At 29.9% G+C, this 72,089-nt stretch overlaps 4 protein-coding genes across 6 annotated transcripts; 1 reads left to right on the top strand and 3 right to left on the bottom strand.

Moving 5' to 3' along the window:
- The first annotated feature begins 31,228 nt into the window (after positions 1-31,228).
- On the top strand, positions 31,229-33,531 carry LOC124921756 (mitochondrial aspartate-glutamate transporter AGC1). Its single transcript, XM_047462455.1, has 7 exons — positions 31,229-31,654; positions 31,802-31,935; positions 32,006-32,081; positions 32,165-32,260; positions 32,342-32,873; positions 32,957-33,092; positions 33,183-33,531. Exons 2-7 carry the CDS (start codon positions 31,825-31,827, stop codon positions 33,375-33,377), a joined length of 1,146 nt encoding a protein of 381 aa, XP_047318411.1. The 5' UTR covers positions 31,229-31,654; positions 31,802-31,824; the 3' UTR covers positions 33,378-33,531.
- Positions 33,532-35,839: 2,308 nt separating this feature from the next.
- On the bottom strand, positions 35,840-37,127 carry LOC124921826 (NAC domain-containing protein 104-like). Its single transcript, XM_047462523.1, has 3 exons — positions 36,813-37,127; positions 36,439-36,737; positions 35,840-36,360 (listed from the first exon to the last, which is right to left on the bottom strand). Exons 1-3 carry the CDS (start codon positions 36,970-36,972, stop codon positions 36,217-36,219), a joined length of 603 nt encoding a protein of 200 aa, XP_047318479.1. The 5' UTR covers positions 36,973-37,127; the 3' UTR covers positions 35,840-36,216.
- Positions 37,128-41,753: 4,626 nt separating this feature from the next.
- LOC124919037 (dynamin-like protein ARC5) lies at positions 41,754-48,448 on the bottom strand. 3 transcript variants are annotated; one of them, XR_007097549.1, is made up of 17 exons: positions 48,021-48,448; positions 47,710-47,874; positions 47,497-47,619; positions 47,197-47,418; positions 46,791-46,924; positions 46,622-46,714; positions 46,393-46,456; positions 45,861-46,070; positions 45,517-45,674; positions 45,346-45,406; positions 45,172-45,234; positions 44,824-44,924; positions 44,609-44,666; positions 43,711-44,061; positions 43,471-43,635; positions 43,063-43,201; positions 41,754-41,931 (listed from the first exon to the last, which is right to left on the bottom strand). XR_007097549.1 is itself a non-coding variant. In XM_047459154.1 (17 exons), exons 1-17 carry the CDS (start codon positions 48,369-48,371, stop codon positions 43,118-43,120), a joined length of 2,325 nt encoding a protein of 774 aa, XP_047315110.1. In that variant the 5' UTR covers positions 48,372-48,447; the 3' UTR covers positions 42,924-43,117. The 3 variants fall into 3 exon arrangements, 2 of the variants coding, with proteins under 2 accessions (XP_047315110.1, XP_047315108.1); XM_047459154.1 differs by lacking the exon at positions 41,754-41,931 and having other exon boundaries at positions 42,924-43,201; positions 45,861-45,943; positions 46,022-46,070; positions 48,021-48,447; XM_047459152.1 differs by lacking the exon at positions 41,754-41,931 and having other exon boundaries at positions 42,924-43,201.
- A 708-nt stretch (positions 48,449-49,156) lies between these two features.
- On the bottom strand, positions 49,157-51,955 carry LOC124919036 (probable WRKY transcription factor 19). Its single transcript, XM_047459151.1, has 2 exons — positions 51,755-51,955; positions 49,157-51,211 (listed from the first exon to the last, which is right to left on the bottom strand). The coding sequence occupies exon 2, from the start codon at positions 50,977-50,979 to the stop codon at positions 49,309-49,311; it is 1,671 nt and encodes a 556-aa protein (XP_047315107.1). The 5' UTR covers positions 50,980-51,211; positions 51,755-51,955; the 3' UTR covers positions 49,157-49,308.
- Positions 51,956-72,089: the final 20,134 nt, after the last annotated feature.

Below are 72,089 nucleotides of genomic sequence, written 5' to 3'. Positions count from 1 at the left end.
AATGGTTGATTCGAGGTACGTGCTTAGCACATTTTCCTTAAAATAGTTTCATCGTCTCCCGTTTGTACTAAATTTTATTGCAGATGGTTGTCTCCCAAGGTACAACGAATCTAGTAGTGATTCTTCACTGAAATCACTACGCATCGAACTTGACCAACGTACCTAAACTATTATTGGGTTTCAATAGAAAATGTCGAACGAAGAACTCGAAGATCACTCACAAAATAAGGAGAGGACTTTTGGAAGGATAAGATGATGTGGTGGGGTGAAATGAATAAAGAATGAATATATATTGCTGAGAATTAAACGTTCAAATAAAATCATCCAAACGTTTATTAGTAATGAATATTGCTTATTAATTTGTGAATTAATCCATAACTAATTAACATCGTTGTCTATACGTTATTTTGTTGAAATACAATGTTAAACATTCAATGCTAGCTAGTTAAAAAGTCCATACGTAGCCAAATGATAGACCAATTAAAGTTAAAGGGGCGTTTGGTTCAAAAAAGAGAATCGGAATAGGAATGAGATTGATAGATGTGTGGAATGAGAATGTGTATAATTGATAGAAGTGTAGTGTTTGATTACAAGTATTAATCATTCTCAATCTCACTGATAACGTTTGGATATTTTCATTCCATTGATAATGTTTAGATTTATTAGAGAGAAATTATTAATATTATTTTGTAATTGAAATTAGATTAATATTATTAATATTATATTTATTTAATTAAAAATATAAAATATTATTATTTTTATATTATAATTGTTTAATGATAAAGTATTAAATAAATAAGAGAAATTATTTGTTTATCTACTATTAATTATAATTAGGCTAAATATAATAACTAATTTCTATATTTTCTCAATTTAGTTATTTCTCTATTATTATTATAAATAGATAAACTATTGTAAATATTACTCATTCAATCAATAATATTATTTCAGTCTTTCTCTTCAAGAACTCAATCAATAGTTCTTGTTTATTTTATCAATTATAGAAATCAAACTTGGTATCAGAGCTTATAAGGGAAAACTCACGAAAATGATTTCAATGGAAGAACGTAAAGCTTGATAAATATAACTATATCTATTGAAAATAATAAGTTACTCCAATCATAATAGGTTATGATTTTATGGATATAGTAGAAGGAAATCTTGAAACTCCTCTTAAAATTATCAAAAACAGATGGTCAAAATAATACAATTCAAATCAAGAATCCAAATTTTAAACAATGGCGTATCCAAGATCAAAGGGTACTTGCATGACTGTTTTCAACATTGACCGACGAGATTCGTCAACAAGTCTCAAAATCATCTTTGGCGCAAAAACTTTGGGAAAGCATAGAGAAAATATATGTTTCTCAAGCAAAGAGCCAACTATTTCAGTTACGGAGTCAACTCCTAAACGCACATAAAGGTAGTGACCCTCTTCTTAACTTCATTTAACACATCAAAAACCCGTCAGATGCACTTATCGCTGCCGGACAATATGTTTCTGATCAAGATCTGCAATTAACTTTACTCATCGGGTTTGGAGACGAGTTCGAGCCGATGATGTGTACTCTAACTTTCGGACAAGATCTATCGTTTAATGAGATGACATACATCCTTCTAAATCATGAACAACGACTCATATTCAAGAAAAGAAAATTCCATTATGAAAATATTTTGCGCTTAAACGTTTCGGCGAATATTGCTTATATTTATGGGCATAGAGGCGGAAAGGACCAAAGATAGAACCGAGTCAATAATCATCCGCAATGTAATTTTTGTCATAAAATTGGTCATCGCCCCTAAAGTTGTTTTTATAATCCATCTTGTCAAATATGTAATGTACAAGGACATAGTGCACTCGAGTGCCCTCGTTTTAATCCTTCTATAAATCCTACGACAATGTTAGTTACATCGTCTACTATTGTAGATCCCACTTGGTGTCTAGATTTAGGTGTTACCGACCATATTACTTCTGATCTTAATAATATATACGTACATGCTCCTTATACAGGTACTCAAACTATTAAAGTCGGAAACGGTATGCCTCTAAATATTTATAATATTAGTACCACTAAAATTTTAAATCAACAAAATCTCTCTACTTACGTAATATCTTACACGTTTCAGATATTACTAAAAATTTGATGAGTGTCGCGAGATTTTCATCAAATAATGTGTTTTTTGAATTACACCCGAATGTTTGTCTTATTAAAGACCGAGATACGAAGATAGTGTTTCTTAAGGGATTAGTCAAGGACGGACTTTATTGCATTGAACCTACTTAAAAATTGTTTTCAACATGTTCTAATAAACAAGTATTTATTGGTAGTCGATCTCTGGCTCAAATTTGGCATTCACGACTTGGACATCCTTCTAGCGCTACTACGTCTTTAGTTATATCACACTTTAAATTACCAGTTTCAGGTAGTAATACTATTTCTTTTTGTGGATCATGCCAATATGGGAAAGCACATAAACTATCTTTTTCGGCTTTAAAATCGACATATATGACTCCTTTAGACCTAATTCATTCGGATGTTTGGGGACCTGCTCCTGAATTTTCGTCTACTAGTTGTCGTTATTTCGTACATTTTGTGGATAATTTAAGCAAATTCACATGGATATATCCGTTAAAGAAAAATTCGGATGTTTTGAATACGTTTATCAAATTTTTTCAGACTTGTTGAAAATTTATTTAGTCGTAAAATCAAAATATTGCAAATTAATTGGGGAGGAGAATATAGAAATTTTAAATCATTAACGGATAATCATGGTATTTTACATCGTTTATCTTACTCACATACTAGTGAGCAAAATGGTATTGCTGAACGAAAAAATCGTCATATTACAGAAATTGGTCTCACTTTATTAGCTCATGCATTTATGCCACTACATTATTGGAGTGAAGCTTTTGAAATAACCACATATCTTATCAATCGTCTTCCTACTCCGACATTACATCAACGTTCACCATTCGAAACTATATTTAACTCTTCTCCTGACTATGGTTTTTTAATACATTTGGGTGTTCTTGTTATCCACTTACATGGTCATACAATCAACACAAACTCGATTTTCATACTACTGAATGCACTTTCCTTGGTTACATCTCATCTCATAAAGGTTATAAGTGTCTTCACATTCCGTCTGGACGAATATTTATCTCTCGACATGTTACTTTTGACGAACTCACTTTTCCTTTCAAAAGTAAGGACCTTGTGCACTTGTCTAAACCACAAGAAGATAATGAGATATCTCTTCCAACAACTATACTTAATTCATCAATACCACCTCTATTATCTCATATCACTTCACCGTCTCCATCATCACCCTCTTCGACCTCCACAACATCACCAAACACTATATCATCTTTTACTACTACTATTATTGTTCTTTCAACACAACAAATTATCACAATAGTTAATGCACCTAAATCTTCTACTCATCAGATGATCACACGTAATAAAGCACGATCCACTAGTAAAAAATCGACCTTTACCGACGATATTTACCGAAGGTTTTCTAAATCCTTCGGAATTGATCCTGATTGGAACAAATCTTTCGGTATTAAAAATAGATTCCGAGAGTCGTGTAAACCCTTTGGGTTTACAAATTATTACCGAAAGTTATGTGTATAACTTTCGGTATTTCCCTTCTTAAAAAGATCAAAATAATTCTAAGTGTTGAAAATTGGGTAATTGCGAAGGTTATTCAAAAATATTTTGGTTTTACCTTTCCTGAATTTTTTAATTACGAAGGTTTCCCAATAAACCTTCGGTTTAGACTCATCCCAAAAAAAATGAAAAATAATTCTAAGTTTGGTGATGGTTATTTTCAAAGATTTTTCAATAAACTTTCAGTTTTACCTTTTTTGAAATTTTTAGTTGCGAAGGTTTTCCAATAAACCTTCGATTTTGACTCATCCCAAAACAATTAAACATAATTCTATGTTTGGTGATGGTTATTTCTGAAGGTTTTTTAATAAACCTTTGGTTTTGACTAATATCAAAACCGAAAGTAATATGAAAACTTTCGGTAACTACCTTTATAAATACAAACTCTAACCCCTCTCTTTTTCATTTCCCTTTCTCCTTTCTCTCTCTTCTGAGCCGCAGTCGCCGCTTCCCTTCTTCTTCTTGCATTCGTTCGATCCAGGTTAGATTTATTTTGTTTTGTTAATTATTATATTTAGATTTGTTATCAGTTAGTTTTATATTATCTAGATTTAGACTATTTTAAATTATTTGTTTGGTAGTTTGATTTAGATTTGTTATTGTTTAGATTATATTTAGGTTAATTTATATTATATTTTGTTTGTTAAATATATATATATATATATATGATTTTGTTAGATTTTGATATATTTTGGTTATTGTGTTTGATTTAAGTTATGTTAGATTTAGATTATGATTATTTTTTTGATTAATATATATGAAATGCATTTAGGATGAGTGATTCATGAAAAAATATTTGGCGTACACCAGAGAAACTGTCCCGGTCATACCAGAATTTGATAGCAGCATCAAAAGGTACGGAAGAGGCGAGACAACTATCGTTGGAATTAGAGCAAATCCGATTGAGGGACACGAAAATAGCTCAATTGGTTATTGAACTGAAAGCGGAGAGTGCTCAAATGAAGCAAAAACTGGAGAATCTCGAACAACAAGTTGATTATTTTAGGAAGCATAATCAACCACCCCTCCTCCCCTGTCATCTACTAGTTAGTAGATTTTAGTGTCTAATTTATTATGTGTAATCTTTTTCGTTTGAATGATGTCATATTTAGTGTGTTTTGAATTATGAATTATTATTATGTTTTGATTTATTAATGTGGTTTATGAATTTTTTTCCTTTATTTATTGGTTTAGCCTTTATTTGAGAAAATTATAGAACATGTTTGATTTATACTTTTGTCAAAAATTGGAAAAAAATAGGGTAATTACGAAAGTTTATTGAAAAACTCTCGCTTTTGACTTAGGGTATTTGCGAAAGTTTATTTGAAACTTTCGCTTTTAACTTTTCCCCCCAAAAATTGGAAATTTTTCTAAGTGTTCGGGAAGGTATTTGCGAAAGTTTATTTGAAAACTTTCTCTTTTGACCCTCCACAAAAAAATTAGAAATTTTTCTAAGTGTTGGGGAGGGGTATTTGCGAAAGTTTATTTGAAAACTTTCGTTTTTGACCATTCCCCAAAAAAATTGGAAATTTTTATAAGTGTTGGGGAGGGATATTTGCGAAAGTTTATTTGAAAACCTTCGCTTTTGACCCTTCCCCCCAAAAAATTAGAAATTTTTCTAAGTGTTGGGAGAAGTATTTGCGAAAATTTTCAAATAAACTTTCGTTTTTGACTCTTCCCTCAAAAAATGGAAAATTTTCTAAGTGTTGGGGAGGGATATTTGCGAAAGTTTATTTGAAAACCTTCTCTTTTGACCCTTCCCCAAAAATATTGGAAATTTTTCTAAGTGTTGGGGAGGGGTATTTGTGAAAGTTTTCAAATAAACTTTCGCTTTTGACCCTTCCCCAAAAAAATTGGAAAATTTTCTAAGTGTTGGGAAGTGGTATTTGCAAAAGTTTATTTGAAAACTTTCGCTTTTGACACTTCCCCAAAAAAATTGGAGATTTTTCTAAGTGTTGGGAAGGGGTATTTGCGAAAGTTTATTTGAAAACTTTTGTTTTTAACCCTTCCCCCAAAAAATTGAAAATTTTTCTAAGTGTTGGGAAGGGGTATTTGCGAAAGTTTATTTGAAAACTTTTGCTTTTGACCCTTCCCCCAAAAAAATGGAAATTTTTCTAAGTGTTCGGAAGGGGTATTTGCGAAAGTTTATTTGAAAACTTTCGCTTTTGACCCTTCCTCCAAAAAAATGGAAATTTTTCTAAGTGTTGGGAAGGGTATTTGCGAAAGTTTTCAAATAAACTTTCGCTTTTGACCCTTCCCAAAAAAATTGGAAATTTTTCTAAGTGTTGAGAAGGGGTATTTACGAAAGTTTTCAAATAAACTTTTGCTTTTGATCCTTCCCCAAAAACATATTGTTTAAGGTCAGGACCGAGAGTTTTATCTATAACTTTCGGAAATAGCTATCAAAACCGAAAGTTATATCATTAACTTTCGGTTTTACCCCTTCATAATTTGTTAAATTAATTAGTTTTCCACCTACTAATCTAAACTCCTAACTAATCTAATCAATTGTATTTTTTTAAAAAAAAATTTAAGATTGTGTTTAATGTTAACCAGTTATGATTGTGTTTGATTATATAGAGAAGTGTAAATGAATGTTTATGTTTGATTATCCTATGAATTTGTGTAATGTTTGATCATATGGATTGTGTAATATTTTAAGGATATCAAATTTCTTAAATTAATGTTGTTAAAAGTCATTAGAAGGTGAAAAACCAATTAATTTAACAATTTGTGAAGTGGTAATTCCGAAAGTTAATGATATAACTTTCGGAAATATCCATCAAAACCGAAAGTTATATCATTAACTTTCGGAATTACCACTTCACAAATTGTTAAATTAATTGGTTTTACTTTCCAATTTAGACTCCTAACTAATCTAATCAAGTGTGTGTTGTTTTTAAAAAATTAAGATTGTGTTTAATGTTAACAAGTTATGATTGTGTTTTATTATATAGAGAAGTGTAAATGAATGTTTATGTTTGATTATCCTATGAATTTGTATAATGTTTGATCATATGGATTGTGTAATATTTTAAAGATATCAAATGTGTTAAATTAATGTTGTTCAAAGTCATTAGAAGGTGAAAAACCAATTAATTTAACAATTTGTGAAGTGGTAATTCCGAAAGTTAATAATATAACTTTCGGAAATAACCATCAAAACCGAAAGTTATACACAAATCTCTCAGTTTTATCTATTTAAATTTAATTGTACATATTTCAAAACCGAGAGATTTAGACACATCTCTCGAAACTTAAATGATCAAAACCGAGAAATATGTCCAAATCTCTCAAAAATATGAAAAATCAAAACCGAGAGTTTTATGATTAACTTTCGGAATTAATCAATTGATCAAAACCGAAAGTTAATCATTGTAATGACCAAATAAATAAATAAAAAACGCGTCTTCTTCTCTTCTTTTTTCCCAATTCCTTTCCCTCTTCTTCTCTCTCTCCATCGCCTCCCCCCGACGACGACGCTCAACCCGACGACGACGCCGCCCAACCCGACGACGACTGCCACCGGACGCCTCCGCCTTTGGAAGAACCGACACCACCGTTTGAAGATCGATCTACCTCCGCCAGCTGCCTGAAGATCCGCCTCAGCCTCCGCCTGCAATCGTCGCTCCTCCACCTATAGTCACCAGGTTAGTTATTGTTTGATTATTTTTGTTAGATTAAGTATAATTATTGTTAGATTTGTTTTTGTTAGATTAGGTATAATTGATTTTTGATTTAGGTTATATTATGTTTGATTGAGGTTTGATTGATGTTTGATTTTGGTTAGATTTGGTTTGATTGGGGGTTTTGATTAGATTTAGATTAGATTTAGATTAGATTTGATTTTGAATATGTTAGAATTGTTGGATAAATTTTATGAATATGTTTGAATTGTTAGTTAGATTAGGTTTGATTATGTTTGATTTATGTTAGATTTGGTTTGATTTTTTTGGTTAGATTTGATTATGAATATGTTTGAATTGTTAGTTAGATTTGATGAATATGTTGGATGAGGTTGGATATTCCATAAATGATTTGGTATATTTATGTTGATTAGGTTTATTATTGTTTTGATTAGGTATATGTTTAGGTTTATTTTTGGTGTGATTGATGTTTGATTATGTTTGCTTGGATAATGTTAGATTATGTGGAATTTTGGTTGGATAATGTTAGATTATGTTGAATTTTGCTTGGATAATGTTAGATTATGTTGAATTTTGGTTGGATAATGATAGATTAGGTAGAGATTATGTTAGAATTATGTAAGCCTAATTAATTTTAACAAAGTTAAGTAAATAATAATGCGGGTTGTTTTCCATTTTATTATAAAGATGGAAGTACCCGATAAAAGTTGGATGACCTTACGTCGAGATCATCCAGATTACGAAGAAGGTGTTGACAAATTCCTCGAGTTTTCTGTTAGGAGTACATCCCGATAAACAGTGAAATGTCTTTGCGTGAAATGCTTGAACACGTCGTTTATGGAAATAGACGATGTGAAGACTCACCTCATCATTTATGGAATAAATGTTCATTATCAGTACTAGTATTGTCATGGAGAAAAGAGACGTACTACTCACGTGATTAATGATGATGTCAATGACGATGTCGATGACTTAGATGATGATGATGATGATGATGATCAGTCGGAGGATGTCGTGCCGGAATTCAATGATCCGAGAACGGAGATGAATAATATAATTAATGAAGATGTCAATGAAGAACGTTATATGCACAATTTTATAAACGATATGTTCTCCAACATTAATGATGTCCCGAACAACCATGAACCAGTCGAAGATGCGCAGAGATTTTATAAATTGCTTGATGATTCCAAACGGCCATGTATGAAGGTGCTCGAATAACGAAATCATCAGCACTACTAAAATTACTTCACATAAAGAATGTTTGTCAATGGATAAATTCTTCGTTCGATATGTTGTTGTGTCTACTTAAAGACTACATATTACCTATTGACGCTCAATTGCCAAACTCCTACTATGAAAGTAAAAAGTTCATTACTGATACCGGGCTTAAATATGAGAAGATAGACGCATGTAAGAACAACTGTATGCTATTTTGGAAGGACGACAAAAATGTAGATTCTTATAGAGTTTGTGGTCTTTCAAGATGGAAAGTTGACCAAACAAGTGGGGTGGTTCGAAAGAAGAAAAATGGGAAATTTATTCCAACTAAGGTGTTGAGATATTTCCCTATAATACCAAGACTGCAAAGACTATACATGTTCTCAAAAACGGCTCCAATGATGAGATGGCATAAGGAAGGAAGAGTTGATAGTGATACGTTGAGATATCCCGTTGATTCCTTAACTTGGAAAACGTTTGATGAAAATTATAAAGATTTTACATCGAAATCTCGAAACGTAAGACTAGGTTTATCAAGCGATGGGTTTCAACCATTTGCAAATGGGAAAAAGTCATACAGTGTTTGGCCGGTTATTCTCGTTCCTTATAATGTGTCACCCACTACTTGCATGGACTCTAGCAATTTCATTCTATCTATGTTAATTTGGGTCCAAAGAGTCCAGGAGATGCAATTGACATATTTCTCCAGCCATTGATCGACGATTTGACTGAACTGTGGCAAACTGGTGTGAGAACATTTGATGCACACACCTCGCAATATTTTAACACGCGAGTGGTGTTGTTGTGGACCATTAACGACTTTCCCGCATACGCGAATTTATCAGGCTAGAGTACGAAAAGGAAATTCGCTTGTCCTTGTTGTAACAACGACACAGTATCTCTTCGATTGGTTCATGGTTCAAAACAATGTTACATGGGTTATAAACGCTTCCTTCCACCAAAGCACAAATACATAAGGGATAAAGAGTCGTTTGATGGTCGAACAGATTACAGAGAGCCCTCTAAATTGTTAACAGGGCAAGAAAGTTACGAGCATGCACGAGACCTAAAAGACATAATTCTTACTATGGATCCGAGCAAAAAAACCAAGATATATCATGAAACACGGGGAGACAATTGGAACAAACTTAGCATTTTCTTCCGTTTGCCTTATTGGAAATCACTATTATTGAGACATAATTTGGATGTGATGCATATTGAGAAAAATATTTGTGATAACGTGTTGGGAACAATAATGAATGTGAAAGAGAAGACTAAGGATGGTCCTAAAACCCGTAAAGACTTACAACTCTTAAGCATAAAATCATGGTTACAACCTATAAATTATGAAGGAGTGGTTCATTATCCAGAAGCTCCTTTCACTTTGACATCCGATAATAAAAAACATCTTTGTAAATTCTTGAAAGATCTCAAGTTGCCTGATGGTTTTTTCTCAAATATTGGCGATTATGTAAATTTGGAAGAGAAAAATATTTCGGGATTAAAGAGTCATGATTGTCACATTTTATTGGAATATCTTATTCCTTTAGCAACCCGTGGATTACTTCTAGATAATGTGTATGATGCGTTAGTAAATTTGTCTCGATTCTTTCGGTTGTTGTGTTTCAAAGAGTTGATTCAAGCGGACCTCGAACAATTATACATGGATATTATATTGACACTTTACAAATTTGAAATGATTTTTCCACCGTCAATTTTCGACATCATGATGCATCTCCCAGTTTACTTGTCATTTGAGGCTTTGCTTGGGGGACCTGTCCAGTATCGATGGATGTATCCGTTTGAACATTACATGGGTACAATGAAAAGATATTTGCGGAATAATAATCACCCCGAAGCCTCTATAAGCGAGAGCTATCTTGTAAATGAGAGTATTAATTTATGTGCCAGGTATATGGAGGAAGAAGACCAAGAAAATATACAAACTGAAATCTCGGGCATTTCAATATTTTCATCATTGAAAGACCTATCTAATGGAAAAATATACAACTTGGATTATAGCGATCGAGTGACAGCTCATTCATACATTTTGAAAAATTGCCCCGAAACATAACCTTTTACATGTAAGATTATATGTTGTTGTTATGGTACGTCTTATTAATTAGCATTAAAAAGTATGCTATTTAATATTCGATCTATTTACAGATATTATATGCAGTATTGCAATAACAATGAGTCCCTAGAGAAACGTTTGTCACCTATTTCAAGCATAGAGTGAGTAACTTATAAACCATGTCTAATAACTTTATATTTATTTTAACGACTACATTTCAGGATTGTATATATATAGGTCGCTCAATTAGCAGAAATTAACGACATATCAAGAGACCTCAAGATCTTAGGAGAAGATCAAAGTATGTACTCGTCTATGTATGTTTGGTGTAAAGTAAACGGATACAAATTCTGTACAGAAAAACACGACGAAGGTTTGACCTCTCAGAATAGTGGGGTGGTTGTTGAAGGGTACAACGGGTCTAAAACTATGTCATACTGCGGAGTTTTAACGAATATAATCGAAGTACAATACTTTTCTCACAAACGAGTTGTCTTATTCAAATGTAAGTGGTTTGATACACACTCGGGGGAACTAGGAGTGAAAGTGGATAAATATGGCTTCGTAAGTATAAATGTAAACCGAATTTTAAAAACTCAAAGTCAAGACCCGTATATATTAGAGAGTCAAGCAAAATAAGTATTCTACGCCCCTGATATGTCAGCCCGACCCGGTTGGAAGATTGTGACAAAAATAAAACCGCGGTTTACAAATATATAGTCCAAATTAATTAATTAGGTAGATTTATGTTTTTTACTTTATATTCATTCTTATTACTACTTTAATTCAAATATTCGCTCATTTTTATTAATGGTGCATTAAGAATGTCTGAAGGTCGTAAAGAAACTTGGAAGACTATGAGGAAAACACCAAGCAAATTGGGTAAGCACTATCAAAACCTACTTGCACAACCAGAAAACTTAAGGCTCCGAGAAAAGTCTTCTAGAGATCAAGAACCTATTGTTGTGGACTCGATAGATACTGCTCCCCCAGCAGACGAGGAGATTGATGTTGCTGAGGCTGAAGAGTTTGTTGAGAGTACGTTTGCTGGTATGAGGGATGGCGATGAGGCTGACGATGAGGGTCACGAGGAGGCTCATGAGAAGGATGACGAGGAGGATCATTCCACTCCCGACCCATCATCGACAGGTAACTTGTTTACACTTAGTTATTATTTGAATTGATTTACATATCTAATTATGAATTTGATAATTTTGAAGAATCTTCTGCCCATAAGAGACGGGGGAAGAACAAGAACATTGCTCTATCTAAAAGGTCAGCGGGGACAAAGATTGCTCTGACTTTTAGAACGGTAGATGGGAGGCCCGACGGTATTGGCGACGGAAGAACAATGTGGTCTAGACATTTGGGGTCGGTTGTGCGAGACCCCTCAGCCGTCTCACACCGTCTTCTGAAGTGGAAGGCATTAAGTGCTGACCAATTGGATTCAATTTGGACTGCTTTGACGTTAATAATTATTACTTAATTAACATACATTAATCATTTAATAATTTTTATAACATTTGAATGTTTTTATTTTCAGGATCCGTTCGAGTCTACTAATGGTTCTATTGACCAATATCGAAGGACCGGATTGGCACACGCCAACAGATATGGGATAAATGGCGCTCGGATTTGAACAGGGATTATATCCGCAACCATCAAGGAGACGAGGCGGCGGTACTGGCCAATCCTCTACCAAACTACGATCGAGATGATTGGGAGTTTATGTGTCGCAACCATTACTTCACAGAAAAATTTAAGGTACAGTTTTATAAATTATAAAATTTGATATTAATTATTCTAACTTCATTTTTTATTTCAAATACAGCAAAACAGTCGAACCAATGTTGTCAACAGAAATAAGCTCAAATTCCCACATCATACTAGAAGTAGACCGTTTGCTCAAGTGGAGCAAGAATTGGTATGTACATTATTTCTAATAACTTAATTATAAAGATTGTTATTAATTTTATAAATCATTTATTTCAACAGGCGCTTGAAATGGGACGGACCCCCTCTGTCATTGAAGTATTCAAGAGGACACGTACCCTAAAACCGACAAAAGAAAATCCAACTCCCGTCCCGGACGAACGAGTGTAAGAGAAAATTGTAAGTTAATTGAATATAGCTAGTTTTTTATTATATAAATGATAATTTATTTCAAATGTGCAAGTTGAGATGGAGGAAGTACTTAGTAACGAACCGGAAATATCCGACTTTGAATTGACGAAGAGGGTGTTCGGACAACAAAAGCATGGGGGAGTGTTTGGTATGGGATTAGGCGTCCGGCCCACACACTTTCGTGAGGATCGTCGAAGTGGCAATAGTTCACAACGATCCACTGATCGATTGTTTGAAGAGAATCAAATAATGGCACTAAAAATGGAGGAATTGGAGAAGAGGGATGAAGAAAGAACGTGAACAATTAATGAAATACAAGCGGAAAAGCTAGAAATCGTGACAATAATGGAGAGGGAGAAGTTAGAAATGACCGAAAGAATAGAGAGGGAAAGATTAGAAATGAATGCAAGAATGGAGAGCTTAGAAATGTTTATGAAGCAACATCAACAACCACCCCCTCTTCCCCCACCAGTTAATTCTATTACATTTTCATTGGATTGTTTGGATTGGTTGTTTCGATTGAAAACAGGTTTATGAATTGATTGAGTACATTTTTATTAGATTGATTGGATGATTAGTTTGGTTGAGAATTTTGTAATGATAATGATCATTTCTTTTATGTGTCATTTGTTTTATTGTTGATATATTAGTTTGGCTGAACAAATTTTTGGTTGCGCACAAAATAATCGGCCTATTTTGTACATTTTGTAGGGAAAAACCGAAAGTAAAATGGAAATCTTTCGGTTTTTCTTCATAGGAAAAACCGAGAGTTATATGGAAAGATTTCAGGTTTTCCTTTGAAGAAAAAACGAAAGTTCTTTATAAACTTATCGGTTTTGTATCAAATGAAAAAACCAAAAGTTGTCTAATAAACTTTCGGTTTTTCTTAAAAGGGAAAAACCGAAAGTTAATTATAAAACTTTCAGGTTTTCCTCTTGAAGAAAAACCGAAAGTTAATTATAAAACTTTCAGTTTTTCCATTTGATACAAAACCGAGAGGTTTATGAAGAACTTTCAGTTTTTTCCTATGAAGAAAAACCGAAAGTTAATTGGAAAACTTTCGATTTTTCTCTCTGATGAAAAACCGAAAGTTAATTAGAAAACCTTCGATTTTTCTCCAAAGGGAAAAATCGAAAGTTTTCTAATAAACTTTCGGTTTTTCTCTCGGGTGTCTAAGCCGAAAACTCTATGATATCTCTCGGTAAATTCCTAATTATAATTACCGAAAGAGTCAATACCAAGGAATGACAAGAGTCACCTAAGCTTTCGGTATTAGGTCAATACCAAAAGATATAGGGTCATTATCGAAAGTTTTTATTCTCAGTTTAGACCCTTTTTCACTAGTGATCTATGTCCTCATCAACTCTCACTATTATTTCTTCCGCTACTACACCTACATATTTTACCAAAGGTAATAAGGATCCATAATGGCGTCTTGCCATGACAAATGAATATAATGCTCTTATTCAAAATAAAACATGGTCTTTTATTCCTCGTACATCATCACATAATCTTGTTGGATGTAAATGGGTTTACAAACTCAAGCATAAAGTTGACGGGTCTATTGATCGACATAAAGCACGTCTTGTGGCTAAAAGATTTCATCAACAACAAGGTATTGATTATGAAGAGACATTCAGTCCTGTGGAAAAACCCACTATTATTTGTGTTATTCTTTCTTTGGCAATATTTTATCAATGGTTCATTCATCAACTTGATATTATCAATGCATTTTTTAATGGGTCTCTACAAGAAGAAGTTTACATGGCACAACCACCGGTTTTGTCCATCATATATGTAAACTTTATAAAGCAATATACGATCGTAAACAGTCTCATCGTGCTTGGTATGCTACTCTCCGGACTGTTCTACTATCTCTTGATTTCATAGAATTGAAATCCGACACGATTCTCTTCATGTTTCATGCACCTCAAATAACAGCATACTTTATAGTATATGTGGACGGTATTATTCTCAAAAGCAACTCTAAATCATTTCTAACAAAAAATATATTTCAATTAAATAAATTATTCTTTGTTAAAGATTTAGGTCAATTGCATTAATTTCTTGGAATGGAAGTCACTCGTACCAAAGATGACTTATTTATTTCTCAATCCAAGTATATTAACGATATTCTCACTCAGGCTGATATGCTTCAAGCAAAGCCATTACACACTCCCGTCTCTGCTGGCTCATCTCTTTCTAAACATGATGGTGATCCTTTATCTGATCTGTTTCTCTATCGTAGTATAGTAGGAGCTCTACAATATCTTACATTAACTCGTCCTGAGTTAGCCTTTTCTGCCAATCGAGCTTGTCAATTCATGCAAACTCCCACATCTTCTCATTGGGGAATGGTTAAACGTATTATTCGATATCTTTGTCATACTCCTCGTCATTGGATCTTTCTTCGTCCAATTCACAATTCACTCTTGTTGCCTACTCTGATGCTAACTGGGCAGAATGTCCCGATGATCGTCGTTCAACAACTGAATTTTGTATTTTTCTAGGTGACAACCTCATTTCGTAGAATTCTAATAAACAACAAGTAGTTGCTCACTTTAGTACTAAATCTAAATATCATGCTCTTGCATATATAACTACTGATCTTTGTTGGATTCAATCTCTACTTAGTGAACTTCGAGTTTCACTTTCTTCTTCCCCGGTTCTATGGTGTGATAATATTGGTGTCGCATTCTTATCAGCAAACCCGGTATTTCATGCTCGCACAAAACATATTGAAATCGATTTTCACTTTGTTCGAGAAAAAGTTGCTCGTAAACATCTACTCATCTAGTACATTCCTACTAAAGACCAAGTGGCTAATATCTTCACCAAACGTCTTTCTTCTGATCAATTTTCTCTTTTACGTGGTAAGTTCACAGTTTGTGCCTCACCTTTTCACTTGAAAGGGATGATAAAATATTAAATAAATAAGAAAAATTATTTATTTATCTTTTTTATTAATTAGGCTAAATATAATAACTAATTCCTATATTTTCATAAAGATTAATAATATTATTTCAATCTTCCTCAAAATTTATTTTATCAATGGTTCTTGTGAAATTAAAATTTTAAAATATATAAAATATTGAAGTGTGACATAATTTAATAAAATATAAATATTTAATATTTCATTATATTAATTATATATATATATTTTAAAATACATATAAAAAATATTTTTAAAAAAGTGTTGAATGATTCAATTTTTTTATTTATAAATAAAAATTATCAATCAAACCAAACAAGATAATAAAATCTTTAAAATATAATATACATTAATAATTAATTAAATTAAATATAATGTTTTACTTAATAATATATATTATAATAATATATATTATAATAATATATATTATGCATAATATTTTTAATAACATTTTTTATTAAAATATTTCATATTTAACTTTTCTAATATATTTTAAATATTTATTTTATATAAAATTTTTATTTTATATAAAATTTTTATTTTATTTTGTAGCTTTTTATATTTTAATTAATTTATTATAATTTTATTATTAATATATAATATATAAATTAATTATATAAAAATAATTTTATTACTATTAGTTATTATAATTATTATAAAAAAAATTGTTTTATTTTATTAATTATATTTTATTTTATATAATTTCTCAATATTATTTAAATAATTAAATTAATTTAATTTAATAAATAAATTAAAAAAATTATAATTATTTTAATTATAAAAGAACGTATAATGTAATTATATATATATATATATATAATATTATAATGATGAGAGAGAATGAGTTCATTATTCCTCCCAAGAGAACTCTAAGAAAGAAAGGAATGATTCTTGAGTATTTGGGAATCAAATCAATATAAAACCACTTACCATACATCCCTAAATGTTTATCATAATATTAGTTAAATAATTAATATTTAATTATAAATTAGATTAAATTCACCGTTAATTCACATTTGAATTTAGTGTTAATTTTATTTAATATTATTTACTCATAATCTTATTTCCATTCATTAATGAAATTATCTTAATTCAAACAATCCCCACCATTAATGAAAATTAAAAGATTAATAAGTGAAATGTTTAATAGTTGAATTTTACATAGGATAAGTATGTGCAAGGTAGGTTTTGAGAATTGGGGTCAATATAAATTTAAATTTTGTTGTCCCTAAAATAGTAAATAATTTTATTTTATTTTTTAAAATTTTAATAATATAAAATGAGATATAAATAGTAATATATTATAATACAGAAATAAAGAGATAAAAAAAAATAGATAAAAAAGTTACATGTATATATTTAATATGAAAGGATAAAAAAATAAAAAAAAATAAAATTAATAATATAATATATAATAAATAATACTATTAAATATTAAAAAATTAGGACCTATAAAGGTGGGGTCCTATGCAACTGCATAGGTTGCCTTTACCTTAGGGTCGGCCTTGGATATATGTAACTCTTTGAACCTTCTTTATGAAGGGATATATAACTTTACTAACCGATTAATAGACTTAATGTCCTTGAACTATTTTGTAATTTGTGTAAACGATTACACGCTCTCACATAGATATTTCCCAGGCTGAAGTGGGCTTAAGCCCACCCCTTAATTTTTTTTAATATATATAAAATAAAATAAGAAATCTGAGATCCCTTATTCTCATTTCAAATATGTTTCACTCCTTTCAATTTATATATATATATATATATATATATATATATATATATATATATATATATATATAATATTCAAATATTTGTATGCAATAATGATTTGTTTGTATGAAAATTTTAAATTTTATTTTACTAATTCAATATTCTATCAATTTTTTTTAATTCTTTTATCTAATATCTATCTTTTTAATTATGTTTATAACTGATTTGATTTTATTATGTTTAATTAAATATCACGACCTTATAAATTTATAATGTTAATATATATTTTTTTTTTTTGTAAATTCCACTCTATCTATTTAATAAAATATTTACTTAGTTTTAACATTACAATCATTACAATTACGGTGCAAACATTTTTCGACAATAAAAAACGAACAGAACTTCGCAATAAAATAGAGGATAATTTTTTGTCGACTATTTTGACACTTTATATTGAACGAGATTTAGGCAAGGATGTTAATATATATTTTATTATTAATGAATTTTATGTTTTAAAATTTTGGTAAGGTTCAACTTATTTAAATATTATAATATAACGTCTTCTTTTGATATATAATTTATTACACAAAATTTAAGCCCACCCAATACAAATTGTCCGTCCCTGCATGTCAAGCTCTCGTGGTTGTGTCCGTTTTGTCCATAAAACACGCATTTGGTTCTGTGGGAGGGTCTAGAATTGAGTCGTGCAATTCTTTCAAAACGACCCCACTTCTCCCTCACATATGTGATCTTTTTGCTCACAAAGATTCATTAAAAGTGATATATTTATCCTCGTCAAACTATATATTGTTTTGTTATAGGATTAATCCTTAACAATAATTTTCTAAGTCAGTACAATTAGGTTGTCTCATTGAACCTAGTTCTTGGAATCTCAAGTCTGTATAGATAGGGTTTTCCTTCATACCAACTTATAGTATGCTAATATCTTAAAAAAGACTTCAAACTAACTCTTTATTCAATAATTTGATTAGTGGATCCATAATGTTATCTTTAACTTACATAGTCAAATTTGATAACTCCATTAGACAATATAGTCTAATGACATTATTTCTAAGACGTGTAAGTCTAGACTTGTCATTGACTCTAAGTTTGTCCAATTTCAACTTACTATCACAATAATTAAAAAAAAATCGTCAGTATATTTTTAGATAATCTTGAAATATCTTCTAATAAGAAACATAGTTATTCATACATGTTTACCATTTAAACCTTTTTTTTGAAAATATTGTTTACTTGGTTAACTAATAGATAAAATGTTTTTGAACTATTATTCCTTTGTGTAAACAATTACATATTTTCATTAAAATATTTTATTTTTGACATAAGTCAAAAATATAAATTATAATGTTTAATCTATCCATCATAATTTTCTTAGAAAATTCCACATATAGATTGTACTTCCAAATGTAAATATATTCACTTATAGACAAAGTCTTTCATTTAATAATATCAGTATATCATTTGATAACATGATATTTCGTGTAGTGCAATTCACATACTTAATTAATTTAATCATTTTTATTGTAATTTTCAACGATAAATATATCGTACAAAAGACACGTAATGAAATAATTTTCATTGTCTTCATGATATATATAATTGTCACATTATCTAAAAGCGTTTTGAGTTTAAACGGGGGCATGGCTATGAGGGTGTCATGTTAGTTCTTCTTTATTCAAAAAAATAAAATATATAATTGTCACATTCACTTTTAATCAAAGTATGATCAAATTTTCATATCATTATTAAAATATTGTTATAAGTCATACAAAGACTTTATAAACTTTCTTTTGTCACACAATTTTTTTACAAATTTATTTTTGTTATACTTATCATATAATGAATAAAATAACTATATTATAAATATTTAATTAAATAAAATATAATTTCTAAACAAGAGATTAGAATGTTTATTCATATATAAATTATTCTTCACGTAATCTTTACATAAGAAATTATAATATTTAATCAATTAAAATATTTATTACATCACATTATTTCTATAAAAGAAATTAGAATATTTAATTAAATAAATATTCACCATGTCACATGAGTTTTCAAAAGAAATCATAATGTTTCAAACATCTTTGGTCGAAGTCGTTTAAACATTTATATTGATTGCACGTTTGTATTTTATAATATTGGCACGTTTGGCACATTATTTCCCAAATCAAACAAGACTTTTCTTGTAATTATTACATTTCAAAAACATCAAATTAAACAAGTCTTTACGATGAAATTGAACCATGTATATTAATTATATAATCGAATAGTTTAAAAACATAATCAAACAAATGATATGTCAGATATATTATAATTACAAATATTAGGAGAAGACAACAACATATTCTCCCAAATTTGAATTGACGATTCATTGCGAACAAAAATTAAAAATTTAATAACCTACACAAATAAAAAAAAATCATATAAAGTTAATGGGAACATATTCAATACTTTGTTTTTGCAAAATTTAATACTTTATTTTTTAATAAGTTGAAGTTGACAATGGATATAAAAGTATAAAAGTGTTCATAAGATATCTTAAGTCACCTTTTGTATAATTAAGTCCCTTTATAATTATGACACTTTATGAAGAGATTAAATAAAGAAAAGTTGTTGTAACTTTATTAGGCAGACAAATACCATCGACTGCTATTCAATAAAAGTGGGATATCATCTCATTCACATTCACATTCACATTCACATTCACATTCACATTCATTTTAAGATATAAATGTCAAATTTTACAATAGTATAAAATAGAAAGAAAAAACATGTGTTTAAAGAAAAATAAATTATACTAAAACATTTTAAGACTATACTTGTACCATAATATTTATTTTTGTTATAATAAATTAATTTTCTATATAAGAAATTAATTAATAAATAATAAAAAAAATTATAAAATTAATATAAATAATTAATGATCTAGATATTAAATTATATGAACAATTTATCTAACTAAAATTCACAATAGACAATATTCAACAAGTCACTCCAAAAACAAACTCATACGAGTTTCTAAATAATGAGTGTTGAAATAAATCAAGTCGAACGAATCATGAAAAATAATGTCGAAAAAATCTCCACCAAATATTCTGAGCGGCAATTGAAATTATCATTAGCCGATGATTAGTAAGTTGTCGAAAAAAGTCTTGTCAAATTGAAATAATAAGAAACTCATACAAAATAATGAGAGATGATCGTAAGAGGGTATGAATTCATATGAAAGATCAAATCAAATAACTCATTATTAAAAATGTGGAAAATAACTTTAAATCCAATATAATTTGTCTATTTTGCGGCTAAATAGAGGACGAATAGGAATTCGAGAAAACATTACCAACACAATCGAAGAGATATGATCAACAAACGATCCATAAAAGATTAAGAATATTATTCAAATCACAAAAATCCGAGTTAAAAAATTCAGTATGCCAGAATAAGATTCCTCATAAACAAATTATAATACTAATTCAAATATGAATAGTATAAAAAAACACATGACACCCTTCAATTGTTAAAAAGTAATCGAATAGGCAAGAAATAATATATTTTCAACTTTTCTATAATTTTGTTTTAGAGAGAAAAGAAAAGATAATAAATAGATCATATTATATATATATATATATATGGAAAAACGGAAATCGATAATTTAACCGAATCGATAATTTATCGGTTAATTAGTTTTTTTTATCGATTAAACGGTTCGGTTTTTGATTAAAATATTTTTTTATTGGTTCAGCCGATAAACCGGTAATAAATTAATTATATATTTCTATTTTTATAAATTATATTAGTATTTTATAATATTAGATATAGTATAAATAATATTTAATAATATGTATATATTAGTTATTTTTAAATTTTAAATTATAATTTGTATAATTTTTTAAAAATAAATAAATTATAATTTATAATTTATATAACTATTAGTTTAAAAATGAATCCTCTTAAAATATATTATATTGATATAATAATATAATGTATTATAACATATTTTTTATAAATATGGATAAAATATATTATATTATAACATAGACAAAAAAAATATAGAGTATAATAGAATAGTACGGAATAAACAAGAATTTTGAAAAAAATATTTTAAAATTTTAATACTTAATTTAAAAAATTAAATTATCGGTTCCCGGTTAACCGATCGGAACCACTAGAATCAAAACCTGTAAAATCGATATTATTATCACTCGGTTAACTAGTTTATAAAATAAAAAGTAAAATCGGACTTAAATAAAAACAATTAATAGTTGATTAAATATCTTATTATATTTATCAAAAGAATATTTAATCTAGTTGATTAAATATCTTATTTTTATTTATCTTAGGTTGTCACGGCAAGAGTTGCCCCTATTAGGGGCTAAATAATCTTATGACAATGATAATTAAACAAAGAGAAATAATTATGGAGGGAAGTGACAATCTGATTCTTCGATAAAAAAATAATAAGGTTTCTCTCTTCTCATCTATATCATTTTCAATATCATTTTCAGCCAATGATATATTGACACGTCATTCCCTTCCCTCAACTTCTCTCCCTATACTCTTTTAAACAAATTAAAATACAAGACCCATATTTGATTGGTTCAAGACTTGAACTGTTTGTAACTTTACATATAAGTGAAATAAGATTTTATCATCAATAATGTAGAAAACATTCAACTATCAATGAAAAATATGAGCTACATCTAGGTTAATTTGATGATGATCCTAGTTGCCAACATATATTGACTGCAAATTATGCTAATTCACTATTAGTTTAGATTCACATTCAACAATAACAAGTGAACAACCCAGAAATTTAGAAGTACTAAGGATTACACCAAAACAAAAAATGATTGTTGATTTGTTGTATCTCATCCTTTGTGAAGTGTTGTTTCTATTTTAGAATATAAATTGTCAAGATAAGTCTTATTTTAGTCTTCAAATATATTGGGCCAACTTAAAAAAAAATTTACATGTGTATCTCAACTATAGTGAAAACTATCAATATATATATATATATATTTTAATTTATTATACTAGATTCCATATTCAAATGTGATTATTTGTGTAACCAAATATTAGGGGAAATTTGATGAAATGCCCCAATGACAGGGGAAATTCCAGAAAAGGCCTGCGCCGGCTAATGTTGGCAAAAAAGGCTCTTTTGTCCTGCGAAATATCAAAAATACCCCTCGCGCGCCAGATTTTACGCTAAATGACGCGAATTACCATTCACGCGATTTAATCTAAATCGCGTGATTTCATTAACGCGTTTTAGATGAAACGCGTGAATGGTAATTCGCGTTTTTCAATTAACGTGAATTCTCATCCATGCGTTTCATCTAAATCGCGTTGATCAACTCACGCGATTTAGATTAAATCGCGTGAATGGCAATTCGCGTCTTTAGTCTTATATATAACTTTTTGGCCCTAATTTAAAACAAAACCTCCCCGATTCTCCCTCCCACCCCGACTTCCAAAACCACGTCTTCTCAACTGCCGACTTCCTTCAACATCGATCAAGATCATTGTTCCTCAACATCGTTCCTCGTCCAACATCATCGACTTTCCACCGTCTCTTCGACATATTCCGGTGAGTTTATGGCTTAAGGGTTAGGGTTAGGTTTTGATGTGTATTATGTCGTTTATATTGATTGATATTTATGTATTTAGGGTTTAGGGTTTGGTTCTGGTTTCGTTTATGTGTGTAAATGCTTTTAGGGTATATGTCGAGTATTATATCAGTGTTCTTATTCTGCATGCATGCATTTCACGTTTATTCATTCATTTCTCGTTTAAGAAATGGCATTTTCGTGTTTTTTATGTTCTTGTGAAGAAATGGTATTTTTGTGTTTTCTTTGACTGTGTAGGCTTAAGCTTTAACTTTTGCTGCTTTACTGCACCTTAATAGAATGCCAATGAGGCAAGATGAGTTGTTATATTAAGAAATGACACATCATATGCTTAATGTATTTAGAACTGTCCATTACTGCACCTTTACTGTACCTTAATGTATTACTACACCTTAATGTATTACTGTACCTTAATGTATTTCTCAATGGTTAATTCGGTTTGCTTACTCCCATGTTGTTCCTTGTTTTGTAGATGGAGTCCACTATAATACCCGAGTTTGCTGGGAAGGTATCTTGGAAAACCAATATGGGAAATATTGCGTCTAAGTTTGCGAAAATGAATCTAACTAAAAGGGTAAAGGACACCCAATACAGATTCTTATTCAAAGGACACCCGTTACTATGGTTCTCAGGAACGATTATACACCACATGCTCCTCAGGAAGTCCAGCTCAAATTCTATGGAGATGAAGTTCCTTGTGAATGGAGAAGAGCTGTGCTTCGGGATGAGGGAGTTTGCATTGGTTACAAGTCTCAATTTTGGGAGATTCCCTGCGGAACAAACAATTTTCAATCAGGTTGAAGAATCTCCAACTTTGGTTCTTAAATATTTTAAAAGTATTCCACTTATTAGAATAGCAGACCTTCATTCAAAATTCATGTCCTACTCTGATAGGGAAGATGCATGGAAATTGGGGCTGGTATACCTTGTTTCCCATTATCTCTTTGCCCTTGACCCGAAGAGGATAATAAATATGAAACTCTTCAGCATGGTCGATGACATCGACACCTTCCTCAATTTTCCATGGGGAAAGGTGTCCTTTAGAGTAACCATGAAGGGTTTGACCAAGGACCTTAATCGCTACAGGACGTTATATCTGCAGAAGAACAATGCCGCCTCGGGGAAGAAGAACAAAGACAAAGACAAAGATGTCGATGTTTCTTATACCGTATATGGGTTCGCACTAGCCTTACAAGTGTGGACCTATGAGGTAATCCAAGTTTTTTTCCCAATCTTGCAATTAAAACGACGCTTCAAACGGAAGAGTCTGTTTGCCCATGGATAATACAGTACAAATCAAAGAGGAAGAGCACCGCCTCTGACCTTCACACTGCCCTGCAAGACAAGATTGTTAATAAAATGGAATTGTCTGAAGAAGAGAAGATCTTATATGATGGGGATGACTTTGAAGATATAGGAGGTAATGTTTATGATGTCTTTTTTGATCTTGACTGCAGAAAGAGGAAATTTGGATATATTGATGATGGAGTTCCTCATAAAAAAACTGTCATGAGGAAGAAAAGACAAATTACTCCAGCCAAAGTCAAACCTTCCACAAGAAGAATAACCCTCAACCCAACCCCCAGCACCAGCACCAGCAGCTCTTATTCTGTCGAGAGCGCCACGAGTAGAAAAGACGAAGACGAAGAATCCTCTCCCCCGACTCCAACAACAACAACTCCCTAGGATAGATGTAGATTGGATGAACTTTCGAAGGAGCTAAATAAATTCAAAACTGAAATGAGAACTGAAATAATTCTCATTAAATAGATGTTAAACCAACTACAATAAGAGTTTGGCATATTATCAGCCACACTAGGGGAGGAACGGAGAAGGAGAAGATTTAATGTGGAAGATTTAACAGAGAAAAAGAAGGAGAATGATGAAGAAAAGGACGAGGAAGATTTTGAGGTGAACACTGAGGTATGAGTTTGAATGATGATAAATTTCTTGCATTTGGCATTTCTTGCATTTGGCATTTCTTGCATTTGGTGCATTTCTTGCATTTGGTCTAATTAAAGGATTTTTTGTTTTTTGTAGGATGGGCAGGAAGACAATGTTGTGCTGATTTTGGAGAAAGACAATGTTGGGCTTGTGGAGGAGAATGAAGATGAGGTATGTATTTCTTGCATTTGGTGCATTTGGTGCATTTGGTGCATTTCTCGTAGTTTGCCTATTTCTTGTATTTGGACTAATTGAAGACTTTTCTGTTTTTTGTAGGATGGACAGAAAGACATTGTTGGGCTCTTGGAGAAAGACAATGTTGGGCTTGGGAAGGACAATGAAAATGAAGATCACGATTTATTGAACGAACAAAATATTGAGGTATGCATTTCTTGCATTTCTTGCATTTGGTCTAATTAAAGGATTTTTTGTTTTTTGTAGGATGGGAAGGAAGATAATGTTGTGCTGATTTTGGAGAAATACAATGAGGTATGTTTTTTTGCAATTGGTGCATTTCTTGCATTTGGTGCATTTCTTGCATTTGGTGCATTTCTTGCATTTGGTGCATTTCTCGCAGTTTGCCTATTTCTTGCATTTGGACTAATTGAAGACTTTTCTGTTTTTTGTAGGATGGTCTTTTGTTGGAGATAGACAATGTTGGGCCTGTGGAGGAGAAGACAGATGAAGATGGTGAATTCAATATTGAGGTATGCATTTCTTGCATTTGGTGCATTTCTCGCACTTTACCTATTTCTTGCATTTGAACTAATTGAAGGCTTTTCTTTTTTTGTAGGATGGGCCGTTGTTGGAGATAGACAATGTTGGGCCTGTGTAGGAGAAGATAGATAAAGATGGTGAATTGAATATCGAGGTATGCATTTCTTGCATTTGGTGCTTTTCTCGCACTTTGCCTATTTCTTGCATTTGGACTAATTGAAGGCTTTTCTGTTTTTTGTAGGATGAGTCGTTGTTGGAGATAGACAATGTTGGGCCTATGGAGGAGAAGACAAATGAAGATGGTGAATTGAATATCGAGGTATGCATTTCTTGCATTTGGTGCATTTCTCGCACTTTGCATGTTTCTTGCATTTAGACTAATTGAAGGCTTTTCTGTTTTTTGTAGGATGGGCCGTTGTTGGAGATAGACAATATTGGTCCTGTGGAGGAGAAGACAGATGAAGATGGTGAATTGAATATCGAGGTATGCATTTCTTGCATTTCTCGCACTTTGCCTATTTCTTGTATTTGGACTAATTGAAGGCTTTTCTGTTTTTTGTAGGATGATCTTTTGTTGGAGAAAGACAATGTTGGGCCTGTGGAGGAGAAGACAGATGAAGCTGGTGAATTGAATATCGAGGTATTCATTTCTTGCATTTGGTGCATTTCTCGCACTTTGCCTATTTGTTGTATTTGGACTAATTGAAGGCTTTTCTGTTTTTGTAGGATGGACCGTTGTTGGAGATAGACAATGTTGGGCCTGTGGAGGAGAAGACAGATGAAAATGGTGAATTGAATATCGAGGTATGCATTTCTTGCATTTGGTGCATTTCTCGCACTTTGCCTATTTCTTGCATTTGGACTAATTGAAGGCTTTTTTGTTTTTTATAGGATGGGCCGTTGTTGGAGATAGACAATGTTGGGCCTGTGGAGGAGAAGACAGATGAAGCTGGTGAATTGAATATCGAGGTATGCATTTTTTGCATTTGGTGTATTTCTCGCACTTTGCATGTTTCTTGCATTTGGACTAATTGAAGGCTTTTCTGTTTTTTGTAGGATGGGCCGTTGTTGGAGATAGACAATGTTGGGCCTGTGGAGGAGAAGACAGATGAAGATGGTGAATTGAATATCGAGGTATGCATTTCTTGCATTTGGTGCATTTCTCGCACTTTGCATGTTTCTTGCATTTGGACTAATTGAAGGCTTTTCTTTTTTTGTAGGATGGTCTTTTGTTGGAGAAATACAATGTTGGGCCTGTGGAGGAGAAGACAGATGAAGCTGGTGAATTGAATATCGAGGTATGCATTTTTTGCATTTGGTGTATTTCTCGCACTTTGCCCATTTCTTGCATTTAGACTAATTGAAGGCTTTTCTGTTTTTTGTAGGATGGGCCGTTGTTGGAGATAGACAATGTTGGGCCTGTGGAGGAGAAGACAGATGAAGATGGTGAATTGAATATCGAGGTATGCATTTCTTGCATTTGGTGCATTTCTCGCACTTTGCCTGTTTCTCGCATTTGGACTAATTGAAGGCTTTTCTGTTTTTTGTAGGATGGTCTTTTGTTGGAGAAAGACAATGTTAGGCCTGTGGAGGAGAAGACAGGTGAAGCTGGTGAATTGAATATCGAGGTATGCATTTCTTGCATTTGGTGCATTTCTCGTACTTAGCCTATTTATTGCATTTGGACTAATTGAAGGCTTTTCTGTTTTTTGTAGGATGGGTACGGGAAGCAGACAGGGCATTAGTGCAAGGAAGACCAGATACATCAAATACACTACAACTACAACTCATTCATTTCAAGTGAACTTTATAATCAGATTCACCGTCATGGACATAAAACTCGAATCGGTTAAGTGGATGAACGTTATATAATCTGCCTTCTCAGCTTGATCACGTAAGAACTTTTCATAATAAGAAGATAAACGTTCATTGTGATTGGACGCTTTTTCTCTTCTACTATTAAACCAATCTTGTAATGTGAATATTAAATAATCAGCTAAGATTGATATGGGATACTTTCTAGCTTCCCTACTTTGATTATTGAAGCTCTCAGCGTAATTGCTTGTCATTTGATTGTATCGTTAACCAGGAAAAAAGGCACGACTCCATCTCTCAAACCCAATATCTGCCAAATACATGGCAATACGAGGGTCCTTAGCATTGATCTTGTCAAAATGATGATTAAACTTCAAGATTGTGTATGCTTGAGAAGCCAAACCAAACTCGGCGTGGCAGTGATCGGTTTTGAATTTGTCCATAATATTCATCTTGATGTGATATGTGCACGCACCGTGGTCAGCTTCTGGAAAAACAGAACACAAGGCATTGGCGATACTTGGGTGTCTATCAGATACGAACACGAGATCATCAACCAATCCAATTGTATCTCTAAGTTTTTGCATGAAATAAGTCCAGGAGTTGTTATTCTCTGAATCAACAACGCCGAATGCAACAGGATAGAGTTGTTCATTCGCATCTAATACTATCGCCACCAATAGCTGACCTCCAACCTTGTGCTTAAGAAAAATGGCATCGACGCACAATACTGGACGACAACATTTTTGAAACCCCTAATTAAGCAGCCTAAGGACATGAACATATACCTGAAATGACCGTGCTCATCTGTCTGGATGTCTGTTATGGTACCCGGATTGTTCTTCTCCAACATGTACAGGTATGGTGGCAATTTACCATAAGAATCTTCTACAGTTCCTCGCATCGCCATTAGGGCTTTTTTTCTAGACCGCCAAGCCTTATTATAAGACAACTTTATTCCATAAGTAGTCTGTATGTCTTCCATTATTTTCTTGGGCATGTGGTCATGGTGATGGTCCATGTACTTGCTCTTCATGCATTCCCCCAAACACCCATGATGGTGCTTGCCTTTGATTCTCTTGCCTCATCACAATTGAACACATATGATCTTTTACGAATTTACGAATCTCAAACATTTCCGAGGAATTTACTCTGACAGCACGCAGTCTCCACTTGCAATTCTTATCCAAACATTTCACAACCCAAAGTTCTTTTTTTGACTTCACCACTTTGAATTCAAAATGATTAGTCATCGCATATTTATATAACCTCAGTTGAAGTTCTTTTTTATTCTCAAACAAAGAACTAACTTCCAATCTGATTTCAGTACTTACTGCCTCATGTATAGGATTTTCACTACTTGGTATGTTACTAGAAACCCATTCACTACAGCTTGGTTGAGTACGAACAACAACATTGTTTTGTTGTGTACTAGAAACCCAAGCACTGCTTGGATTTGGATTGGTACTAGGAACCCAATCAGAACTACTAGGTTGGGTAATAGGAACCCAATCATCATCAGCATTATCCCCCACATTCAGACGCAAATGTTCATCTTCAATGTCATTTTCGAAGAAAACCTCACGCTGCTTCGGGAAGACGTCGGGGTCATCAATTTCTAGAACCGCTACACTTTCTTGAGTTGGTAGTGATTTCTCTACTAAGGATACACACAATGGAGTGTGGTTGTGGACTGAAACTGCTTCATGTAAAAAGAACTCCGCATCCACATCTTTTTTATATCAGTTATATAAGAAAATTTGGCAATCATGCCAGGAGCATTATACTTGGCTTGAAGCAATAAATCATATCTAGATTTGTCAACATCGGTAGCAGAATAAATTAGATCAACTAATTGGGAATAAGTAGAATTTTGGGGAACAATCATACCGCTGTTTGACTTTGCAGAAAAATGAGTAAGATCATCCTTAGTTTTCCACTCTCCATCAAAGTAAAGAAGTACAGGTACTTGAACTGCAATTGAAAACAGTTCAACAACATCACAAGAATTGAAAAAAATTCAACAACATTACCATAACCGAGGAGAGTTTGCTGGTAGAGTTTCAGGAAATCCAATGCAGCAACTTTTTTCATAAGTTTGCTTCAATGAATCTAATGGGATAAGAGCTCTTTATCCAATAGGTCCATTGAAGCAAACTTGTGGTTAATTCTTGGCACATTGTATCTCCACGAAACATACCAGCAAACTCTTCCTCAATGCTTAATTCGCGTGAGTGGGAATCAATAAGCGTGAGTGAAATACGCGTGAGTCAGCTACACTATGCCAGCAAACCCTAAACCTTAATACGAGAATAACAACATAGTATTGATTCACATTCATTCGAATACAACCTAGCTAAACTATAATTTAACTAACCTAGTGTTCATAATCACTAAAAACTATAAAATAAGCATACCCATTTTGAGAACGAAGAGTAGTGGGTCACGAATTCAAACGGAGAGGTCTCGTGGTGTCGTCATAGTCGTCAGCTGTTGCTGCTCGTGGTCGAGTTCTTCAGGGGAGTACGGTTTGAGGGTCGAGTCGGAGTGGCGAAAGGGGATTTCCCGGCGAAAGCGAGAGAAGAGAAAAGGGGAAATTAGTGATTCGTGGTTTTCTTAGAAATTAGGGCACAAAAATATTATGTACGATGAAAGACGATGATGTTGAGGAACGATGATGTTGAGGAACGATGATCTTGATCGATGTTGAAGGAAGTCGGAATGGAAAGTCGGCAGTCGGGGTGGGAGGGAGAATCGGAGAAGTTTTGTTTTAAATTAGGGCAAAAAGTTATATATAAGTCTAAAGACGAGAATTGCAATTCGCGTGATTTCATCTAAATCGCGTGAGTTCATCAACGCGTTTTAGATGAAAAGCGTGAATGAGAATTCTCGTTAATTGAAAAACGCGAATTGCCATTCACGCGTTTCATATAAAACGCGTTGATTAACTCATGTGTTTTTAAATGAAACGCGTGAATGGTAATTCGCGTCAATGAGCGTAAAATCTGGCGTCCGAGGGGTATTTCTGACATTTCGCAAGGCAAAAGGGCCCTTTTTGCCAACATTAGCAGGCGCGGGCCTTTTTGGGAATTTCCACTGTTATGGGGCCATTTCATCCAATTTCCCAATATTAGTGTATTAAAAAACTTGTTAACCAGCAAACGAAATCAGTTAGAATGATCCATAACTAAAAAACCGATAAAGAAGCATATAAATTTACAATGACCTGAATTTGCTGAAATGTTGATCGAATTGAGTTATTTTAATAAATTTAAGTTCGGTCCTATTATATAGGTTAGTCAATTAAAACTCCACATCTGACCATGACCAAATATTTGACATATTAGATGTATAAGATATCGAAACAGTTTGACAATGGTTTAGATACCCGAACATTTATTCGCTAATTAATATATTTTAAGGTGATATTGAATTTGTCCAATTATTTGAATAGGATGAATTTTTTTTATATCGAAATCATATACGGAAAAAAATGTTTTATGGTTAAAGGTTTCGTAATTCTAATTAGAATCAATTTGAGATCCGATCTCTAGATTCACTGACTAGTTGAGTTTTTTATTTTATTTTTATGATTAATCAGATTATAACTTGGATTTTATTTTTGTAAAATTTCGAATTAATGAAATGGTTTAGTCATTTAAAACAAAAAATCTGAAATATTTTCTTTCTCTTGTAAAAAAAAACCCTAGGTCAAACAAGGACCTAATGTATGTACCAGTAGCGGCAGCAGTTCATCTGAGCGAATCGGGAAGAAGCAGCAGAATGCTCTAACACTGCCGAGAGCTTCAGAGACCGGAAGTGGCGGATTAGCGTGTGAAGAAAGCAGTCGATCGATCTATTGCGTCTCATTTAAGCAGGCGATCGTCTTCCATAGTCTTCTGTTTTCTTTCACTCTTCCGTTCTCCACCAGATTGCAGAACAAGAAGCTCGGAAAAATGCCAATCGCACGTTGACAATGTGGGTTATATGCAGACTTAATAGAATCAGCAAAAAGATTAGGGAACTATTGAGGGAGAATTAGAAGAAACAGAGGAAGAAGTAGATAGAATCAGCTCACAAGGAGGAAGAAGAACACAGGGGCATAACCCTGTTTGTTTCAATTTTGAGAAGTAAAGGTATTATATGCACAATTAATCACTTTCGATTCCTTATATATATATATATATATATATATATATATATATATATATATATATATATATATATCACTCTATTTACTTAACTACATATATTTTCCATTTGAATGATAATCAAACTGGTAGTACGCAAGCCTTAGAGATTTCAGATGGATGAACAGCTTAAGACAATTACAACCCATGCCTTTGCTGCTGCAACTGCAGTCTCACTAGGCTCTGCTATCTCCTATCCTCTTGATACTATCAAAGTCCTAATCCAAGTATGAATCTTTGCAAACCCAATGTTTGTACCTTGTTTCTTTTGAAATTTATTCTACACAATGGCTACAGGTTGGGTCTGGTACCAATAAGCCATTAACAACAGCTCAAATTCTTGGTAGAGTACAAAGTATCTCTGGAAATTCAGGTTTCAACTTCTCTACTAGAACAAGTAGATTAATAACAATCGTTTTGGTAAACTAAACCTTCTTCTGTACTTTGATATTGTAGGTTTATACAGTGGCTTGGGCTGGTTGACTACAGGTAGGATAGCTGGTCTAGGAGCTCGTTTTGGCGTTTATGAAATTCTTACAGCTTTCTATAAAGGTGTAGAACTCAAATCCTTTGCTTTCTTCATTATGATTGCAGAAATGTCTTGTTTATGGTGGTGAATTCTTTATATTGCAGATGGTAGAGAATACAGCTATGTGCATACTGGTGAGGCATTCACAGCAGGAATGGTTGCTGGTGCGTTTGAATCACTTCTCAGCTCACCATTTGAACTTGTGAAGCTTCGTGCTCAGGTGAACTCTGCTTCTTGGACTCCTAGGTCTACTGTTTCTGCAGCAGCAGCAGCAGAAAAGGCGACAATTTCAGGTTTAGTTGAGAGGCTACTTCCTGGAAATTTACCTAATATGAAGACATTAAATCAATCTGTTAACCTTTTGGCCACACTCGGTGGTCCTAAACAAACGAACATGATTGATTCCGTTAGAAAATATCCGTGGATGATGACTGGATCTGGGAGGCCGCCTTCTATTACTGATGTTAGAAGTCCGTCACAAATTATATCCTTGGAAGGATGGAGTTCTCTTTGGAGAGGCCTTCGTTCGGGGATAGTTCGAGATTCGATTTTCGGGGGGACTTTTTTTGCGAGCTGGGAATTTTTGCATCGAGTATTGATTACTTGGAAAGCAGTTGGGATGGAATCCCCTCCTGAGTATTGTCTCGATTTCTAACCTATATTTATTATTTTGAGTTTAATTTTCCAAAATTTATGGTAGAAAAACTGTTTTTGTTCAGGTCTGATGAAGATGTAGGTCCATTGTCTCCAATTGCAGTTAGTCTTGCAGCTGGAGTTTCTGGAACAGTTGCTGCAGCTGCATCTCATTGTTTTGACACAGCAAAAAGCCGATCTCAGTGTATCGTCCTGCCTAAGGTAGTTTTATTTTACTTGAGAAGAAAATCCCATTGTTGTTGAAGCTTCTTAATAATGGATGATTTGGCCTTTTTTTGTTTGTTTCTTCAGTTCTTATACATGGAGAGGAAGTTTCTAAAATGGAAAACTCCAGGCAAATGGTTCGAGAGACAAACTGGGATTCATCCTTCAGATAGGAATATATTATTCCGTGGGATTTGGCTGCGAATGGCTCGGAGTGGAAGCATGTCGTTTGTTGTAGTTGGCGGTTACTTATTAGGTATTGATCTTCTACTCCCTAAATGAATTAAAATGTTACTTTTTTTTCCATGTTTGATTATTCCTTATCTATAGCTGGAGAAAGATGTTCTCCTTGTGTGATATATTCATGTTTGAAAACCTTAAATGTTGAATAAAAGCTATTATTGTTGGAAACAAGTTTTGTATTTGGATCTGGATTGAGTATTTTTATTTTGTGACCTGGGTTTAGTCTCGGGGATGGCTAACATGATCCCCTTTAGTTCATAGCGTTTTTAGTGAAAATCAAATTTGAAACCTTTGGTCTCAACTATCCTAAAGAGTTCTTATCGAGGATTTGCTGCCAAACTAAAAGATTTGATTCACATAGCGTGGTCAAAGAGAATCCGAAATAAAAGAGAGTAAAGTAGGTAGAGAAATTAAAAGGAAAAGAATGATGTGTTATTTGTGATAATTACAAGACAAAGGAAGAGGATGTAACAAGTTGACATTTTTATAGTGGCAAGTGGGTTTTTGACTCATCTTTCAAAAGGGGAAATGAAAATTTTAGATTTTTAGTTGCTTTGACCTTTTCATGTCTGCTGTATACTTGAGGAGATCATTGAAGTTTCATAATTATCTTCACTCAAAAGCTACATGTTTCTTTTTGTTTGTTGTTGTGTTTTTCAATCTTTCAATGAGATAGGTTTTGAGTTTGGGCCATGAGGGGGGCATGTTACTCATGTAATCATAGTAGCTTCCAATTTCACTTGGCATTCCCCAAGCAAACCCTAAACTCATTCCCAAGCAAAAAAATATTATTATTATTATTTATTTATAAACTAATATATTTTCAAGTCCATCTCATTTGGAAATACTTTTTTGCATTTGGATCTGGGTTTGGATGAAAAAATGTCAATAATTTTATGAATTTATGTCCCAAAATGATATCTCATCTAAATTCACATCCGAATGAGATACTTCACAAAAAAAAAATTATTGGCCATTTTTCGTCCAAACCCAAATTTAGATTTGGATAAGTTATGCACAAATTGACTTGAATATTTATATAAAGAAAAGAAGTTTTAGTTTTATTTTATTACCATAGTATAGTATATAAATAATTAGTTACTTGGTTAGTGCATGTGCTTGGTTGTTGTTTGTATGAGTGAGATGAATATAAGTATACTAGGTGCTTACCAATGAGTTAAGCAAAGACAACCTAATATAATATCTATATAAACTAGGATTAACATCCTTTAAAAATTCTCATTTATTCACATTTTAACTATAATAAGTGTTACCTTTTCATCTACCAACAAGATTTTCATAAATTTGAATCAATAGTTGTTTTCCTTTTTCTATAAAAGGATATTTATTTAAGAGAAATTTTTGTGATAATTAATTGTGTTTTTGAGTGTATTTGTTTCACTATTTTTCATGCTTTTATTGTTTAACATCTCAATCAAATCAAGATGAAGACAAGGGCACTATAGATATATAGATAAATAGATAATGTTTCCCAATTACATTTGCTCTTTTTTGAAATGTCTTTTCCCATTCATTACAACTTGAAATTAATTAATACTTTATTTAGTTCTTGCCAATTCAAATTTGAGCACCTATGATTATATGTTTTTATTCTCCCTACTTAGTGGATATATATATATATATATATAAATTATTATTATTATTATTTTATATATATATATATATATTTCAAACCTTCATTCAAACTTATATGAGATGGGAAAAAGTTCACTTCCATATCATACATTGAATGTTTTTAGATCTCAAGTTCAATGTTTATGTTCACAAAAGAAAATTTAAATTTGATAATGGTTATGCCTTGTTTGAAAACATTCAAATTCAACTCCGGATTTGGGTTTGAAAAAAAAATTATAATATTTTTTGAAATTTTCTTTTGTTAAGTATTGTATTCGAATAATGAAACAATTATACCTAGGCTAATTTGGGTTTCTTATTGAGGGCTCCTTATCGATACAATTATAGAAATTCGGCTATTATTTATAAATGTCACGTTAAAACAAAACATTATAATTTATATAACTAACTTTAACACTAAAAAGTTACAAATTGTGAGATTTGATCAAATATGTCTGAAATCTCTTGATCTCGATTTCTTCGACAATCCAAGAAATGAGGAAGAGAATGGGAATGTTTGGTATTAAATTTAATAAAATAGTTGAATAAAATAGGAAGAGAATTGTTAAGGAATGTTTGGTATTGGATTTAGAGTGAATGATTGCATCACAAATGACTTGATGCTTGTCTAAGCATACACTATCTACCTGTATGGAAGAGAAACACAATACAAAAGTGCCAAATAACAAGACAACAAAAACACACATATAGTTTTTTATTTATTTCTTTTTTTTACCAGTTTCTATTCCTCGATAATTCACTAAGTTCTTTAAATTTGAATTTCTTATATAAAAACTATTACCCATTTATAATGCAACATGTATGAATTTATAATTCATTATAAAAAAATAATAATCTTGATAATTATATAATTGTACATGATATTAATAACATAAAGTAAAGTTGTGCAGCCAGACAGACCAAATACAGAAATCAGCACTTTTACAATTGGAGTAATAATACCCAAACATATGTATAAAGTTACCACATCGTACTGACACGTGGAATAATGTACACATGTAATTACACGTAAGCCAATTATATCACTTTTTAGTGGAGTATGCTTCATCTTCAAGGCCCATCGCATTATATATAATTACATTGCTTCTTCTTATTCCACGTGGCATGTAATCAATTTCCACTTCAAACATATATATATATATATATATAACCTAGCTATATAGTTAGGCCATTAAATTTTAAAAACATAATAAATAAAAAAGTTTATTAATTAAAATTTCAGTTAATTTGGGTAGCTGATTTCATCAAGATCATCCAATGACAAAAACACCTCGTCCATACACGATAGCTCCATTCCGTTGTCATTATCATCGTCGTCGCAATGTTCGTAAACTCGGCATAAAACCAATTTACTATGATCTTGTTTCTGTTCATTTTTAGCAAAAATTAATGAATACCCATGTAGTATTTTTAAGGATAAAAATTGAATTGAATTAATTCTTACCGATTTTGATTTTGAGTGAGACGACGATCTTCTCTTGGAAGAGGAAGCGTTATTGACCGTTTGATGATGATCGGAGAGTCTGAATTCTTGCATTATCCAGTTTGTTTTAACATCCTCGTTCGATGAATTAGCATTTCCTAAACAGAAAACATAGTATTTTTTCATGCCAATTATATTATTATCGGTGAAAACCGGTTCTTCAGCTCCCATTGACTTCCAATATCCGGTCTCCGTTGACCGGTTCGATGACATCCTCCTACTATAGAAGTACCATTTGTTACCCTCCTCCATGGCCTTACCTATAAATAATGTAGTTTTGAGAAACCTTAAATATTTGAAATATAGAAAACATTTCATTTTTTAGACATACTTACCGTGAAGTTCCCAAGGATTGTAAGGATAGTGATGAAGATCGGGGATGAGATCGGGATGAAAGGGTAAGAGCGAGGCTTTTCGTTGAAGGAAATGAACGATTAGTTCTTCGTCGGTTGGATAGAAATGGAAACCTGGAGGAAGTTTCGAAAAATCACCCATAATGAATTTGATATTGTTTTATTTATTAGAAGATAAAGACATGAACGGGAATGAGTTCAAATGAAAGTGTAACATATTTATAGTATATAAGAAGTGGGGAGAGATAAAGAGTATATATTATGGTGACGTGAGATGAAAGTTTCTGATTTCAGATCACTATTTTTAAATGGAGATCGAGGATCATTATAGTAGAGTAGTATATAATTATTTTATTATATAGGTAACACCTAGCTCAAGTGGGACTAGAAAATGTACAAACTTCTATCTAATTAATATTGATCTTATTTTCATTTTACTTTTGAGATGTTACATTAATTTCTATTTGCTTCATGGGTTTGGACAAAAATGGTAGATAAATTTAAATGAAAATATTTTTTTTATTTAATTTTAAGTATATTTTATGAATGTTAATTTAGATGTGATCGATGGGATCACAATGTTATTTTATTTTTATTGTTCAAACTTAGTGTCATGAGTTTTAAAATAGGTCAATATCTAACTACTACTTTTAGGCGTGAGTCAGTACGGTTTATCTTAATATTTTATCTATATCTTATACCTTACCGAAAATTTCGGTATGCAAAAAATGCATACCTTTATCTTACCTTGATTTTGGTATACCTTAATTTCGATATACCTTCATTTCGGTATACAAAAAATTCATACATTTACCTTACCTTAATTTCGGTACGGTAACGGTATTATACCTTTGATACCTAAAAAACATATTAACTTTAAAAAAAAAGTCAATCTCATTGGTAAGGTAGAGATTACATATATTGAATAATATTTCAGAATAATTATATTTTGATATTATTCAAAAATTATATTTTTATAATTAAATTAATATTAAATATATTTAATTATTTTATATATATATATATATATATATATATAATATTTTAACTTAAAAATACTATTTTGGTATATCTCGATATACCAAAATTTTAAAAATCTCATATCTTTACCTTACCAATAATTTCAGTATCGGTATCATACCTTACATTTTTTTTCAATATACCTTAAAAATCGATATTTTCGATATATTGCGGTACATTATTTTCGATATACCTTTAATATCGGTAATTTTGTTCACCCTCTAACTCCATAATGTCATCCCAAAGTTGGGAGCATTTATTTTCATTCAATAAAACCGCATTATTTTCGGGTAATATATTTTCTTAAGTTTGATTCTCAATATACTTATATACTTATGAACGTCGTGCTAGTTTGAACATTAATTATTCTCACTTTTAACCCACTAAGTAACTCATGTGACAATAGTAGTTGTTAAGAAATAAAATTCACGAGTTTGATTCTCATGTCTTATATTGAAGTTGAGTGTCATTGGTGGAGGTTAATGTTACCGTCCTACATTAAAATAATAATAATAAATAAATTTGATTTCTTTTTAGATATAGATCTACATGCATTATTTTTGTTTGCTTATGAATGGATTGAAGTGCTTTTTCTTTGGGTTAGATGAACGTTCTTCTAGCTTCCATAATCAATTTCAAACATTAATATACTTATTAGTGCTTTATTAATTATTAATTTTTGTTTAGTTTCATACCCTTAAACTCAAACAACTTTTGTGAGTGTGGTTGATTTGATGTATAACATATTCATTGCGTTGAATAAAGAGCAATAACATCCCTTAGATTTTCATTAATATGATAATTTTTGTAATTATGAAAAAGTTAACACAATCTTCCATATTCATGTTTCCCACTTAAAATTTAGTGTGTTAACAAGAGAAAATTCATAAAAAAAAAAATAAAAAAATAAAAAATATAACCATTCTTAAAAACAATGACATGCTCAAGAGAATGCTTAACTATTCTCCGAATCCGAAAATAACACTTTAATGTTTTTATCCTTTCACATCTTTTTCTCAATGAATATAATTGACATGAATTAATACTTATCAATAATAGTAAAAAGAGTACTATTTTTATTATAAAAAAAACAACTGTTATGTCGTCATCATAGCTTCATGCTGATCTCATCCCTATGTGGACATCCAATAACTAGGGTTTATGGTTGCATAATGGATTGGGCCTCCAAGTCATATATTTTTTGTCATATTTGAAGGTGCATGCTTCCACTCCACAAAATTTTAGGGTCAGTTTTGGAGTGCCTAAAAACCCATAATTATTATATATCACTCACTCTTATAATATATATAAATAAATATTTCTACATTTTTCACACTATTGCTAATTTATGTTTCTTTTTATTTTTAATCATTTCTCTTTTGCACTTTAGAAAATGTGGGCTATATTATTGAGTTTATTTAAGTAAAGTCATTATTTTGTTTTAATCAAATTTATCGAGAGTTTAGAGTTTATACAAAGTTAAAGATCTCGAGTTCGATTTAACCGTTTTAAGTTAAATAAAAAAAAATTGTGTTTAGTATGAGAAAGTTGTTATGATCTGATTTAGAATGAAGAAACAAACAGAACTTATGGTACGTACGGAGTGCGGTCACTGATGGGCCCGGATAACTTGCTTCCACTTTCCTTGTCAAATAATAATATTCGAATAATCTCTTTTCTTTGCTTCACCTTTATAAGAAAATTATTTATTTTTATTAATTTTAATTTATTATAAATCAATAAATAAATGTATAGAATAAAAGCAACTTCCAAAAATATCAAATATATAATAAGAGTGGATTTAATAATAAAATTATTAAATAAATTTAGATAATAAATCAGCAACTAGGACACAATAATTCAAGTATTATTAAGATAAATAAATATTTAAAAAATAATGTTTACCAAAACAAACATAATAATCAGAAAAAGACTTTTTAAAAAAATTAGAAAAACAAAAGTAAAATTAATAATATATATATTATATTATATTATTGATATATTTATTTCTCCATATTTTACTATTAAAGTAGTATGAAATGCTTTCAATATTAATATTAAAATTGGTAAAAAAAAATTATAATATAAATATTTTATTTGAGAATGTGAAAGAAGGAATGATACAACGCGATCCGCGATCTGATTGGTTGAAAAAATTTTAAAAAAATATTTTTCTACTATTTACACATTTTTTCCTTTGTCCGGTAAATAACGATATAATGACACGTAATTCCTTCTATCCTTCCTTCCACTAATTTCTCGAGTAAAATTAAATTTCCCAACACCACTCCCCGACTACTAGCGGTGTAAGCAAAACTGAACTAATGAAAAACTGGCCGAAATAATTATAAACCGACCAAATCGAGTTATATTCGATTCATAATTTTTTGTACCGAACCCTGACCGGTTCAGTTGACGGTTTAGATAATAAAAAATTATGGCTGCAAATAAGTCTAGCCGAGCTCAATTCAGCTTCAGCTCAAGGTTGACTCGATTAAGTATTTATTAGCTCGACTCGAACTCGAACGAGTTTATAAATTGAAGTTCGAGCTCAACTTGAAAAATTTGAATTAAAAAAAAAAATTTCAAATATTTATTTTAAATTTTAGATTTTAATATTAAAATAAATAAATAAATAAATTATTTATTATAATGCTCGAAAAAACTCGACAAACCATAAAACAAGTATTATATGAGCTCAACTCAAATATTAAACGAGCCGACTCGAGCTCGAACTTGATTAAAGTCAAACTCAAATGGAACTTGATTAAAGTCAAACTTAAGTGGAACTTTAACTAAGCAACTAACGAATAAATAGACTCATTTGCAGCCCTATAAAAAATCGACCGTATGTGTACGTATTTTAATATATCTTTAAATATAGTCTATTTTAAATATATTTGCAGCCCTATAAATGATAATTTTTTTAGTTTAAGTAAGATTCTTGACACACGTCTTTTTACTTTATAAAACTCATTTTCTAATATATTTTGTTATTAAATAGTTATTTTATTATTTAATTTAATAAAATTTTATTATATACTCAACTATTTTTTTTTATTTCTTAGTTTAATTTATATATTTCATTTTTTAATTTATTATATTATATATATTTTATATATTTCATTTTTTAATTTATTATATTATATATATTTTATATATTTCATTTTTTAATTTATTATATTATATATATTTTTTAACAATTAAACCGATCGAACCGACGTTTCATCGTCAACCGGCGGATGAAGATTTAAAAAAACCGACACAACGGATAACATTTTTTTTTTTTTTAAATACCGAACCGGCTTACACCATACTGACTACAACCCATTTCATGAATACCGACTACGACTCTCAATTTGATTCCTTATCTGGGACAGTTTTATTAATTAAAAATTAAATATTTACAAATAAATTAATTAATAAAGAAATGAGTAACAACTGTAGTGATGATCATTGATTCATGCATCCCAATCCCAGGCAAGAAGACATGAACACCGATCAAGAAGCAACCTTTTTATTATGATCATGTGTTTATAAATTAACAAACAAACGGATCCCATACGCATATATATATAGGTCCCGTTTGATACTTACATTATATACAAAAACACTCAACAATAAAAGATTGACTCAAATCAAATATAAAATTTACCATCTTACTATTATATTCACCTTAACCCCCCAATATGTTACGTCTAAAAATAAAATATGTAAAAATTTGATTATCACTAAAACTATTTGGAGGGAAAAGTTAATAATGGAGAACTAACTTTCTTAAAAATAACAGGTGGTGTTAGTTCTTAGTTGGAATAAATGAAATGAAATAAATATTTTAATTTGTAAGCAACAGTTTTATTTTGGAAGATGCGGAATATCTTTAGAGAGAAAATCGATGAATTATTAAATGTAAGTAAATTCTTTAAAAAATAGTTATATTTTACAATAATAATAATAATAATAATAAATTTGTAAGAGTAGTAAATAGACACATAAAAGAGGCAAGTTCACGCCTCCTATTCTTCACTCCATTTGGTCTATCCATATCTGACCAAACTCGTATGCCCACCACAATCTATATCTACAATTACTTGCCACTATTAATTTATTTATTTTTAAATAATAGATATTTTTCAAATAAGATAAAAATATATATATTATAGAGACACTAAGGATAAACACACTTACAACCACAAAAAACAAAACAAAACAAAACAAAATCAGTGGTAGGGATAGATAGATAGATAGATAGGGATGAAAGAAAAACAAAACCACTATACTAATGTTTCACTATTTTGGTTGCAACTAATTCATAGATGGGCAAGTTGTGAGAATAGTTTTTATCTATGGATTCAACAAGTTGTTGCATTGATGATGATCATGTCTTAATCTTTGTTATATGTCCTTTCATTGAGGATTACAAGTACCAAGAAATCAAACCATGCACCTCTTGGGAGTCAAGAGTCGGGCTCCTACACAACACGACGGTTCTTCCACACATGAGGGGATTCTAAGACGGGTTCCTAGATTTGGGAAGGGGAGCAATTTAACAATCCGCATTTTTTTCACATGCCTGACCCCCCACTTCAATCGTGACGTTCTTAGTGATAATTGAACATCTAAACAAAGACTATTGAGGTTAATTATAGAACAAAGAAAAGAAAGTCAGTGTCAAATCAGGACACTGATTACTATCTTTTCAAGGTTTAATAATAAATGAGTTGAGAAGAAGCCTGGAGAAAGAAAGAAAGAAAAAAAAAATGGTGGGTTTTGATGGAAAATGACATGACTCCAGTTAAGCCTCAAATTTCATGATGCTGATGATGATGATAATAGCAGCTTAGGAACTCCAAGTGGGTAAGATAATAATAATAATAATAATAATAATAAACAAAGCTTATTGGAATCATGATTGAGGGTTGGGGCTTATCCAAATTCTTTTTAAGATGCGTAACAAACTTGAATTTGTTAAGGACAAATATCCAAATTGGTTGGGTTTGGTAAGAAGCAATGTTGGATGAATGGATGGATGGTGGGAGGCAAACAGATGTCTTCTTTTTGAAGAGGTTAAGGTTAAAATAAGAAACCAAACTATCTTATTATAATATCAAATCAAACTGTCTTAGTGCCTAAACTGGATGATGGCCAGCCAAATCATTTAATAACTTAAGTAAAATAAATTGCAAAGATGAGAATAGAAATAAGATCTCACAGAGTAATTTGAGAGAATAGTCGCCATCCCAACCCGGCAAATTAATCTTCGGAAATTATACATATGGCCTCGAAGAAGAAACTTGATGCAGATTGAGTTGGTCGTGAATCTGCCTGAATTTGTCTTTTAGTCTTTGTATCTGCAAATTGAACAATATCCTTAGTAGGAAACAATTTGCAAGAACTATTCATGAATCTTTCAACACTTCAAATGTTTCTTGTATTATTGTTTTTTTTTATGGGCTTTATCTAGTTTCTTATCGCTATAGAATTGATGGCCCATTTGAAAACACATTTTTTAAAACAATTGCTATGTGAAACTCTCTTTTTCATTGTATATAAATATGCACCAATTTAAACACACACACAAAAAGGAGAAAGGATGACAATCCAAAATTAACCGAATTACCCGTTTTAGTTCAATTTCTGTTTCTCGTTTTCTCTGCCCCAATGAGTGCCTCAAATTGGTAATGTCAAAAACATTATCTAAATCATCTTGAAATGCAGATTCTAGGTCTTCCCGAAGAAGTGCAGGCAACTTATCCACAACCGGCATAAGAAGGAAGCAATTGAACTGAAAATAAATAAATCAATAGATTAATGATCAAATTAAGTACTTTTTGTTTTTTCCTTTCAAAAAACTACTAACCTTAAGCTCAGCAGAAGCTAAGAAATATTCTCTAATGCCATGGAAGATCTGTTGAACCAAAGCATAGACAATCCTTTCCGAGGAAGGAGCAAGCCTTCTGTTCCAAAGGGTGATGTCGAGAAGATCAGCGAGTCTCATCTCTGTTGTCTGAACCCCACCGGCATTTGAATCCATGCCCGATGATATCTGACTGAGTTTCACATCGGTTCTTGATTTGATATCTTGTTTATCGTTGAAACCGGATCCAAATGATGACTCCTGGGATACAGCAGCTGATGGAGAACTTTCGTTGTTAAGGGAGTGTTCTGTACCACCAAAAGAATCTAGAAAATGGCGCAATCCCGCTCGATTCTGTATAGTGTAAGGGTAATATTGTAATTATTTAAGTTAGTTGGTTAGTAGCTTATGTGCAGATATGAATGTGTAATGCATACTATCCAGATTCATCTTCTAGAAAGATCAACGGATAGAAGTTGTTATAGAAACTATTAAATAAGCCTCCGAAGTTGACAATGTGTCTACATTTTGCCTAACCTCTATACGTTGTATATAGAGGTTAACTGAAAGATATGAAATCAATGAGAGAAATATAATGAAGTTGAAATCTCTATATTATGGAATTTCTCCATAGATTTCTCATCTAAGGGCTTAGGTTAATCAAATTTTCACCCAAGGGCTCATTTGGAAACACTTTTTGGATCCAGATCAAGATGAGAAACCAGAAAGTGTTTCCAAATGGGATATGGGTTCTCTCATCTAATGGCTTAGGTTTATTCACTTCTCATCAACCTTTTCTTCTAAAATCATAGATCTCACATTACAATAGGAGTATATGATAAGTCCGGTAATCTTCTGTTCAAATTCATGTCCATTAAAGAGGAATTCCAAATTTAACAACCTTATTGTGGAGGGACCATGAAACATAACGAGTAGTGCTCACAAGATCCTCCATACACCTGTGGCAACAAAAAAACATGTAAATTCTGCAAATAGTTGCTACCCTAGCAAATATAATATCTTATTTCTTGTAAGTTAAACCTACGACATCAAAGAAGCCTGAATTCTGATGCACATCTACAACAAAAAAGATTCCAAAAATTATTCGTGACTAACTTTTCTCGGCATGATCTCTCAGTAGATTCTGCAAAGTTGTTGAAGGCAGTGTCAACCCGCCTCAAGAACACCTCGTGACCACTCAGAAATTCGCCTTCTTTCTGTTGGCAGGTTCAAGAAAAAAAGGTCACACTTGTCAGAGAAAAAAAGTAGGCATGTCGATGGAACAATCACATAAACAGTTAGGAAACACAATTTATGTCAGAATATTAATCCAGATGGGATCACATTTAGAAACAAAGTGTATCTGAATTAGTGTGACTAAGATTCAGATATTCCAGATCCAAGAACAAAAGTGTTTCCAAATAGGGTTGTCTATGCATATTCACAAAAGAAAAAAGTCTGTACCTGAAGCAGATGAACTGCAATAGGAAGCAATCTCTTCAAGATGTGTAAGAGTCTGCTGCCCAGCTGAAAATACAATGAGAGATATAATACAGATTAAGATGATAATGAAAAACTAATAATTATTATAATAGATTGACCCCATATAATGATAATATGAGTAGTTTAAAATGTTACCTGATGAAGAAAAGGTTCAAATGTATCACGAGCCTTTGCAACAGCAATCACACAAGCTGTCCTATTTCTCTCAAATTAAAGAGAGCAGGATAACAAGCAGAATTCAAGGAATTTGGATAAGATAAATGATCTCAATAGATGGCCACATAAAATCTTATATAAAAGGAATACCTGGAATAATTGGTTCCATCGTGAATGTCTTCAACTCCACACGCATTCACAATTTCTTCACGAGTAATTGAAGGGCATTTAGTTCCTCCAACAACGAAACGAAACTCAGCCATTGCTCGGTGGTATTGAGCACCTCCATAGAGACGCATTCCTGCATTCTGTGTATCCAATCAAGCCAAAAGTCTTATTTTTGTAGGGAGTTCTGGCACCTTCGGTTTTTAAAAGTTCTATTAAACACAAAAGGATTAATTTCTCATTCCAACATAAGGAACATAAATTATAGCATTTGAAGATAACTTAAGTGAACTGGAACAATAAGAAGTAGGCTGCAATATATTGCATACCGGTATTAACTTGTATGGAAGCTGGATACCATCAGTACCCACAAATGGCCCTCCATTGGACCGTTCTTCTTGTAGTGTTTCCCCTAGAACAAGGAAGAGATGATAAGAAAACAAATATACAATATCTATAATTGCTACCTGTTTAAGATTTAGACAAATACCAAATTTATCCGGAGGTGCAACCACCGACCCTTTCAGTAGTAACGATAACTGCATAACGTTTGAAATATTTGTAAGTAATTCAATGCCAAAAATCCCCCAAAACGAAGGGACTCTAAAAAATGATAACAGTCCTAGAAGGTCATTATTAACTGAAAGAATATTTAAAGTCCAGAAGATACGTATTACAATCCCAACCACAAGAAGAACTTAGACTCTGTTTGGTAATTGCATAAAACTTAAACATTTGCCAATTTTACACCCCTTTCACTTTTCAAAATTCACCCAAGACAAGAAGATTAAAGAAGGCAAGCAAAAATGTGATACTACAATGAGAAGAATGAATCCTTTAAGATAGTAAGAAATGTTGAACCTTTGTCAGGAATAGATCATGAAAAGTTCTTCCTTTCTCCTTCAATTTTGCTTCGTCCAATGTGCTGCAAGGAAGAGAAGATCAAAGATGTACAAACAATGGAAAAACGAGAATGATATAAATCAAATCAAATACTTTGTTTTTTTTATCTGGAGGAGGCTAGACATAATTTGAGGATTAATTATTACTAGGAACTCGCTAATTATAGTAGAGATAGCTAATGCCATACCTGAGTTCCTCATTTATTCCATTTAGTTTTCTGTTTGCACTTCTTGACTCTTTCTCGAGAAGTGGAATGATAGATGGTACACTGTCAATGTATCTACAAAAATTACAAGTGTTTAGTAAAGAATTCAGCTTAGTTGGAGTTCAAAAGGAAAAATAAAAAGGTTGCATACCTTTTCTGCAGTAATTCCTCCAAGAACCGCCGAAGACTGCTAACCCCTGTCCTATTTCTTTCTTGATTACAAAGTGGACGATCCAATTTCTCCTCCAAGAATGATATATCTTCCATCTCCCTTAGAGAAATAGCCTGTACAAAGCAGATAAAAAAAAGGTTTTAGTAGCCCATAGCGTATGATGATGAAGCTTCTTGGGAAAACTTATCAAACTAGACGAAAATTTAGCTGAGATTCAAACCAAATGAAAATTCTACAAAAGAAAAGCAAGTTAAATGTAAAGAAACTAGAAGGTGAGATATTATTATGAAAATTATGTTAAAATCATCACATTACAAAAAAGTGCTCATCAACCTGGCAAGCTTGAAAGAAGGGTATATAAATTCTAAAACCAGAAAGCAATAACCTGTTTGAACTCCTCATTTGATTTGTAAAGGCATTCTGGTCCAGAACCAACTCTTCCCGAAGGCACTGATGTGAAAAAAGGAGAATCTCCTAACATGAAGCCATCGAGAGTACTAGCTGGTGGACGAAGAAAAACTTCAACATCAGAAGCACGCGCAAACTGAGGTATCTTGGTGTCGAGCTTCGTGGACACAATTACAGTCCTCGATAGCTCTGGATCAATCTGCAAGTGAAATTCATATTAACACCAACACAGCTCATCACATATGCTGAGCTATTTTCAAAAAAAGATTTATCATACTTGCATCACTATCCTCCTTGTTGTTGCATTGCTCCAATCATTACAATCTTCTAGGCATAATATGATGAACTCCTTATGCTGCATTTTAGCTCTTACAAGAGACTCGACAGCCCGAGCTTGGACCTGACTTGTAATACAACCATTGATATTCATATTCATCATCATTTTAATGAAATAATCGAAAGATTGGATGAAAAAAGAGTGGAGCTCAACCTGTAAAGCTCGGTTTTTACGACCTGGAGCTGGTGCAACAAGACCTGGAGTGTCTATAATTGTGAGATTTGGACAATTTTTATACTCCACTCTTATAATTATCTCTTTAGCAGAGAATTGACAAGTTTCGCGTTCCAATCTCATGTTTTCTGCTTCAATATGTACCTAATATAATAAACAAACATTGATGCGACACAAAGCAGTTATCAAAACAATGAAAGCTAACAGCAAATCACATTTTGAACTACTGAATTCCAGCATCCTCAGTTTCAACTTTCAAATGTGATTAAGATGGATAAGAGAATTCTGACCTGAATTTCATGGAGAGACTTTTCATGAGCAATGAGAGGGTCAGCATCGGAGACGAGATGACATACAGGAGAATCGCATTCCGGATTATACTTCATGTTTAGTGTAATTGGACGGCGCGTCTTAGTTCCTCCACCGACGTGGTTAAATTGGAAGCCCATAAGAGCTTCGACAAGTGCACTCTTGCCGTCGGTCTGATGACCGACGAGCAGCACAGCGGGAGCTTCAAACGGCGTGTTGAATTCCTGTGCTAGACCATGAAGTTCGTTATAAGCTTCGTAGAGCGTTGCCTTACCTTCCATTTCTAAGCTTTCGAAAGCCTCAGCTGTCTCTTCTACTACAGTTCTCTCCATTGATGATGATATGCTCTCTCTTTTCTCTTATGCTGTCCACTGTAGCATCAGAATTCGTAAAGAGTGAAGCTAAGCTTAAGAGACTGTACTTTATCTTCAGGCTTTTCTTTATTTACTCTTTGATCCATTATTAGTGGCGGTTATTTCTCATGGGCCTAGCCCAAAGAGCTTCTCAACCGGACTTAATGTTCATTGTTTCGGTTTCGGATTATTCAAGTTTTTCTAATTCAGTTTAGACCAAATATTGAACTTACGTATACAATTACGTATACAATTGTATCCGAAATTCCGAATAGACCAAATATTGAACTTACATACACAATTGTATCCGAAATAGTCTGATAAGAAAATTTGATGAAATGACACTATTAGTGACATCATCTTCGAAAATGACACCGTCCTAATAAAGTTTGCAAAGAATGACCCTTCCCTTTCGGACAAAAATACCCCTTTGCTTCCTTCGACGCAAAAAGATGATCCGGTAATGTTTGCAAAAATAACATCGCTCGAAGGGTGTCTCACATATCAGGTCATCTCTTCGTGTCAAGAACATCATGCGTCGTGTGACGCGAATGAGTATTTTCGCTTTTAAACAAACCAAAAAGATTATTTTTACAAACTTTTATCAACCTCGTTCATTTCCCAAAAAGATCCTCTCGTCAAATTTCCAGTTTCGTTATAAAGACTAAAACAATATATAATACAAATAGTTTTTAAACTAAACATGACCAATTTATGTACATGATAGACATTTTACATCCAAATCCAAAAAAATAGAAACAAAATCACAACATTACATAATTCATTACAAACACAAAAATAAAATTACATAAACAAATGTTGTTCCACGAATATGGGACAAAGTTTCAAGCCAAGCTTATTCATACTAATCTTACAACATTCATAGATTATGCACATTTCGAAACCTTATTGATAGTCAAATTCCATCAATGGCATTGTTCAAATCCCCACCAAGCAACGACAATAAACCCCCGCCGTGAACTCTCCCTTCTGGTATTCCAAAATTAAAACCATTTCTCATGCTTTGTTCCCCATTCTCGGTTCGTCTCGAAAACGATGATGGACAAGATTTCATTGACAAAGGAACCAACACTTGACAAGGTATTAATTGTCTTCTCTTAACGGACAAACACTCACCACCACCCGAATCCGAAACCACACTCGCCCGAGTCACCGCAGAAGAACTCTCCATTTCAGATCTAACCAATCCTTTAAACAACCCCGGTCCAATCATTCCTCCACTGCGTTTCATCTCTTGATCTTGAACCAAACTACCATGACCCGCACAAAATCCATTCCTTCCCCTCGCAAATTTCTCGCACTTTCCTCCTCCGCCCCAGTTACACCTTTTCCCTCCCCCGTGCGCCTTACAAAACTCCGTGCTCCCTTGCGCGCTCTTCCCGCAATTCTCGGACCTACACCGTTTCCCCCCACCGTGCTTAACGCAACAATCGGTTCTACCGCGCGCGCTCTTTGTGCATTCTGGAACCGAACATCTCTTCCCGCCGCCATGAGCCACGCAGAAATTCGTCCCCCCATGAACGCTCTTCGGACAAATCCCTCCCCCGTCGAACAAACACCTTTTCCCCCCTCCGTGCCCTTTACACAACGGAGTACTCCCTTCCGCACCCTTCGTACATCCCGCGAATACGCATCGTTTCCCACCTCCGTGTGCCTTGCAATACAACGTGCTCCCCTGAGCGCCTTTCAAACACTCGGAAAATAGACAACGACGACCCCCTCCGTGAGATATGCAAAGACCAATTTGCCCTTCCGCACTCCGAGTGCAGTTTTCGACTTTACATCTCTTCCCCCCACCGTGTTTAATGCATAGACCCGATTTTCCTCGCGCCGCTTTGTCGCAACCCGTCGGATGCCCGCATCTTCTTCCTCCTCCGTGAGCTATGCAGAGATCGGTTTTCCCTTCTGCGCTTTTCGTGCAGCCTAAATGTTGACATCTCTTTCCGCCTCCGTGCGCTTTGCAATAGGCGGTTCGACTTTCCGCGCCTTTATTGCAACCTGGTTTTTGACACCTTTGACCGCCTCCATGGCCTATGCATAGGCCGGTTGCTCCACGTGCTCCTTTTGAGCAACCCTCGAATTTGCATTTCTTCGGCGTGTTCGTGCTAGTTTTGGATGTGAAATTGACTCTAGGAGCGAAGAGAATTGTGGGCATGTAGCCGCCTGATTTCTTTGCTGAAGTCGAGCCCTCATCAACAAGAGGAATTGCCACGGTACCAGAACCAGAACCAGAACCAAAGCCAGAAACAGAAACATCTGAATAATCCGATATAGTGGACATTTCGTCACCACCTCCAGAAAGGCCAAGTTTAAGAATGGAATCGCAATGAAACGAAGAAGATAAACATTTGCCCTTGTCTAACCTACTAGATGAATGATCATCAGAATAGGTACTTGGAGTTGGGCCTAATCCAAGAACAAGTCTACATCCATCATCATATTTGCTTCCATTTTCAGTTCGAAAGTTTCCAAAACCAGCTACCTCGTTCACCCCATAGCCCAAGCAATTCAAACTTAAAGTGGTATCACCACAATTAGTTTTGAAACACTCACCATTGAGATCCATTTTTTAGAAGATTGTATTGCTCAACGGTTCAACACTTTCTATACTTAAAAGTAGGAAGAACAAATGGAAGAAACTTGTTTAAGCTACCACCCCCGCTCACAAAGCCTGATGTATCCGATCTGTCCATTCCTTTTACAGTAAATCGATCAATCAAGCTAATCTGAAGAATATTTCATGACCAGTTGAGCTTTGTTATGCTTCTTGCTGTGAACAATCATTAAGCTTCATTTACCTAACATAATTACTTCAGATTCTCAGATCAAAAAAACAGATCATCTTAATAATCAAGGCAGTTAAACAAGCACTTAAAGTATGACAGAAATTTCAAATCAATCGCTATTTCCTTGCTTCGAATACAAACAGTGTTAGAGAAGTAACTCAATTCCTTCCATCTCATAAAACTTATCAATTAAAAGGAATATTCAGAAGCCAATACAAGATCTACAAAGAAAGTCATCAAACTTCAGATTCTCCGAAATAAGAAAACATTTTCTCATCGAAAGTTAGAATTTCTGAAAGCTATACATACAGAAACCTAAATTGAAAAGAAAGAACTCATTTATCTATCTACATCTTCTTCTCTAATGTATAGCCGAAGCCACTACAAATGACATCTAATCAGAAAAATAAGGTTAAAATTAGCAAAAATCCTCAAATAACTGCAGATAAGAGAATCAAAGAAGAAGAAGAAGCTTAAACTCTTATTTAGTAAATAAGGATGAACATAGAGAAAAGTAAAAGATGAAGAATACATCTGAAATTGAAAGAACAATACCTTGACGGATTTAGCAACGGAGAATCTCTGCGTATGTGATAGATTTGTGAAGACCTAATGCGAGAATCAAGTCAAGAGAGCGAAAGAAAGATGAAAGGAAGTGTTTAGAAAGAGAAGGGACGGTTTTAGAAAGAGAAATACATCCAAGTTGGGCGCTGCACCAGCGTAAGGAAGATAGAGAGCGGTGCTGAAAATTCAGGAATTCTTAAGCCCTGTTTGTTTGTTTTTTGTTTTTATATATATATATAACCTTTATTTTTTTATTTTATTTTTTGAATTAAGAAAAATTAGAATGACACTCCTCAATCATTGTTTCCCGTTTCAACTCAAAAACTTTCAGATAGAATCAAACTCTATGACATTTTAGTCTCTTAAATCGATTCTTACTACTAAACTACATTAGTATTAGTATGTTAAGACGGTTAGTAATAATAATTAAATAAGATTTCTTAACGAAACTTAAACACTATCCTAACATTCATAATTTATAATAAAAAAAAATTTATAAAAATTATATTTTTAGGTCTACTTGTCCAATTGAGCCTAGTTATTGATATAGTTATTAATTAATTTAGATTTTGCATCTCTTTCACTTTAAAATTTCACAATTTATGCTTTTTTGGGTTAAAATTATAAAAAAAATAAGATTTTGTCTTAATAATTTCAAAGTTTAGTTAACTTTTTTTCCGTGATATTTATAAATAAAAAAATTAATATCATTAATTTAAATATCTAACTTCAATTTTAAGAATTTTTAAAAATGAACAATAAAATTCTTAATTTAAGGAAATTAAATAGTTAAATAAGTCATATGTATATTTTATTTATTAGTAAATATTAAGTAAATAATAAATTAAATGTGCTTGAAATCATTAAACTATTTTTTTTTATTTTAATAATAAAGAACCCAAATTATATGATTTTAAAAAAAAAATGTAATCTCAATTTATCAAATATGGGAATTGACCATTACTTTTTTATTTAGATTAATTTTATTTTTTCTATAAAAAGGATTAATTCTTTTATTAAATAAAAAAGTACAATAAATAAAATTACTTTTACTAACTCTATTTTTTAACCATATCAAAATAAACATTTTTATTCAAATTCCACTCATTGTATCAATTATCTAATCATCATTATAAGGTAGTAATGATGGGTTCTTTTCATATTAGTTAATTATTAACCGTGTTCATTATTTTATTTTAAATAACAACATATTATTAAAATAATTTTCATATTCCTTCTACTCTCTTGTTCTAAACTCAAAGATTCTTGTATTTTGTTTTTTTAGAATTTTTATAAACATTTATATTAGTTTCCTTTTAAAATATGAAAAAGTAATTGGAATGAAAAAAAAAAGTTATTAAATTTATAAGTATATATAATTAAATTATATTTTATAATTTTCATAAAATTGAGTTATAAAAAAATAAATTTAAAAATATTTCATAATTATAAACTTAAATTTTATTTAAAAATAATAATTATAATAAACGGGCATAGAAAGAAATGGAACCGTGGACGGTTTTGGTCATGCGGTGCTGATTCAGACACTACAAACTTTTGAGTGACAGGGATGGTATGTAGTAAAAGACGATTCTATCCTCATAATAATTACATAAGAAAGGGACCACAGAGAAAAGGTTGAAGGGTATTAATGTCATGTTAGATGATGACGGAAAAATGGGGCCGAAAAAATGAGTGGTCAATGTGGAGTTGTCGTGGCGCTCCCCAATCATCAATTTTAATATCTCATGTGGAAAGTGAAATAAATAAACTTTTTTTTATAATTTTATAAAAAAAAATAAGTTTTTTAAGTTTTTAATTGGTTTAATTATTAAAAATATTTTTATACGATAAGACGAGTGATTTGAGGATTAAAATGATAGTAATTAGTAATATAATAAAGATTTTTTCTTAAACAAAAAATTAAAATCAAACTAGCTCTTTGTTAGCTGGCAAACTATGCCAGTTTTTGTTGGCTCCAGTCCTCACCTCATATTTCGGCTCGGCTGGCTCGGCTGGACATTTCACACGCTTTTATATTTTAGTTTATGTTTAATATGTGGAAATGAAATTTGAATGGTTATTTATTATTTAAAGTATACGAATTTTTTATTATTTAAGATTATTTGTAAACAAATAATCATCATGTCAACAATTATTTTTAAAACTAGTTTGAATCTTTTTTTATCATCCTATCTATTATTTGTAGGTCAAAAACCTAATTAAATATTTAAATAGATAATTCTTTACATTAATCATTTCAAATTAGGGTTAACTTTGTAATACATAATCTAAGTAAATAAAATATAGGGCAAATTAAATTGGCTCTAATTATTTTTATCGCTCACTTTTAGTCCTTAAATTGTTTTTTAAACTAAATCGCCTATTCAACTTTTAGAAAAGTTACCATAGCCCTCTTGTAAATTTTTTGGTTAAATATAATGAATTAAGCTTAAAATAGTTTTTTTATATATATTATCTTTAATTATTATTTTTAATATATTTATATATATAATTATTAAATAATTATATATATATTATCATTAATTTTTATATAATAATATTATTATTAAATTCTTTCATATATATATATATAAATAAAATATATATATATATATTATTTATTTTTATCTGTATCTATATTTATATTTATATTTATAAAAAAAGTTTAAAAATAAATTATATATATTATTTTTAATCATTAATATATATATAAATTTATATAATATATTTTAAAAAATAATTTAAAGGCTAAAAAAAGTAAATATGACATTTAAACTACTCAATTACTTTTAACTCTTACATTATTTTTTTAAATATCTATTATATAAATATTATATATAAATTAATGATTAAAGAGAATATATATATATATATATATATATTATATATAAATTATTTTAAACTTTATTCTATATCTATAAAAAAATAATTTAAAATAATATAGATATATTATATTTTATTTATATATTATATAAAAGATTTAATAATTATATAAATATAAAAATTAATAATATATATATATAATATTATATATATAATCGATTTAATAATTATATATATAAAAAAAATAATGATTAAAGATAATATATAAAAAAAATATTTTAAGTTTAAACTGTTGTGTTTAATCAAAAAGTTGATAGAAGGGTTATTGGTGACCTTCTAAAAAGTTGAAGTAGTGATTTGTTTTAAAAATTAATTTGAGGGCTATAAATGAGCGATTGAAAAAAATTAAAGAGTCGCCCAAGTAAAGTAATTTGCCCTTAAATATATAATTTAAGCAAATTACTTTTCCTACCCCCTCCTATATTCCCACCCCGCTTCGTTCTTTAATTAATTCAAAAATGACTTATTTATCTTTATCACATTTATATATTTATATTTCTTATTTTATTTATTTTACTTATTTTATTTTATTTAATTATTAAGTTTTTTTTATTAAATATAATTAATTAATTTTTAATAATTTTTAACTTTATTTAATTAAAAATACAAAATATTATTATTATTTAAAATATATTAAATATTGAAATGTGTACTAATTTAATAAAGTATAAATATTTAATATTTTATTATATTAATTATATATATATATTAAAATACTTATAAAAAATATTTATTAAATAATAATTAATAATTAGTCTAATCATAATATTTTAATTAATAATATTATATATTAATAATTAGTCAAACATAATATTTTTAATTTTAATTAATAATATTATATATTAATAATTATTTTTAATTTTAATTAATAATATTATATATTAATAATTATTCAAACATAATATTAATAATTATTAATATTTTTATAAATAAAATTATCTATTAAATAATAATTAATAATTAATCTAATCATAATATTTTACTTAATAATATTATATTTAATATATTTTAAATAATTATAATATAAAAATAATAACATTTTATATTTTTAATTAAATAAATAAAGTTAAAAAAATATTAATAATTAATTAATTAATTATATTTAATAAAAAAACTTAATAATTAAATAAAATAAATAAAATAAAAATGTAAATATATAAAGGTGGTAGGGATAAATATGTCATTTTAGAGTTAATTAAAGAGTGAAGGAGGGGGTGAGAATATGGGAGGGGTGGGAAAAACACCTTTCCCATATTTTTAATTATTAAATCAACTAATGTTAGGATTGAGAAAAAACTAATGATTGTAGATGATTTTGAGAAAATAATAATTATTTTTGGTAAAAAAAAATTAAAATATATTGATATATATAAATAAAATAAAAAAATAATAATTTAAAATAAAAATATTTTAGTATTTTAATTAATAAAATATGTAATATAATTTTGTTAGAACGAATGAATTAAAAATTAATTTTATTTGAATAATTTTAAATACTTAAATAAAATAAGATCTAACCAAATAAATTTTTTAAATTAAAATTATTAATAATTATGATAAATGGGTAAGATCATCAGATTAGTAGTCATGTCAAAAGAAAGAAAAAATGATTAAAATTAAAGGGAAATGCACTCCATTAATGTTTTATTATCGAGTGCGTCGCTCCCCATTCGCTGCATCCGTCTGATTCGTTGGAATCTCGTGTATGTCCACGAGTCATATCATGATTGGTCTAGAAGAACAATTATTTTACGATTCCAGAAATCCAAACATGAGAGAGAAATAATGACGTAATTACCAATAATAATATTAATTAATACTTTCCACATGTTTGGGGTCTGTTTGTTAACGACCAATAAAGACGGCATCCAAATTTAAATATTATACTTTTTAAATCCTATTTATTATTTAATTAATCATTTTTGTTTTACGAACTTTATTTTAATTTAATTCTAATACTCTAGTATCATATTTTATTAAATTATTTATACTTATTTCTTTTATAATATGTTAAATAACAAATTAATTTAATTCAAATAAAGCCCGTGTATCATACAATTTCTTAGTTTCTATTTTTTTTATCAGTTTAATAATTTAATTAAAATTTTATGTTAGATTACACATGTAATTATATATTTAGTATGAATCATTCTCCATCCAAATTTTAATTTATTAAAATTCTGATCAAAATCATAATTTTAATTATAAATATTTAAATATATATATTGTTTTTAATTATGAATAACTAACGTGACCAAATCAATCGAGTTCAGGATAAGTCTGGACAAATTTTTGATAAGTTTCAGGGTAAATTATTTTTAAATTTAATTTTACTATTAGTAGTAAACTTAAATAAATATAAAATATACCATTATGTCATCTTATCTATATATATAATAATACTTAATTTGAATGTTCTTAGTTTGTCGGGTCAAGAACTATAGTTAATTTGAATATATATATGAGAGTAAATGAATAATTGAGTTCGTGAGTTGACTCAATCATAAACTTGAAACAAAACAAGTACAACTATTTAACCAACTAAGCTTATAAAATTTTATATTTTAAATTTAACGCCAAATTTGATTAATGTGCGACATTCATAATAATATAAGTTCAATTTTGTAAATAACTAATCTATTATTACATTTATATATAATAATATCACTAGTAAAAAAACCATTAATAGTAACCAAAAATAGTAACCGTTTGTTCAGCGGTTGATATTAAAGAGGTAATATCAACCGTTTTAAAAATCGTTGATATAAAGTGGGTCAATATCAACCGCTCTTAAAACGGTTAATATTAACTCATCTATATTAACGGAATTTTAAAACGGTTGATATTGACTCCACTCTATATCAACAGTTTTAAAAACCCTTAATATAAAGGGGTCAATATCAACCACTTTTAAAACGGTTGATATTAACTAATCTATATTAACGGAATTTTAAAACCGTTGATATTGACCCACTCTAACGGAATTTTAAAACGGTTGATATTGACCCACTCTATATCGACAATTTAAAAAAAAATTAATATTAACCACAACTATATCAACCACTTTAAAAACCTTTAAAAACGGTTGATATTGACCAAATCTATATCAACCATTTTAAAAATGGTTGATATAAACGTGGCAATATGTATTATAAGACTTATTCTAAAATGTATTATTTTAAAAAAAATTTATTTTGCATATTTTATTATTGAAACTTTTGTATAAATTTTATTATATTATATTTTATTATTGCAAGCAAAATGTTTGAATAAATTTTATTCTTTTAGTAAAAAAGAAATTATTCAATATTTTTATTAAAAGTTGTTATGAGAATTTATTTGTAATTTTTTAGTTATTTTTATTTATTTTATATGAGGAATAAAAGTGAGATAAAATAATAAAAAAAATAAACACGAAGGAATATTTTTTTGGGGGAAAATAAAAATAAAAATATTAATAAATTTAGTGTTTATGAAAAATATAAAATATTAATAAATTTTAATATTTAATAAGAATAAAAAATACTATTAAAAATATTAAAAAGAAGAAATTAAAATTTAAGATTTAAAGAAAAAAATTAATGAGTGGAGAGATTAGAGAAACTTGGAAAGATATATAATCATATATTTTTATTAAATTTAAAATATAATTAATAATTATTTATATAAATATACATGAATTTATTAATAATTAATTATATGAATTATATATATATAATATAAATATTATATAATAATAATAAGTAAAAAAACTAAAATTTTATGATAATAAATTTTAAATTTAAAAACATAATATAATTTTATATTTTATGTAATAAAATAAATATATATATATATATATATAATTAAATTTTAAATATTCATATTTATTTAATAAAATATACATATAAAATATTTTAAATTTAAAAAATTTATATAAATTAATTTGATTTGTTATTTAATAGAGTAAATATATAGAATATTACCATTTTAAAAATAGTTGATATTAAATATTTTTTAATATTTTTAATTTAATAATTTATATTTATATATAATATTTAATAGTTAATATATATATAATATTTAAGTAATTAAATTTGTTAAAATATAATATATATATATAATTAAAATAAATAAATAAAATATCATTAAAATTAAAATCGAGGGTAATTATATAAATTAATTAATTAATTAATTCTCAATCATCTGATAATTTCTCATCAACCTTGATAACTTCTTCTCTCCTCAATCACCTCTTTTCCCACAACCTTTATTTTTATAACCTCGATTACTTATTCTATCCTCAATCTCTCTCTCATCCCTTAACTTATGCTCTCAAATCCTAGCGACAACTCTCTTCCTTCAAATCAATGCTCTTAATTCTTTTCTCATTTACCTTATAGGTAAAATTATCATTGTATAATCAAGTTTTTTAGGTACACTAAGAAAATATTAAATAGATTAAACAGATTTCTCCAACAATGTTTATATTATTAACTTTAGTTTTTAATTATTTATGTTGTAAATGTCTTTATGTGTAGGTGTACTAAATTTGGACGGAATTAATTATGAAGAAGAGGAGGTAGTTAATTATGAAGAAGAAGAGGTTTATGCTGAAGGAAGAAGAAATAGATGATGATAGAAGATGAAGATCGAATTATTATTTTTTATTTTTTGTATTATGATTTTTTTATTTAAATGTAGTATTTGTATGTATTGGAATTAAATTGTTTTAATGTTAATTTTGGAATTATATTTAAAAATTATATTGTCATTTGAAATTTTGTATAAAATAATTAAATTTATTTTAAAGTGATTTTTAATTAAATAATTGAAATAATTTTTTTTTTTATAAATTCAGAATAAAAAATGTCAAACAACTATTATAATTAAGAAATTACAACCATTTTTATAGTTCTTAATAACAACCGCCTACAAAATGGTTGTTATTGATTAATAAAAACAGGCTTTATGTGCTTTATGTCCGTTAATATTGAGTAATGATAACATTTTATAAAACTGTTGATATTGCTTAATAACAATTGCATGTAAAACGGTAGATATTTCTTAATAACAACTGCTCACAAAACGGTTGTTATTGAGTAATAACAACAAAACAGTTGTTATTGAGTAATAACAACCGCCCCAAAATGGTTGATATTTCATGTTTGAGCAATGCCTACGGATGCTCTGGTAACGGATGTCAACCGCTTTTTGAGCTGTTGTTATTACTCAATACTAACAATTTTTTGTTCAATAACAACAGTAAAAACCATTGATATTGATCTTTTTTTTACTAGTATGCTTAATTTGAATTTGTTTGGTTTGCCAGGTCGAAAAATATGGTTAATTTGTATACTTATGTGAGAGTAAATTGATAATTGAGTCGAATCATGGATTGATCTGCTCATAAATTTGCAACGGTTAAAAATAAAATTAAAAATGTTATATATATGTTTTGAAATTATAACTTAACAAAAAAAAATACAACATTTTAACTAAGTGTGATTGGGTGTGGTTTTCCAAAGGATAATAGGTCGGTAAAATTAAATGAGAGTGGTTAAAAAATATGAATCAAATATTTGTTTGACCAAAGTGTGAGCTAATGAGGTTAAATGTCGATTGAGATTTGTGGTTTATTTTCCTAAAGATAAGAGACGTGTGAAAGTATGATTGAGATGTGATTTGCTAAGAGATAAGAGGTGGGTAACAAATGATTATTAGGTCACAATATTAGAGGTCGATTGAGATTAGTGGTTAATTTGCTAAAAATAAGAGACGTGTAAAATTGTGATTAAGATTGCTGGTGGATTTTCTAAGGAATTAACAAGCTTTTAAAATGTGATTGAGATTGGTGATTGGTTTACCGAGGAATAAGAGGTGTGTGAAAATATGATAAAGGGGAATATGAATAAATGTGATTCACAAGATGTCGACTAATTAAGTAATTGTTAATAAATATTAAATACAAAATATATATAGATACACAAAATTATAAAAAAAAATCAACAATCTCAAGTGGTCTAACGACTAAGGTGTTCATATTTCATGTTTAAGACAAGTGTTTAAATCCCCAAAATTGTAAATTTAAAAGTGAGTATTATATATATTTGAGAGATCGATGTTAAATAATGCATTCTTGAGTCTAATATATGGTGGCACAACTTTTAAACAAATGATAAGAGGCATGTGAAAGTGTGAGGTCAAATTTAATGGTTAGTTTTACAATCATTTGAAAGTGTGAGGTCATGAGATGGAGGTCAAGTGGTGAGTAGTTTGTCAGCCAAGAGGATAAAGAGACATATGAAAAAGTGTAAGTCATAAGATGATGGTCAATTGGGAGTTAGTGATTGGTTTAACCGAGGTGTGTGATCAATTGGTTGATGATTTGTTGAAGTGGGGGTAAAAGATGTTGTATATGATTGGTGAGTTATTTACTAAGGCGGTAAAGAGGCATATGAGGGAATAAAGAGACATATGAAAAAATGTGAGTAAAAAGATGAGGGTCAATTGAGAGATTAATGGTTGGTTTGACGAGAGGATAAAAGGTGTGTGATCGATTGGATTTGGTTGTTGATTTGTTGAAGTGGGGGGTAAAAAAGGTCGACTATGATTGGTGGATGGTTTGCCGAGGGAATAAAGAGGCAAATGAAAAAGTGTGAGACACAAGAGGTCGACTAAAATTTGGTGGGTGGTTTACCGAGTGGATAAAGATGCATATGAAAAATTGAGTCACAAGAGATCAGTTAAGATTGGTGGGTGGTTTGTCGAGGAGATAAGAGATGTATGAAAGTATGTAAGGTCACGAGATGAAATGTCGATTGGGATTTGGTGGTTGATTTGTCGAAGTGAGGGTAAATATAAGAGGTCTACTTAGCAAATTAGATATTAATGGTTAAAAATATATGAATGAGATGTTAATTGACCTAAGTGGTCGATTGAGGGATTGATTGTTGATTTGTTGAAGTAGGGGTAAAATAAGTCGTGATAAGAGTAAATATGATTAGATGCGAGGTGGGGATTTATGGTTAATTTGTCGGGATAAAAAGCCAATAATAAAAGGAGATATCGACAGTTAAAAATATATAAATGATATATTTGATTAACCGAAGTATAAACGTGTGTGTGAGGTCATGAGATTAGAGGTCAAAATTAGGATTGATGAGTGGTTTGCCGAGGGGATAAAAAGACATATAAAAAATTGTGAATCATAAGGTGAAAGTTCGATTGTGGAGATTGATGTTTGGTTTGACGAGAGATAAGAGGTGTGTGAAAGTGTGTATAATGTAATGAGATTAGATGAGATGTCGATTGAGATTTGGTGGTTGGTTTACTAGAAGTGGGATTAATTTAAGAGGTTGGTAACAAATGAGATATTAATGGTTAAAAATATGGAAGTGAGATGTTAATTGACCGAAATATAAAAGTGTGTGAGGTCACGAGATTAGGGGTCAGTTGATTAGTGAGTTATTTGTCGAGGGGACAAATAGACATATAAAAAATGTGAGTCATAAGATGAGAGGTCGATTGAGGGATTGATGTTGGTTTGACAAGGATAAGAGGTGTGTGAGATCACGAGATGAGATATCGATTAAGATTTGGTGGTTGGTTTATCGAAGCGGGGGTAATAAAAGAGATCACAATAATATAAAAGATGATGGTAATAAATGAGATATTATTGATTAAAATATATGAATGAGATGTTGATTAATCAAATTGTAAAAGTGTGTTAGGTCAAGAGATTAAATGTTTGATTGGGATTTATGGGTAATTTTCCGAGTGGATATAGAGGAATATGAAAATGTGTGAGTCACGAGATAAGAGGTCTCAATTGGTGGTAATAGAGGTCGCGGTAAGGGTAAAAATCATGAGATGAGAGATGAAATTTGTAGAGATAAGAGGCAGATCATAAAAGAGATATCGATGGTTAAAAATAATATGAATGAAATTTTGATTGACCGAAATGTGAAAATGTGTGAGCTCACGATACTAAAAGTCGATTAAGATTGGTGGTTACTTTGTCAAGTGTGATGAGAGACATCTAAAAAAATGTAACTAACAAGATAAACGTTGGTTGATTTGACGAGAGATAATAGGTGTGTAAAAGTATATGATGTCACGATATGAGATATGGATTGTGTGATTGGTGATTGCTGGTTGGTTTGTCGAAGTGATAGTAATAAAAAACACATTAATAGATAAGAGGTTGGTAATAGTGTACAACACGTATAACATTATTTTGGATAAGAAAAAAATGTATGATACAATTTTAAGTAAATATTTAATCGATCTATAGTAACTAATAAAATAAATTGTGTAATTGACTTAATTCTTATTAAAAAAACTGTTTTTTTTTCAAATGTTTTTCGAACTTATAAAATTAATTTTTTTAACTTAGATATTTACTGAATTTTAAAATATATATTAACATTAAATTTTGGATTAAATTTAATTTTTACAAACTAAAATTAATTTTAAATTAATTAAATTTGAATAATATTATTTTTATTTAAAATATTTATATATAAATAATACTTTATTTATATTCTTAAATGTATAAAGGTACAGAATTCATGCTAATCTATATATATATATAATGATGCTTAATTTTTAAAATGTCCGGAGAGCTGTGGTTAATTTGGATATATGTGAGAGTAAATGGATACTTGGGTCAGATTGTGGGTTGACCCGTCCATAAACTTAAAACGGTTAAAAATAAAATTAAAAATGCTATAGGTATGGTTCGAACTTGCAACCTAACAAAACAAATACAACCATTTAACCAACTAGGCTAATAACACATTATATTTTAAATTCAACCCAAAATTTGATAAACGCGTGACATTTTAACAATATAAGTTCAACTTTTTAACTAAATATTCTATATATATATAATGATGCTTAATTTTTAAAGTGTCCTGATTGCCAGGTCGAGAGCTGTGATTAATTTGGATATTTGTGAGAGTAAATGGATACTTGAGTCGGATTGTGGGTTGACCCGTCCATAAACTTAAAACGGTTAAAAATAAAATTAAAAATGCTATAGGTATGGTTCGAACTTGCAATCTAACAAAATAAGTACAACTCTTTAACCAACTAGGCTAATAACACTTTATATTTTAAATTCAACCCAAAATTTGATAAACGCGTGACATTTTAACAATATAAGTTCAACTTTTTAACTAACTAATCTATATATATATATATAATGATGCTTAATTTTTAAAGTGTCCGGATTGCCGGGTCGAGAGCTATGGTTAATTTGGATATATGTGAGAGTAAATGGATATTTGGGTCGGATTATGGGTTGACCCGCCCATAAACTTAAAACGGTTAAAAATAAAATTAAAAATTCTATAGATATGGTTCGAGCTTGCAACCTAACAAAACATGTACAACATTTTAACCAATTAGGCTAATAACACTCTATATTTTAAATTCAACCCAAAATTTGATAAACGCTTGACATTTTAACAATATAAGTTCAACTTTTTAACTAACTAATATATATATATATATAATGATGCTTAATTTTTAAAGTGTCCGGATTGCCGGGTCGAGAGCTGTGGTTAATTTGGATATATGTGAGAGTAAATGGATACTTGGGTCGGATTGTGGGTTGACCCGCCCATAAATTTAAAACGGTTAAAAATAAAATTAAAAATGATATAGGTATGGTTTTAACTTGCAACCTATCAAAACAAATACAACCCTTTAACCAACTAGGCTAATAACACTTTATATTTTAAATTCAACCAAAAATTTGATAAACTCTTGACATTTTAAAAATATAAGTTCAACTTTTTAAGTAACTAATCTATACATATATATAATGATGCTTAGTTTTAAAGTGTCCGGATTGCCGGGTCGAGAGCTGTGGTTAATTTGGATATATGTGAGAGTAAATAGATACTTGGGTCGGATTGTGGGTTGACCCGCCCATAAACTTAAAACGGTTAAAAATAAAATTAAAAATACTATAGATTTGGTTCGAACTTGCAACCTAACAAAACAAGTACAACCCTTTAACCAATTAGACTAATAACACTCTATATTTTAAATTCAACCCAAATTTTGATAAACGCGTGACATTTTAACAATATAAGTTCAACTTTTTAATTAACTAATCTATATATATATAATAATGCTTAATTTTTAAAGTGTCCGGATTGCCGGGTCGAGAGCCGTGGTTAATTTGGATATATGTGAGAGTAAATGGATACTTTGGTCGGATTGTGGGTTGACCCGCCCATAAATTTAAAACGGTTAAAAATAAAATTAAAAATGCTATAGATATGGTTCGAACTTGCAACCTATCAGAACAAGTACAACCCTTTAACCAACTAGGCTAATAACAATTTATATTTTAAATTCAACCCAAAATTTGATAAACTCTTGACATTTTAACAATATAAGTTCAATTTTTTAACTAACTAATCTATGTATATAATGATGCTTAGTTTTTAAGTGTCCGGATTGCCGGGTCGAGAGCTGTGGTTAATTTGGATATTTGTGAGAGTAAATGGATATTTGGGTCGGATTGTGGGTTGACCCGTCCAAAAACTTAAAACGGTTAAAAATAAAATTAAAAATGCTATAGATATGGTTCAAACTTGCAACCTAACAAAACAAGTACAACCCTTTAATCAACTAGACTAATAACACTTTATATTTTAAGTTAAACCCAAAATTTGATAAACGCGTGACATTTTAACAATATAAGTTCAACTTTTTAACTAACTAATCTATATATATATAATGATGCTTAATTTTTAAAGTATCCAGATTGTCGGGTCGAGAGCTGTGGTTAATTTGGATATATGTGAGAGTAAATGGATACTTGGGTCGGATTGTGGGTTGACCCACCCATAAACTTAAAACGGTTAAAAATAAAATTAAAAATGTTATAGGCATGGTTCGAACTTGCAACCTAACAAAGCAAATACAACCTTTTAACTAACTAGGCTAATAACACTTTATATTTTAAATTCAACCCAAAATTTGATAAACGCGTGACATTTTAACAATATACGTTCAACTTTTTAACTAACAAAATAATATATATATATATATATATAATGATGCTTAATTTTTAAAGTGTTCAGATTGCCGGGTCGAGAGATATGATTAATTTGGATATATATGTGAGAGTAAATAGATACTTAGGTCGGATTGTGAGTTCACCCGTCCATAAAAATCTTACCGTAATATTTTTTCCACAATTTTTTATATTATTACTCGTGCAAATGCACAGGATACATGCTAGTTTAATTTAATAGCGACATAATTAAATAGAAAATATATAGGTCTTTTAATAATAATAATAATAATAATAATAATAATAATAATAATAATAATAATGTAAAACTGACGTAAATGGATGCTAGTGTGAGGTCAAAAGAAACTGACAGTTGGATCGACTTAATTGAACACGTGTCGGGTCCCAATTGAGTCTCATAATTTTTTTTTTGTCTTTTAAATGGGACCCTACTCCGCTCGATTCCAAATGAGTTTGTGGCCTTCCTTTTAAGGTTTGTTTGATTTTTTTTAATCACAAATCTGAGTAATAAATGGGTTTTCAATTTTCGTTATTATTAGTCTAATTGTTAATTTAGATTCTAACTTATATAGTTTTTAGCAAATTTAATTCTATATATCACAATTTTAATCGTATTTTTTCCCCCATAATCATATAAAGAGGCAAATATATGCAGGGTTGTGTTCATGTGGCTGAAGTCCACATAGAAAAAATAGAATATTTTTTTTATAAAATACTTTAAATTTTCAATTTAATTTATTATTTTTTTTATCTAATTTAAAAAAAAATAACAAAACTACTTTTATCCCCTCGTTTTATCCATAAATTTATCGTTATTTTTTTAAGTCCACCACACAATTTTTTCAAATTCATCCCAACTAGAGTATTCTATCTAATATTTTTTTTAATCTTAAATAATTCAGTCACATTTGTTATATATATATATATATGAAATTATATATGATTCCAAATAGGCTCATTTTATGCAAAATCAAGTTAAATTTTAACCTAATAGAGGATTGGGATGTTATAAGAGAGTTTTTTTTAAAGTACTATCATATTAATTATTTACTTGTTATTAAGGGGCTATATTATTTAAATTTATTTCTATTCAAACTAATACACAAGAATATGCCTAACAAGCTTGTTTTTCTTTATTATGTTTGATCGGTAGTTTAAATATTATATACACGTTTAGGATTTTTCATCATAATGGAGTTCATTAGACTATAATATTTATCGTTTTCTCTTACTCATTATTTTCCGATTGTTTGCGCTTATTGCTCATTGTATTGAAATAGTCGCATTCCAAACATTTTACAAGCTTAAACAATTGATAAGTTAGTTTTTAAATATATATATATATATATTTTATAGAATTTGGTCCTTAACCTTTGGAATGATACAAAAGGCCATAATGGTTGTCAAAATTAAAAACAGGCATAATTCATAGTATAGAGAACGAGGGATACCAACTGTGACATCATGATCATGCTAATTAATTACAATTTGATTATTAGTTTTTAATTGTTTTGTGACCCTATATACGGTTATGAACAATTGTCAGCCTAATAAAAAATTATATATATTTATTTGATAAGAAGGAAGTTAGCACTATGGAGAGATTTTAAATCTATATGAACTTTCAAATTAATCCAATTCCAACAATTCGAAATGAAAACATTTTGTATAACTGAATATAAGATTTTGATATAAAAAAATCAATATATTAGGGTTGGATACATGACATTTAATTAAATAATCGAACCTAATTTCCACTCAAATTAAATTAACGATTTATTTTACATAGTTGAATATGAATTATTTGATATATATGGTTGTATATTCAAATAGTATAATCCTCTAGTTTAGTCTCCTCTATCATGACTAATAACATTATTTTTATTAAACTATTAAATAATAATTTTCAATATTATATGCAATAGTACTAATTGTATGCCTATAATATAAAAATATTTATTTTAAATAAATATTAAATCAAATAATTCCAATTTATAAGTTTGTAAACATGATGACGTTTTCTATTGGTGGATCCCAACTTGGAGAATATGCAAACAAAAAAAATAAAAATTAATGGGTCTAGGCGATGGAATATTCAAGATGATGCATACGTAAGAAACTAATTATTTATTCATTTCAAATATAATAATAATAATAATAAATCTAAGGGTATATATATATATATATTTTTTTTTTTGTATAATGTAACTGGAAATGGGAGTTTCAATTTTAATTTATTTAAAATTAAGATTGAAATTAAAATTAAAATTATTATTTTAATATTTACAATACGGTTAACTTGTTATATATATATATATATATTTTTTAAAAAAACGACATAGCGTTAATTAAAAAAAAGTCAAAAAAGATAAAAGAGTTACATGAGTTCAAGGAAAAATATAAATAAACAACTGAATGAATGACAACAATGAGGAAACAAAATAAAAAAAATAAATGACAAATACAAACGACAAATGACAATTAAAGCACCATGAAATCAGTAGTGAGGGTGACTTTCTTGTAAGCGATGTTCCAATTTTGACAGATTAATCAATTCTTCTCGCATGTGGAAATACGCCTTCACGTTCAGATGAGGGAGTTGTCGTCGGTGATAATATCGTTCCAAACCATATCAACATCGTTGCAGATTCTTGAAAGACTCTAGCGTTCCTCTCTATCCATATGTGATAAATAAGGTTGGCGAAGAAACACTTGAAATTATTCCACCGATATATTTTTTAATTTAGAAAGTTAAAATTTTGAACCGATATATATTTTATTTTAAATTTAGTAAGTTAATATTTTTATTTTTATTTAAAAAAGTTAAATGTCGAATTAATATTTTATTTTTTTTAATTTAAGAAGTTAATATTCAAACCAATATTTTTTTTTTTAATTTAGTAAATTAACATGTCGAACCGATATTTTTTTCTTCATGAGAATCGACCACTAAATAAAAATTCTTGATACTTGAGCTATCGAGTATGTTGTATCAAACAAATATCTTAATAATATAGATAATATATATTCAATATTTTTTGAATTTTTTTCAAACATAAAAATTAGAATTGAATTATAATTATATAATTTTTCAAACATAAGAATTAAATTGTAATTCAATACAAAAATTCTTAGAATTTGAATTTCAATACCAAATCTTATATATTACAATTTCACATATTCAAACATACCCTAATTTAATTTATAAATGAGTATTTTAATAATAACTTTTTATCTCAATTACAATTCATATATATGAAATTACTGTGTTTGATCTAATTTGTAAGATTCTTAAGTTAATTTGTATATGTTGGTATTGTGATATTTATTTTTCAATTAAATTGTGAGTTTGTATGATGAAACTAGGGTTTCATAAATTATTGAGAAAAAAAGGCTAAGGTCAAACTAAAAATAAAAAAGCATAGTATAACAATGTATTCTTGTGAATTTGTTTATTTTATTGTAGATGTATTCAAGGAATTAGTCACTTTGCCCTTTGGAATCCTCGTATAGTCTAACCAGGGTCCTACATTTCCACTATACTTATAAAATTATTTTACTTATGAACTTTTTAATTAATTTAATATTAGAAATTTTATTAATCAAGTTTACATGATGACGTCTTTTAATAATTAAAAAACAAGAAAGAAAAATACAAAAACTTCATAATCATGTGAACTATGAACCTCAAAAAAATGAAAAAAACAAATTTCAGCAATAAGAAGGTTAACAGGAATATTAATTGATTTTACCTCTTAAACCATGTTGTGGTTTTATTTTTTATTTTTAATCTTTGTTTATAAACTTGAAGATCATTTTCTTTTTCTATAGATTTATTTGTTGAACTTGTGATAATTCATACCACAACTTGGTTTGTATTTGTGGAGTTTTTTAATCCAGTTCTTATGATCTTAACGAGGTCGGAGATAAATGAAAAACGTCTTACTTAAAAAAAAAACAAATTTACAATAAATTTTGAATATATGATATATCTAAATTTGGAGGGTTAAAACCTTGTAGCTTGCTTGTAGGACATTCATTGAGTTTTTGGAGTTTCAAATTGATTTTATCGCATCCAATAACCTCGATGTGGAGTTTATAGGTTTATCTAGGACATATGTTATTTGATTTGATGTTATTATTTGTTTCTTTTGATTAATTTATGATATTTGCTCAACTTGTACTTAAATATTTGTATGTAGATTTGGACATGTCATTTGATTGTATGTTTGTATATGTATTTTTAACTAGTTTATTATATTTTCCTCCACATTTACTATAATTTTGATCTAGAGTTTTAAAGTTGATTTGAGACATGTTATTTGATTGAATGTTGTTATTTGAATTTTTAAGTAATTTATGATATTTTACATTTTGAAGTTAGTTTGAGACATATGTCAATAATACGTTCTTGTTTGTTTATTAAATTAACTTACGATATATTTTGTATTATTTTAACAGGTTAGATGTTTAACAATTATTCTAATGAAAACAATTATTCATTCAAAAATTCTTAATTATACCATTATAAAAAAAATCACTTTGATCAATGGATATTAATTTATCATACAATTCTCTTACATTGAAAACTAAATAAAAATAAATTTATAAGCATTTGGCACAATATAAGTTGCTTAAAAATTTAGTTATATTTTTATATATACAATTATGGATCATTTATAATAAATTAATTCTTAATATAAACTAATTGTTCTAAATAACTCTTTACATATTGTTTTCAAAAGGGTACAAACATTCCAACTCTTTACATATTAAAGAAAAATAATTATGGGTTTACCATTATAATATTTGAACTTCTCATTAAAAATAATAGCATACTAATAACAATAAAAAAAGAATTATTGTTGTCCCTTGGACTAAGGTTGATGAGATTCATAATTTAAATAATCCTTGGTTTATCATTATTGATGGATGATAAGGTTCTCCACATATATATTTTTATTTTATATATATATATATGATAGATAGTCATAGGTCTAGGAGGTGACATCAATCCATCTATTTCTTTACCTTTTCCATTTATTTGACTCATTTTTAATTATTTATTTCCTTATAACATAAAAACCTACATTATATCAAATGGGTTAATTTTATATCTTTTAATGGACTAAGATTTGGATTCATTTAATTATGTAATAGATTATATGTAGATTTGATTACACCAATGTTTATTTCTCCTCCAACATAAATTTGCAAATCATTGGTACTCATATTTATTGCAATATACAACTTAATTTTTAAATTTTTTAAATTCATTGACTTTTAATCAAATTGAAAGAGATGGGAGCATCATTGAATTATTTTATAGCATGCTCTAAGTTAGTGAAATAATACAATAGGATGGAGGAGTAATTGAATGATGCTATATTATTATTAATATATTAGTGAATAATTCCAAGAAAATTTTCTCTATAACAAATGAACAAGGGCAATAATTACTAGGTATGATTGTTAACTTGTCAATATCTCATTTCTTTAAAATATTATTAATGAGTTTATTTAAGTTTATTAGAAGTAAGTTGAGCATTAAAATGATTCATTTGAAATCCAATTCGAAATAATAATTCCAATTGGCTATTTTAGATTGAATTGAGTTTGGATGGATTGAATTCAAATTTGATTAATTACGGATTTAATTAGGATTATCTTAATATTTATATTTTCTATATTTTTTTACTTATTTCATTGCAATATATTATTTTCTTTTTCGCAATATTTAAACAATCAATTTTTTCAATATACTATTTATTTTACTTTTTTTCGCATTATTTAGGATTTTTTTTCGATACCTATAAAATTATTTTTTTATAAGTGATTTATATATATATATATATATATATATATAACATTAATTAACAAAATCAAAATAAAGTAAATTAAATAAACTTTTACACAATTAAATAAAAAAATTATATTGTATTATCCAAAATCATATTTAATTCAATCCGTATTAATCAATATTATTGATTGAATTACGAATTCAATTAATATAATTTGGACTTGATAAAACAAATTAAAATTTAACTATTTTGCTCATTCCTGGTCACAAAAAATAAATAATCTAGTTCGATTAATTCATGTTTATTATCCATCTACAATAAAAAAAAAAAAATTGTATTTTTTAGATGAAGTCATAATGTTGTTTAAAGTTAGGCCCAATTACAAGTTCAGTTGAATTGTATTATTTGAAATTTGAATTTTAATGATTTAAATTAATATTTTTTTTAAAAAAAAAAATGAACTGATCACAAAGCAAGTAGGGAGTAAGAATTAATTCATATTTTTCAGACAAAAATATATATTCAATAATTACGTGACAAAGAATATATGTATTGGAATAAGTTGACAAACGGTCAGTTAGAAAAAAGGAAAAAAAAGTAA

Source organism: Impatiens glandulifera, chromosome 1, assembly GCF_907164915.1.
Source record: "Impatiens glandulifera chromosome 1, dImpGla2.1, whole genome shotgun sequence".
Classification (NCBI taxonomy): domain Eukaryota; kingdom Viridiplantae; phylum Streptophyta; class Magnoliopsida; order Ericales; family Balsaminaceae; genus Impatiens; species Impatiens glandulifera.
Note: the sequence above shows the minus strand (reverse complement) of the source record. Positions and strands in the feature narration are given on the sequence as shown.

Bases quoted from the DNA above. Each gene is read 5' to 3' on its own strand.
- LOC124921756 (XM_047462455.1), top strand. From the start codon at position 31,825: ATGGATGAACAGCTTAAGACAATTACAACCCATGCCTTTGCTGCTGCA. The intron at 32,261-32,341 runs GTGTAGAACTCA...TTTATATTGCAG, and splicing joins TCTTACAGCTTTCTATAAAG to ATGGTAGAGAATACAGCTAT. The intron at 32,874-32,956 runs GTATTGTCTCGA...GTTTTTGTTCAG, and splicing joins GGGATGGAATCCCCTCCTGA to GTCTGATGAAGATGTAGGTC.
- LOC124921826 (XM_047462523.1), bottom strand. From the start codon at position 36,972: ATGGGTGATTTTTCGAAACTTCCTCCAGGTTTCCATTTCTATCCAACC. The intron at 36,738-36,812 runs GTAAGTATGTCT...CATTATTTATAG, and splicing joins CAATCCTTGGGAACTTCACG to GTAAGGCCATGGAGGAGGGT. The intron at 36,361-36,438 runs GTAAGAATTAAT...AAAAATGAACAG, and splicing joins CTCACTCAAAATCAAAATCG to AAACAAGATCATAGTAAATT.
- LOC124919037 (XM_047459152.1), bottom strand. From the start codon at position 48,371: ATGGAGAGAACTGTAGTAGAAGAGACAGCTGAGGCTTTCGAAAGCTTA. The intron at 44,925-45,171 runs GTACAGACTTTT...ACCTGCCAACAG, and splicing joins TTGCAGTTCATCTGCTTCAG to AAAGAAGGCGAATTTCTGAG. The intron at 44,667-44,823 runs GTTAGTCACGAA...TTGTTGCCACAG, and splicing joins GAGAGATCATGCCGAGAAAA to GTGTATGGAGGATCTTGTGA.
- LOC124919036 (XM_047459151.1), bottom strand. From the start codon at position 50,979: ATGGATCTCAATGGTGAGTGTTTCAAAACTAATTGTGGTGATACCACT.